The sequence below is a fragment of the Bactrocera latifrons genome, unplaced genomic scaffold, assembly GCF_001853355.1.
Source record: "Bactrocera latifrons isolate USDA-ARS-PBARC rearing strain unplaced genomic scaffold, ASM185335v1 scaffold_101, whole genome shotgun sequence".
Taxonomy (NCBI): Eukaryota; Metazoa; Arthropoda; class Insecta; order Diptera; family Tephritidae; genus Bactrocera; species Bactrocera latifrons.
In genome coordinates this window covers 257122-312206 of record NW_017534420.1, presented here as the reverse complement: position 1 = coordinate 312206, position 55085 = coordinate 257122, and the positions used below count along the sequence as shown (strand labels likewise).

Here is a 55085-nt window from a genome sequence, read left to right as displayed (position 1 = left end):
TATTTCCATGAAAAGGATGATGAAAACAATGAAGAGAGCGATTATGATGAAGACAAAGTATGTGTATCTCAGGCAGAAGATGATACCGAACAAACTTTTGTTAAGATTGACCTGTCTGTTGTTGAAGTAAAGGAGGAGGAGCTGGTAACAAAATTTCTGTCAAAAGATTGTTGTAATAACAAATGTCATACACTGATACTTCGGGAAATGATTGAGAGTATATATATTATATTTTTTCGTATTTTTACTCTTCTTTCTCTACATTTTCAAACAAGTTATGACTTTTTGGATTCTATCACGTGAAAAAGCATCTCATCTTCCATCCGAATCAACTAAAAAGCGAAAATTGATTTTTTGACACCTAAGCCCCCTTTCCGTAGACCAGGTCACATATACAAAATGCAAGAACATGTGGCGTGCTTTAGTAATTGCGTATGTAGCAGTAAAACATTTAATAAGTTACGTATACGCAGTGTATATATATATATGCATATATAATATTCTTTAGTACTCGTACTAAATAAAGTTTAAAGTTTAAATATTAAATATATAATACACACAGCGTTCTTTCTGGTTAAATGAACATACATACCACATATATAAACTTAAACGCACACAGTTCTTCTTTACATAACAAATGCAGACGAGCCTTCTAACATAAAAGTATTGAATATTTTATGATAATCCATTTGCTGCTTCGCTTCTTATCTGAATAGACATATGAAGCCTAACAAAAGTGGATTGTAAAATCATTTTAAGGCTGCGATTTGCTTTAAATATGCAATTATTTAGAGCGGCAATTCATAGAAATTCATGTGAGAGCTTTTAATAAATTGGCATATGTTTGTCTGTGGCATATTCAAAAGCTTTGCGCAGTCATTGTAATCTCACACTGATTATTTATTTTAAAGAATTTAAGAACAAACAAGTAAAAAAAGGGTAAGTTCGGGGCAACCGAACATTTTATACTCTTGTGACTTGCAAGAATCAAAGCCAGGGAAAGACTTGAAGGTGTAAAACCAATCATACTATATATAGCAAAGTTAGCCGGATGTTCGAAAATACTGATATTAATTATATAGGGGATAGGCAAAGTTTTCACTCAAATTTATCTATTTTAAGCACAAATATACGCTGTTATGTGTAAGGCACGCTCTCTTATTTTCATTGAAATAACCCACATTTTGGAAGATATATGCGGTACAAAGTCACCTTGAATTTCGAAAATTCGACATACAGACTTACCATTGTAAGGGAGGATTATTTCTTAATTTCAGTTATATACTATATCACACTTTGACCAACATTTTCGATCAAAAGTCAACTATTGGTACCAGGGTCTAAGTATTCGGTATCTAAGGCCTTAAACAATTTTTAATCATAAGCAGGCACACACTAAAGACATTATTCGTGCAAAGTTTTATTTCGTTACATTAACTGATTCTTGGTATGTATACTGGAAATTAAAAGAATGTAGTGGAATTCAAGATTGTGCTATATGGGATGTAATCGTGGTGACAAAGAAATAAAAAAAATACCATATGCCAAATTTTGTCAAAATCAGTCAGTCGGGTCTCGAGTTATGGGACTTCACCAAAAAGTGGAGTGTGCCACTCACATCCTCCGGTTCTCATAAAGCTCTCTCATACCGTCTCGATGATCAAAATAAATGTCTCTGGCGCATTTAGTTATTGATTTTTCGCGCTTTTAGTAGGCATGAACAGTACCGTTATATGGGGAGTGGTATAAGTTCTTATAGTATTTGTGCTGGGAGAATTTGGTTATTGTAACTGAAGTGGTTTATGAGATATAAATGTACAATGGCAGTGGTCCGTTTACGCCCATGTACGAACTTCAACTTTTTTTTGTGCTAAGAAACATGCATACCAAGTTTCATCAAGATATCTAAGTTTTTACTCAAGTTACAGCTTGCACGGATGGACGGATCACCGGACGGTCAACCGGATTACAACTTTTCTATTCACCCTGATCATTTATATATATATAACCCTATATCTATCTCGATTAGTTTTAGGTGATACGAACAACCAATAATACAACAAAACTATAATACTCTGTAGCAACTGGTTGCAACAGTATAAAAATTCATATTTTTTCAAAGTTGTTAGCTGCCAACTCCAACTGAAATTATATTTTAGAAAGTTGTCTAGACAACCTGCGAATCTATATCATTTTCACATTTGCTTTAATTAACTTTACTTCTTTCATTCTTCTGCAATTTGCTGCATCTTAGATTTCATTGCGACTGCGACTGCGAATACGTCTGCGTCTGCGACTGGAGCTGCCAACAAGAATTGACAAGAGAGAAATGACGTAAGACAATAATTAAGCATTTGCTAGAGAAAAATTGTGAGGCATTCAGTCATATTTGCAATTGTTTGCATTACTCTGTAAATAAACCATATGAACACTTGGCACATTTAAGACTAGTAAGCACATTTGTGGGCGAAGTTTTGGGCAGGAACGTTAGTTGGAAGATGAATATGTCAATCAAGCAAATACTGACAGTATCGACAAGGGCATTGATCTTGCATGCGGGTAGCACAATGACAATTTAGAGCGGCATTTCAAGGAAAATTTCTTATATGCACTTATTTATAGTATTAAACATATAGTACATATATGAACAATGTCTGCTGAAACTGTACGTGTAGTCGCAACTTATACCTGGATATCAATCAGTATTAATCAACTACGGATAAAACTTGAGGAAGGTAGCCGATTATTAATAGAATAGCCGATTTATTTTCCACGAAGCAGTAAGACTGTTCAATAATAAAACTTAGGCGACTAGTTCCAGGATGTATAAAAACAGACTCATCATTAATGCCGTTTTGAGTACAAAAGGACACTATTAGTCTCTTCACAGTGCCTCTTCGACTAAAAATATGTGAGTTATCTTAATAAAAGTAGTATTGTTTTTCTATTAACGATGGATCTAATTGAAAGGGATGAAATCGGCTAAAAAATTGCCCTACATCTCTTATACCTAACAAACCTTATCTTGGCAAGTTGCCAATGTGAAATGTTTGGTTATAACCGAACTTAGCCCTTCCTTACTTGTTTTAGTCATCTTTTATTTTTCGAAAATATTTTCAGGAGAAAGGTTGCCAGCTGCTAAGATATAATGATTTAATTTAATTCAAATTAAATATACATATAGTATATATATGTATGACATTCAAATTGACAAGGTTAAAAAATTATCATAATTTAAAATATGTTTAAAAAATACTTCCACCTGTTTAGAAATATAATTTTAATCTAATCGTTAAGATTAACGTAAGATTGCAATGAAAACATCAAACCAAGGAGATTAAAAAAAGTCTCTTTTTCTTTATTAACCTTACCTTACCTTTTCACAATTTGGCGTCATCTGAAGATTTCGAGTGTAGCCAGGTTCTTCTCCACCTGGTCCATCCAACGAAGTGGAGGTCTCTCTCTTTGTCCACTTTCCCCGGGGGGTACTGCGTCGAATACTTTCAGAGCTGGAGTGTTCTCATCCATTCGGACAACGTGACTTAACCAGCGTAGCGGCGGTCTCTCAATTCGCTGAACTACATATGGCAATTCGTCGAATGCCATATTCACCGTTGCCAATGCGCAAAAGACCATTCATCTTCCGCAAAACCTTTCTTCGGAAGACTCGTTATGTCGATTCATAAGATGTTGTCATCATCCATGCCTCTGCACTATACAGCACGATGGGGATTATGAGTGACTGGTAGAATTTCGTGTTTGCAGAAGTCGCATGATAGGGAATCGCCTTGTCTGAAACCCCGTTTGGTATGGAACGGCTCGGAGAGGTCTTTCCCGATCCTGATGAATTTTTTTCTATTACTCAACGTGTGTTTACATAGCCGTACTAGTTTTACGGGGATACCAGATTCAGATATCGCGACATAAAGGCAGCTCCTGTTTGTGCTGTCAAAAACAACAATCGACAAAGGAGTGGTGTGTGTCGATCCTCTTTTCACGGGTTTTTGCCAAGATTTATTCCATGGTGAATATCTGCTTAGCCCACGGAAATGCTCCTTATTAGTTCTTCGCTGCGGTATTTGAATAGATCAGCCGGCAATCCTTCGCCCTCGCAGCTTTGTTATTCTTCAGAAGGATGATTGCTATTCGATCTGATTCATGGTCGGTCAATGAAATGGCTGCTCCATAGTCATCGATTGGGAAATCAGGGAAAAGATTGCTGTAGAAATATTAAAACAAATGCAACTCATAGGAACAAAACTAAATTCATTTTTTCGATTTTAACTTTTGAAATTTTTATATAAAAATTATTTGCCAAAATTAAATGTCAAAACTGGTCAATAAATTCAAGGCCGCCAGCGTATAAGCATTACCATTAAGCCAAGAATCAAATCCCTAAGTTATGAGTATTAATCTAACATGATAGTTTTATCATTCATTTGTTCTTTTTTTAAAGGTTGTCATGTTCAAAATCTAAAAATATCTAATGATGTTATCGAAAATATCTATGTGCAAATTTTCGTAGCTTTGAGAGGGTTTTGAAGGGTAGAATATTGGTATTATTTGCAACGATTACCGAAAATATTCAAAATTTGTTCCTACTGAAAGTATAATAATTGAACAGCAGCTTATTTCACTTAATTTAAAATGACCCAATTCTTACTTTAATGAGATATTACCTAATTAGATTAACTAACTTAACTCTACTTATAAAATATGAAATTCTGCCAATTAACAAAACTCATTTCAGAATTTGAACAATTTTATTTTGAATTAATTTCTACCCTTCTCCGCATTGAATTCATATTTATTCATTATTTAGTTATAATTTAGTTTTACGTACTTCCTGAACTCCATCATCCCGCAAATTAATATATTTCATAGAAATTCCGCAAAAAACATTTGCCTCACAACTCTAGTTGGATTAATAAAATTTCCGGTTACACACCCACTGTGGAGAACAATGTTGTCGTTAGCCCATTAGCAGTGCGAACACCAATTAAATTAGCAGAAGCAAGTAACAGCAAAAACAATCAACACCTCTTCGTTAAGCTGCGCTTTCCGCATTCTAAAAATCGATGAATCATAGCCTTGTAATTGAAAAACCAAATCGATTCAAACTAAAATATCCAGCGGGTATGATGAGAAGCAGCAAATAAATGTATAATTGTAGAATCGGTTGGCAACAACAAATGTGCTAAGTGTGACAAGGGGAACACAACATGTATAGTAATGTAATATTGGTATGTCTGCATGAAATTATGTATATCGAAGCAAAGTTGAAATGGACAATTATGCAAATTACACCGACTATTGAAAGCACCGAGTGTTTGAAATACATCAAACTGTTTGGCCACTGAGGTCGGGGCACTGGTGAGTAATTGCATCAGCTTAAGCCGCGTCCACTGCGCACATATTACCAGAGATTTCCATTTCGCAAATATATATCCGTTTGCAAACACACATACGGCCACCCAAACATACACAAGTAGCCGTGCAATGTAAACGCATAAGAACTTACCCCTCGCCTCGCTCGCAACAAGTTGTGGCTTCCCGCTGTCTGTTGCAATTTTCCACATGTTAAAGTTCACCGTGGCAGATACCTGCGGCAGTCAGTAACACATTTATAACACTAATAACATTAATCACACCATTTTGTAAAGAGTTTATCTTTTATCAGCTGTCAGTGGAAGAACAGTAAGCTGCCAATTGCCAGTGGCCAACTTTCCGCTGGCAACAATTCCATCTTCACTTCCAGACACCGGTTAAGTAGCAGCCAGTGTGCGGAATATTTTACTTTCACCTTCTTTCGTTACATATATTTATAATTGCAGACGCATATTTGCTTTTATACATATATGGATTAGGGTGTTTTTTAAATATGAAAAATTTCAATGACACAAGAAAATTAACTTACCCACTAAAAACCAAACTCAGCTGTAGTACCAAATTTGGTCATTGCACTACATTTAAAAACCAAATTTAATTGTTTTTAAAGATTGTTCTAAAAATTAGTGTTTTAATTAAAAATATAGAAGCTATAAAATAATAGTATATGCTATTATGCAAAACATAGTATATATCTCCTTTTGACCATTTTTCGATATTCAGATGCTTTGGACATATATTTTTTAAGTATTAGATCATCTCTTTAAATAAAAACTCTTTGATTTAAATGGCTCAATTCAGACCAAGTGATTATATGACTAAAATTCATGTTTTCCAATATTCATATACTACACTATGACAATATATATAAATAAAACAAGTATGGAAGGTCGAGTGGAGCCAAAGATTTTATACACAGATGAGAGCCGATTAAATACCTTCAGGTGCTGGCAATTTAATAAAATACAGCGAAAGGGTTCAACTTCATTGTTCGACGAAGTGAGGAATGAGTTACAAATTTGATACCATATTAACTTATTTTGATGGTCACAGGCTCACTTTATTTTTTACTTCCTTTCGCCGAAAATTATACTGAAATCATACTCAAATAAGATAGTATATGTGATATGAACTCAACCGAAGAGGCTAACTTTAGTATATGGAAAACGGCTACCACATGATCGCAATATATTATATTAGAGATGTGAGGTTTAGAACAAAACCAATTAATTTCAGTTGAGGACCAAACCATTAACATAACATTATAACTAGTTTTCAAGCAATTATATAAATATATACATATACATACATAGAGTAAAGTCAATGGAACTTCCAAATGCTGAATGTCAGTAATATGGGTGCTATATCAAGTTTTCGCTCAATTTTATCCATTTTAGGCACAAAGATATATTCTTATGAGTAAAAGACGCTCACTCATTTTTAGTGAGACAACATGTTGGACGGTATATGCCGTACAAAGACACCTGGAAGTTAGAAAATCTTTACATTAGGTGTATGGGGGCTAAGGGAAATATTGATCCGACTCTTCTAAAGATATTTTATCCGAATTTCAATAACATTTCCTAAATACTAACCGATATTCACAGAAAAAGTAGAGGCATGAGCACTGGAATCCACATATATGGCGTCTGAGTTCTTCAGAAGTTATAGTAGAAGTTAAATTGGGGTAGTCTGATTGGTTCCTGATTTGTATACCGAAAAGTGAAAAACTGAGATGGAATTTTAAATTGTGTGATATAGGAAATAAGCGTACTTTTTTATCTGATTTCGTATATTTTCACACTGTAATGTAGAAACGTTAGGATAATATTATACAACGAATGCGGTTGTAACCGGTAGATCCCGAGAAATGGAATATCACTTCACCTGTGATGTATTTAGTTATTGATTTTCGATCCTTTTTTCTGTGATCCCCTTTACCAAATTACAGTTTTTTATCTTAATTTAATGCATACGTATAGCATTTTATTGGTTTTCGAATGAAGGCATTGTGTGGTAGTCCGATTACATCTACGAACACGTCGCGTTGTTTTTACCAAGGAACACGTGTTCCAAGTTCAGAGTTTCAATGCGATATCTTAATGTTCCGAGTCTATAATACCCATCAAAAATGAAATAGATTCCTTAAAAGAACCTGATTTTAATCGATCAATTTTATGGCAGCAAATTGAAATTTCAGATCGATATCTTAAAAACTGGGGGACTATTTCGTGTATGTACAGACGGACAGGCTTGGTAGAGATGAAATAAAACGTGCTACTAAGGCAAATATGCCCTGTTTTGACTTACGTTTTGATTATTTAAGGAGACTAATAGTAAGTTTTTACAAAATCTAACATATTTATTATATCGAAAACTAAATATAAACATGGATGTACCAGAGGTTAATAATTTTTTTGGTATATATTCCAGGTTCGATTGAAGTGATGCAACTCATCTGCAAGTAGTCTTCCCAATTATCTCCTTCTCCACACTCTTGTAAACAGATAAGACTCTGCCATGAATTTAGCAGAGTTCCCAATGCTACAGAATCAGTGGATTATTAACCGAGGGATGTAACTTTCTTGGCATAACATTTATTATAGTAAGGCTAGAAAATAGTGAAGTCTTTCATAAATAGATAACAAATAATATTTTTCTGGTCAACCGCTTTACTTGTTTGAAATTGCGAAAACAAGTCCTCAGCGCTTAAATTTTATTTAAGCACATATTTGTCTGATGCAAAACTTTTAAAGTCTTGCTGCTCAGAAGGTGAAGATTTTTGAAGAATAAGGAGTACCCTTATGTACACACGTGCTCTTACACATTTTCCGCCTTCTGCCACTCGTGCAATCTTGGGTATTGCAAACAATTTTAATTGACTTTTCCATTTACTATTTAAATATTTAATGTAGGAAGACGTTCCATATTGTTTTTGTTTTCCGCTGATATTTTCAATTCTGCGGAAATAGAAGTTGTAATGAACTTGTATAAGTTTGACTTGAAACTTGAAAATGCATGTTTGCATGTACAGGTAAGCATAGGTAGGTAGGTAAGCATAGGTTGTAGCTGCGGTAATTGAAATTGCTTACGTGCACTATTATTATCACTGTCATTCCCGGAAAACAAATACAAGAAGAAAGTAAAATTTTTATTCAATAACCGATGGAAGGATTCTAAAATAAAAACGCGAAGCTTAATTACACTATTTCCGTTTCTAAGCAATGTTTTTTGTTTCCGAAATTCCAAATTCAGTGTTCTAATCAAACAACTTTATGAATAAAATAAATTTAAAATCTTTTAAAGAACGTTGTTTCGCATTTTAGGTAACTACATACATATGTATAACTATCTGCGGACAAAATTTAGTTAGTGCTTTGGAAAATATAATCTTTTTTATTCTAACTGTAAGATACTGATAAGAGTTTTTCGTTAATATTCAGAAAAAATGTGGTTTAAATATTCCTAAATTTTAGCATTAAGTCCCAAGTATTGTAGTTAGAAGAAAGTGTTTTCCTCATATTATGACCGACGCTCTACAGATGACAAAATAAAGCAGTACAAGACCACTCTCAGCATTTGATTCACAAATCCATTTAATAAAGAATCTTGATAAGCGGCACATAATTCTTCATGTACTTTGGTATTCTCATTTAGGTTTTCAGTCTAAAATATTGTACCCATTATTAAACTTGGCTGCAAAATATATGCTCTTCGTGGTGACAACTAAAGGTATAGACTGAAAATTCCTCATATGCTATACTTTGGGGTAAGCCAGATGTTATAATGTGTAGAAAATAAAAGTTCATTATTAGATGGATGGTGGTTAATCGGTAAAACGTGATTTTTGATCAAATAATCGGTCATAAGCGTCCTTCCAGTGTCAGTCAATTTGTGCGAAACAAACCGGGCACACACTTTCGGTAAGCCCAAATGTTTGGTCAAAATGCGATAAATCAGTATTTTGGAGATATTTCAATTCCATTTCTATGAACTTCAATGATGATTTCGATTGATTTTTGATGAATTCACGCACAGTTTCGATTGAATTATCGGTGATCAGGGATTTTTATTGCCGCACATGTTGATCGTCAGTTATGCCCTCACGACCACTTTGAAAACGTTGAAACCACTCGTGCACTCTGCTACGGGATAAGCAATCACCGCCATGTTGGCTCTTTGTTCGAAGCTCATTTTCGCACAGATAACACAACATACTGACACTTAAAACGCAATAACTTCACTTCTAATCAATGAAATGTCATAAAACTCTCACTGGACAATCGATAAAGATAGCAGATTATAACGCATCAGTCGACATATAGATGGCGCCACCAGGGACGCTAGATTCAAAAAGTCCTGTTTATTTTGGAACGCACCTTGTAAAAACATAACGGGCTTTTCAATAGGGACACTACAAAAGTCGAGCAATAAGGACCATATTTTTTCCCGCTTTTCTGACATTTTTCTTCAGTTCAGATTGTAATTTCACCATGTAAGATCATAAGATCCAACAACAATTTGAAATGACTGATATCATCTACTGAAATTCGGAGTCAGTGGCCTCAACTTGAAGAGCGCTGTGTTCAATTTATGGTGGTCATAATCGTCCTGTCAGATCAACAATTGAGCGTATACTGGAAAAATTAGAATCTACAGAATCTTACTGTGAATGGAATCGCTACCGCTCAATGATAACCGAATATTTTTTGCCCGAATTGTATTATGTGGACGTGGACGTGACCGTCGAAAACTGGGTTCAGTGGCTGGACTTCTGCAAGCATGTCCGTGGCTATGTAAAAGATATTGAGTTCCATAAATAATGGCATTGAATGTACTTTCAAATGCGTAAAGAATTTTATTCATATCCCAAACCGTTTTTGTTTTATTTAAAACTTTTGTAGCGCTCTTATTGAATAACCCGTTATAATGAATGCATTTTTTTTACTGTTTACTTATAAAGGCACATAAGGAGGGGCCAGTTCAAACCCGAATATAAAATACTCGCCCAAACTAAGCCAGCTTAACCTTAAGTATGGTCATGTTTGTGAAATGATATATATCTCTAATTAATATTAAGAAATAAATAAGTTTAAATTATTTACTAATTAGTAAATTAATTAATTATAGAACAACGGTGATTTAATACATCTTATTTCTCATAATACAATTTTAAGGAGATTTGAGTCTATAACAAAATGTATTGAATGTGTCATTGGTATTTCAAAAGACAGGGGAGGACAGCAAAATAACCAAGAAACCTTTAAGAACAATTGTTTTGCTTTTTTTGGCAAAACTAAAGTGCTGTTCAATCACTATGTACCGATAACGTTAGTTCTTAAAAGGCTTTGTTGCAATAGTTTTTTTGAACGCAATGAAAAGAGCACTCAATTCCAATGTTAAAGTCAATGTCATTCTTGATAGAACAACAAAGGCAACAAACAAGGCGCATATGCCCAATAAACCATCAATAACGTTAGAAAAAGTGCTTACAATTTTCCTTCCACATAACTAGAACAGGGTCAACGCAATCCAACAATAACTTTTATTATGCTACTCACACCCAGAAATACATAATCGTATGCAGGTATTTCGCATCTTCCAGTCTGCGTCTAACCAGTAGTTGGTCACATAGTAGAAACATTGAATTCGCTTAAATGCCTACAAATCGTCCGTTTAAATGTTAAACGGCAACATGACTTATTGCCAAACAATAAGCAGTCTGCAAATAATAACGGCAGACTGCAACAATTTATGAATGAAATTCTAATTGGAGGCGCAACGCATGCGCCGCCGACGAAGCGAAACGACAGCTACAGTACAGCATCTCGGCGAAGAATGTTCGCACTTAACATCGCATCTGTGCTGAAGCTGGACGCATATAAAGCAGAGATCTGAAGCGGCGAACTTCAGTTGCGGCGGAGAACTCGACCAGTATGGTACACTGGAAGAAAACCGAACTGAAACGGTGGTGTTATTAATAGCAATAATAAATAATAAGTGTATAAAATATTAAAGCTAAAAAAGCAGGTATATTATATGAAAAATGAAAAAAAAAATTACAAAAATAAATGTATTTTAAATTGTTTCATCGGGAAGTGAAATAAAAAAATTATGTTCGTTTAATGTGTGCATAATAACGGTTTATTTGGGTTGTAACTAATTTTTTCCCGACAGTCAAATATTGTCAATCTCGAAATACGCCACAAAGTACCAATTAAATGCATTTATGTCTATGTGTGTGAGTGTTAGTGTATGTTTATTGTTATTGTTTGTGCCATAAATTTCACTTGAATATGGAGATACATTAAAACGGCGTCTTCATTAGAATCAGTGTCAACAACGATGAATCTACAACGATAATAAAAGCAGAAACGCTTGAACGGCATCCATACAACAACATAAAGGCAACAACATCCTTCAGGTGCAACGGAAACATTAAGCCAAACGTAGGTCATTTGGTGATAGTTAAAATTTTACTCCAGGTGCATATATTAAATATTTGTATACATACATATATTGTGTTGTATACATATGTAACATGTCTGAAGAAACTTTGTCTGTGGAAAATCATAGTTTTGATATATGTTTTCGTATTATAAATTATTAACCAGAGTTAGTGCTGTCAAATTGTACAACAATAAACCGACGCGTTTATAATTCTTCCTTAGTTACACTTGTGTTAAAGCGACAAATCTAGATTGGTGCGACATGGCGTATGAGTAACTCAATAAAATATGCACAAGCCAATCAACTCATGCAAAAGAATGCAAAGCTGTTGTTGTCCCTTGTTGAATGTGTCGTTTAAAAGACTCTTTAAATTCAATAAAAAATAATTTAAAATGCTAGAAAAAATGCCGAAGATTTTAAAATATTGATTTACTGCGTTCACGTGATTGCGAATTTATGTTTACTTACAAATCAATTATAAGTGGTATTTACCTTCAAAGAAAAACATTTTCTATATAATTTTGTTAAAGAATTACTATTTACCAATAACTGTGATATACATATATACACTTATCATAAACCATGGAAGTATTGTTGTTACATCTTGAACTTCATAAATTTGGTATTTTTTGCAAATTCTATTTAAATATTTAATGTAAATAGAATATAAAACGATTTACAAAATTAATTAATATATTTAGTTTGTATGACCTAAAGTCATAGTTTCATATTTTCGCATTCTAATACAAAGTGTAAACATCAACGGAAGTAATACTGATTTTTTAATAGCAACCTTGTAGTTGTTGTATCATATCTACACATTTATAACGGCATTAGTTTCCGTGCGAAAACTTAGTTCAATTATGAGCAGGAAAATGAGCCAAATCGCGATGCTAAGCAAAATTTTGAAATATAGTATATATTTTTCCAGTACTTATCTTCAATAGATGAAAATACGATCAGTTGAAACAAGTTACCAAAACTTTTGGGTTTTATTTAATATTGAGCAGCTGAAAAGTTTTACATACAAATCCATTTTTGTACATTGTAAAACTTATACATGTCATTAACTCACGGTGACGAATAAACTTAAGTACATACATTGCAACAGATTTATGCAACGCAATATAAACTGACGGAAAAATTGTTCACAAAACTACACAACTGGATCTTTTGAATTTTATTTGTTCAAAGGAATTGATAAATATCGTTCTTAATTTATTTACGGCAATTTGAAAAATTCTAAAACATCTTATATCAGTTTATGTAAATTAAACTTATCAAAACCAATTTCCGGTCCACAATTTAACAAAAAAGACTTACAACCTTGGCAATGTTATCAATTGAAAATGAAGTGGCATAAGCTCTTGACAATAAAAAAATTGTGCCTGATTTTTTTCAATTTAAGGGAACGCAAATATTTAAACAACATTTTATACTCTTGCAACTAGTTGCTACAGAGGATTATAGTTTTGTTCACCTAATGGTTGGACGTATCATCAGAAACTGATGGAGATAGATATAGGTTTATATATATATAAATGATCAGGATGACGAAAAAAGATAAAATGCGGTTGACTGTCTGTCTGTCCGTTCATCCCTGCAAGCTGAAACTTGAGTAAAAAATGAGATATCTCGATGAAACTTGGTATGTATATTCCTTAACACACTACTACTTCCCATATAGCACAAATTAAATTGCATTTGATTCGTTCAGTTTCCAGTTCAAGAAGCAATTAATACAACGGGATAAAACTCTGCACGAATAATTTCTTCACTGTGTGCCACCTTATCACCAAAAATTGTTTAAATTCCACAAAAACTATTACTTTACACATCGGTACCTATAGTTGACGTTTGATCGAAAATGATTTCTTACTTATCTTCTAATTAACTTTGTTGTGAAAATATACGATATAAAACCAAGCAGAGGATAATAATTATTTAAAATTGGAATGGATATAAAAAGTAAGGTATTTTATGTGTTTATGGTATTATTCTGCGAAAAATAAACAAAAATTGTAAAAATCATCTTTTTCGATTTATGATTATATTCTGACCTCGATTTACTTTAACTTTCAATTTTAAGAATTAAAAAACAATTCCGGAGTTACTTATTTTTTATTTCTACAACCTATTAATATTAACATTAAGAGCTTAAATTTTATCTGATTTTATCTGATGTTTTTTTTTTTTTTTTTTGTACTTTCGGAAGATATTTCGAAGGTAAAAAAGGAAAAATATCTAACTTTTTTAGTCCATCCTATACATTTATATTAGGCGAAATCTCAAGTCTTTCCTTCTAGAGCAATTAATGCGTTATAACATACTAGTTGAAACTACTACGAAACGAACTAAATACCTGAACATTCAAATCATTTGAACTGAACAAAAAATTATTGTGTCAGCAGCTGAAGGCCAGCAAAGATGTACAATTTTGATGACTGACGAATAATAATATACAAAGCGTAACTGCGTAACTACCATTGCTCATGTGTCGATCACATCAACACCTTACGAGTGATTGCCGATTTGGACTATGCGGATGATATCTGTCTATTGTCATAAATATTCGCACATCTCCCAGAAACTTGAAGCTGTTAGTGATATCGTCGCACAAACTGGAATTAAAATTAATATAACGAAGGCAATATTCATGCGCGTCAACACAACCGAAACGCCAAACCTACAGATCGCTGAAACATGTCTCGAAGAAGTCGACGACTTTTGCTATTTAGGTAGAATCATATCTAAAAACGGTGGATCAACAGCCGATATACGAAACCGCATATCCCAAGGTCGCGCTGTCTTCGGAATGTTGCTGCAATCCTTTCTTAATTGAAGTTTTCGAAAAATTCTGCGGATATTCTGCCCTAACGTTATTAGCAATGCTAATCTCCGGACCGAAAGTCTCACGACGACATTAGCAGAACAGAGCTGGATTGGAATCCGCAAGGAAGCCGAAAACGCGGGAGACCAGCCAACACCTGGAGACGGGCAGTCGAACCAGAAGCACAGAGAAGTGGTTATTCTTGGAGAGAAATTAAATGTATGGCTATAAATAAAATTAATTATAATTTGTTTATTGAGACCCGATGTTCCACCGAGGAAGTACGGCAAAAAAAAATATATATATATATAAATATTAGGTCTACAACGTTTCCAATAGATGTCTCTAGGGTCAAACACAGGTCGATTAAATCGTTTTATATCGATCTTGGACATTTTGTGTCAATATTTACCCAACAAAATATTTGTAGAGATCTGTTTGCATCCCAAACTTATTCTCAACTGAAAATCTCACTTTTTGAGCCGAATTCTGACACATACATAGATAATACTATTATTCTACTACTACCATCTATATGATTTCTATTGGGTATTAAAGAAATATAGAATTTTTGTAAAGCAACTTGTGTTAGTTTGCAAAAAAATGGATCATAAAATATTTCGTGTGTTAATTAAGCATTGCTTTTTGAGGGAATAAGGGAAAACACTTTTGGACCATCTTTATCCCAGACCTGTGTAATACTGAGTAGTAATGGTACTAGTACGTACTTAAATACTTTAGTTTCTATCTTGAAGTACTTAGTATGTATTTAGCAAAACTTTCGCTAAATCCCCGCTTAGTATGTACTAAGTACTTTCAGAATTTTCAAGTACAAGTATAAGTACAAGTACAAGTAATTGAAAAATACTTGAATCAGCACCTGTTGAACGTCTTTTTTCATTTGCGGGGATAATAAATAGCCCAAGGAGAGGTTCATTGACAGACTTTTCTTTTGAAAAGTTTGTTCTAATGAAAGCAAATTCCAAGTGGTTATGAGTGTTTTTTGCTGAATTATTGTTAATTTATGACTTTGTTTTTTGGTGAATACTGTTACTTTATATATTTTTTTATGATGAATTATTGTTTATTTTTGTTGTAAATGAAATTAAATTATTCATTTGTGTTTAATTTGCATACTAAAAATAATGAGCAGTATATAAGAAATATAAAAATGTCATTAATTTCTTTTATTTCTTTTAGATATTGGTTTCACAATTGTAAGTAAACAGTATAGAACTATAGACACCACTCGTATTTTTAGCCTCCTCTAAATCTGACAAATATCCATCTTTAACGAGTGGTGAAACAATACTGCAATCACAAAACTACTTAAGACTAGGTTTCATAAGAGCCGGCATCAAATTTGGACGAGCCGACACCGCCCACACTGAAGTGAAAATCCATACTTCGAAACCTACTCGACCCATATCAACCAAATTTTGTATATATTAGCAAGTGTATCGGGCTAAAACTCTGCATAAATAATGCTTTTGAAGTGTGCCATCTTATGTCCGAAAAATTTTCAAATCGAACCGAAACTATTCAAGCATCTAAGTACCGAATGTGCGTACCTCAGTGCGTATCGTTGACTTTTTACGGAAAATATCGTTAAACGTGATAGATATATAATTGGAATTCAAATAAAAGAGACATTATTCCATCAGTGTAAAACTTTTCTGGGTTGTCGGCCAAAATTACGACAAGTAATTTTTACAGTCTTCTCTCGATCAACAAATGGTAGTCCGATGGAGCAAGGTCAGGACTATATGGGAATGCATCAAAAATTCCCAGCCAAGCCCCCCCAATTTATCGAGTCATGAAAGATATGTGTGGTCTAGCGTTTCTCTGATGGAAGACGAAGCCCTTTCTGTTGATCAGTGTGGGCGTTTTTTTTTTCGATTGCTTGGTCCAATCAAGAAATGCAAGAATCAATCTTCGACCAGGCTGTAGCAGCTCATAATGGATGATTCCATTCCAATTCCATCAAACACTCAGCATAACCTTTCGAGGCGCCAATCCTAGCTTTGTGTCTATTTTTTGAGCTTCACAACGCTTGAACCATGATCTTTTTCGTACATTATTGTCGTATTTGATCCACTTTTCATCTCCTGTTACCGTTCGCTTCAGAAATGGTTCCATTTCATTTCCTTTCAGCAAAGAATCGCAAATGTTAATTCAGTCTAATAACTACATTGACATAATACAGAATAGGCTTTTTTGACTACCCAATATAAATATTTTCGAACTTCCAGGTAACTTTATACCGTGTATATCGTTCAATATTGTCGTATTTTGCTAACAACAGTGCATCTTTGTACAAATAAATAAATATAACTAACATCAGGATTTTCGAACATCCTGCTGATTTTACTCCGTAAAGATTGGCGATGGTATGTGAGGTTCCTTAATGAAACTCAGAGATATTTTTGTAGGTTGTCCTTGTTTTAGTACGAAATCTTATCTTTCTAACGCCATATGGCTTAACCTGGTCGGACATATACTACTCGTGCTACAGATTACTAGGGGTCTAGTAACCAACCCGTAACGTGAGCAAAAGTTTCCAAAGAATTTTATTATTTACAGTTATCGAATAAATAATATAGATTGATTCATGGTGGCAAATAAAAAAATATTGACAAGTAGTCAAATTCGTTTTCGTGGTTTTATTTTCTTTCAATTTTTGCTTTCATGGCAATTGAGAAATAATTTATTCAGTGTAACTGCTGGGATGTGATAAATCTGGTGAAATTCAAATAAAAATTTGAAGGTCACTAGCTGGTTTGTATTTATACCAAGGGCTTCATTGGTGTGAAAAGAATTTTGACTCAAACGATTTTCTTAATTAAACCAGAGATGTGATCTCGGTCCTCGTTATCAAGTAAAATTATACACATATACTTGTATGTAGTAAAGCACTGAGCAACGTATTTTGTTTTGAAATAGTTTAACTGATTGGATAGTTAAAAACTTGCTTATTTCATAACTGATGTCGCTTCTTTGTTCTAATATCATCACTTTTATTGGGACTCATATTTGAACGCTAAAAAACAAAAGTTTGTTTAAAGCAGCACCGTTATAATGAGAAATCTTCAATAGAAATATTGTACAATTAAATTAATTGCAGCCAGCAAATTCAAAATGCCACACTACATTCGTATTTTTGCTGCTGCATACATTTGGAAATACATTCCAATTTTAACTTTCTAACTTCGTTAATTGGAAATTCTTCATTTGGCTGCTTCCACAGGGAATAGTTTTCTGAATGAATCGATAAAAGTCACCAAAGTATCTTACAACAATTAATGCCACATGAGCAAAATCGAGTTTGATAAACTTTTTTACAGAAACTCTAACCACATAACTTTTAATTGTACAATATAATATATACGCGTATAAGTGAACACTAAAAAAAAAATATATATATCCTCTAAAATTAATGTTTCCGAACTTTTAGTAGTTCCTTGAAACAAATTAAATTTAAATATAAATGCTTTAATGATGATTTCCAAAAATATACCATGACATTCAAGTAATTTCCAAATTCCTACTTATATTACGGTTTTGTCGGCATATAAATGGTCCAAGGTTCCTCAAGATAACTTAATTTTTAATCAATTTGTCGTCTACACGAGCGAACGGATGGACAGACAGCCACCTCTTGTTGTCACTATGATAATTTATATGTATATATACATATATCCATATATGCCTCTACCAGTCTTAGGTGGTAGAACAACCGTTAGGTGAACAAAACTATTATACTCTTAGCAATATGTTCAGAGAGTACAAAACTAACTGAGATATCTTAATATAGCTAATAGTAATGTTTTTTGTAGCGGTAGAAAACAATCTCCATGTCTGGAAATTTGAAAGTCCGTGTTTAGATAAAATTCTGGGTCAGTTCTCGTTATGTAAGCCTAACTGCCGTTACAACCAACGCTTTATATAGATAAGTTCATATACTCGTATTTACCTAGTCGCTACATGGTATCTACTTACTTGTCCTTCATTTAACATTTGTGTATGGCTTCATTCATCCAGTCGGCATAATTTGAAGCACCGTGTATTTATTTTTCCTACTTAAATATTTAATGCCATTGCAAAGTGTGCAAACAGAGGTGATATTTACTTGCTTAAATATTTATTTTAAATAAGCACGGCAATAATGACTGCACTTTATGGCGGCGGGGAGCAAAATACGAGTGTAGTGTTGCCATGTTAAATGAGGCGTCACAAATTTATTTACATTCGATTTATATGGGAAATGGGTGCCCGTCAAGTAAACATCATGTCAAGACAGAAAGGGAACTTATTTTGAAAGAGTCACGTCTGCGGTTTATTCACCTTATGATTTAGTTTTACTTTTGTGTACATACAGATATATATGTATTTTAGCGTTGAGTTTTGCTTCAATTTAAAGTTTTCATTAAATGTTAAAACTTTGTTCCGTGGGTCTAACTCTATATGCAAAGAGACATGGTGTTGTTGTAATTCAGCATAGCATACCCTTATACTAAGCAAAAGGCAATCCAACATATGGGAGCTGGTTTACCCTATTAGTCATATATAAAATTCAAATTCGAAAGGTTCCTTACAAAAATTTGATTCCGATCGTTCATTGTTAGTGCATTATTGGCTTAGACAAGAACACATGCCAAATTTTATGAAAAGACTTCGTTGTATAAAAAGAAATTAACTCAAATCGTTCAGTTTGTATGGCAGCTATATTCTATAGTAGTTCGATATTGGCGGATATCCGATTGAGCAGCTTCTTGGGGAGAAAAGGACGTGCGTATAATTTCAGATCGATATCTCAAAAACTGAGGAACTAGTTCGCGTATATACAGATAAACGGTAATGGTTAAATTAACTCTGATCATTATGCTAACCATTTATATATGTACATACATAACATATACATATATATTGGATATCGTCTTATACGCTCCTTCTGGGTGTTGCAAACTGCATGGCAAACTTGTTATATACTGTTATCGTTACAAATATCTAACTGGTCTCGCCTCTGCCATATATTTGACAGAATTCGACATTAATTTGTGTAGTATTCAAGCCACACCAAGACCCGATCAACAAACTAATTGATTTTGTGAAAAAAATTTCTAAAAGATATACTTATGTTTTCCACTACCTATTACGGATCGACCAGTATTACATAAATTATGGTTTGGGGTGTTGAAACAAGTCTAATCAAAGACTTGCACTAATTAAACATATATTTTGATATTTCTGCGTGAAGAGCTATCCAATAAATTGATTTTAAATTTCCATAGATTATAGCTTTATATCATATATTTAATGAGTTTCAGCAATCTAAAGTGTAACCGCTCAGTTCAATTAGCTCTATCAGTTCATCGTTAAACGCGTTTTCTCGTACCTAGCAGTATGTTAATCGGTTTGTGACTGACAGGCAAAAAATGCCAAAATTAAGGTAAAATTCCACCTTAAAAAAGTGAGAAAGAGCTTACTTTCGGATGTAACCAAAACATTTCATACTCTTGCAACTTGCAATTATCAAATCCGACGAAATAATGCAGTTACCTTCAAGTGTTGGCATAAATGTGCAGCGAAGGGTCTCAACTTCATTGCTCGACGAAATTTATTTTCATATTAATTTATTTTAAAGGTCATAGACTCCAAAATGTATATCAGTTATATGTAGGCTAAGGTAAGGATATTCGAAAATCCTTATATTAGGTAAGTATATGAGGTCATTCTATTCACCTTATTTTCGGCACAAAGGTATATTATTTTCGAAGGAAAAATTTACCGATATTTTCGGCAAAAAGTCAGCCAGACGTACTGAGGCAACTTATTTCGAGTGTGGGTTATTGAAAAGTTATGGTTCGACTATGACAATTCTTGACCCTAAGATGAAATTACTTGGCGCCTGAGGAATAAGTGTAGCGCAAGGGCAAAATCGTCCCATTGACACGCCCCAAAATGCAGATTTGAATTTTTTTTCACTATCACTGTCAAGTATTACAAAACAGTTCTGCAAAGTTACGACTTCTTAGATTTTTAGTTAAAGGCAGGTAACGGAAAATAAAACACCTGAATAATTGTATGTACTGTGATCAAATTGAAAGGTGAAATTTTAATTATTTATGAATTTTAATTATATGACGATTTAAAACGGTAGCACATGTCATTATCAAAGATGAATGGATGGAAGTATTTCCGAATGGAGCTCACCTAAAAAAGGGCACCATTACACCCAAATCAATTGGTTTATATACATACATATATCTATAGCGATGACTTTATAGAGGGTGACCCAACATTAACGCAAGATTTAAATTTGCAGCCATTTCAATGTATCTCTTCATATTTGACGGAGTTAAAATACTATTTTTAAAACTGCGGCCGCAACGATTTCATTATTTTTGGAATATTATTCAATAATAAAGACACGTTCTTCTATCCTGTAACACTCCATTTTTACTAAGCCTAAACTGTCCGCTGTTGATTTTTTTATGCCTAAACTGTCCGCTGTTAAATCTTGGGTTAGTTTTGGTACACCCTTAATATTATGCATATTTTTCTGGTGTATTTGAAATGAAATGTCAGCATTCATACATATATAACTGGACATGCATAAGTCAAAGGGGAAGTGTATGAGTATTTTCCAGCTTTTTGAGCTGCTTTTATTATATCAAATTCCATGTCGAGCTGTCACATCAACCAAATTCATATCTACATTCACTAAACTCAAATAATCGTGCCTGCTGGAAAATTATTGAAAATTAATATTATTATGCACATAAGAAGCAGTTACCAAAACATTAAAAAAAACCTACATACGAGTACATAATCATAATTAGGCTACCAGCGCAAAAGTGGTGATCCAGAATTTGCTTGATTTTTTTTTTTTTCATTTCATTTCTTTTGTAAACATTGATTAAATTATTTTGTTTTTGATTTAGTAAAAGAAAGGACGGGTAAGCTCGTGTGCAACCGAAGAAATTATAATCTTGCACCTTGCAAGAAACAATGACAGGGAAATACTTTAACTTTAACCAGAGCATCGAAAACCCTGCGATTATATATGTATATTAGGATGTCCCTTCATATTTCCTATTTCTTTTTAAGCTACCCAGGCTTACTTAAATACAAAATTTAATTTTCTACGTCAACGCTAATCCGTGTCGACAGAACTCTGAAGATCTCGAAAATTGGTCTTTTGACCCTTTAATTTAGTTTAATATTAATATTAGCTTTCTTATGAAATATTTATTTTATCATACAATCTAGATTATTTCTATGCTCCTGAACGCAGTGTAGCAAAAATTGTTTTTGTCCTTCTTTTGCAGTGATCTCTTTCAGCTGTGAGCTCTTTCAGCTGTGTTATTGACTGCCGTTAAAGAAAGCCTTTTCGCCTCTAAATAGGCAACATCTTCATTCCGTATAGAAACGGTGCTCTGGAGGAAAATTTTATAAATTTTAATCGAGAAAATAAATTTGTGCTCTTGGAAGACACAAAACCACGTAATGATTTTCCGACAACAATAAAGGAGGCAGTATTATTAACAATTTATTGAAAAATGTATAAAAAATAGTACTATTTAATAAACATACAATAAATTCACAATATACAATATTATTACTATACTTGTAGTACTATTTCTTGTATGCCTACTTACTATACAAATTATCAGACATATTCTCTTTTTAGATGGAATACATTACTTCCGATAATCACACAAACTTTCTGTTTGGAAACTCACTACTAAATTCGTTTTGGTTTATTCATTAACTTCATCATCAAAGAGTGACAAACTGACAACTTATTCTGCCAAGTACCAAAGATATAAACTAAACTTGCTCAGGGCAACTATAGATCAATTTGTCAACAGCTCTATATTCCTTAAGCCTCTTTAAAAAGCACACATGTTAATCGCTTATCCTTGGCACTAATTTCAACTGAGATTGAAACAAATATATCTTTAAAGAGTAAAACGCTCTAACGATCCACCTTGCATGATGCATCGCTCTAGAGGTCTAATTTTAATTTTTTTTTCACTGTCTCCTCCTAAGAAAATAATAGACAGTTCAATCAGTTCCCGATAATCGTCACGTTTAATTTAAATATAATAAATATTCTATTGTTTTATTACAAAAACTTCGTGTGAGGATATCGGTATTTGTTTCAATGGCAGCAGGATTAATAGTTTTCCAGTTAGAATTGGTAGGAGTTCTTCTTTAGAACTTCTCACGTCAAGTTCAGCTAATAATTTCCCAACCCAATTTCCCAGCGGTCACTATTTCAGGTATATTATTCTGCATATCTGAATTTATAGATTCCGTTGGATATACAATTTGTTTATCTGAAAATTATCAGACCTAAGATCTAGTTCTTCTTCTACAGCCTGACTCCCTTATGCTTAATTGAAACAGATGCAACTAACTTGGGCGTGCTAAAGTTTTTCCTTCCTCGTTTTGTACTTACCATTTGAGAGGTTGATGCCAAGTCTTCGTCAACGCTTTCATCAGAGCTGGTAAGTTGATCTTGATGCCTTGCATTTGAATAGAATCTTGCACAGTAACAGATGACGATAAACCTTCGAAACACATTTGCTCGCATCTTTTTTTCTTTTAATTTAATTTCCATTATCATGCGCTCTCTTCTTTTTTCGGCTATCTTTAAATTTGAGCGAAAACTTGACCTAGCCCCTTATAACCATTACCATAATTTTCTAACATCCGGCTGACTTTGCTTCATATGATTGGTGATTGTATTAGAGGTACTTTCGCGTTTCTAATAAATCTTATGCCGAGAATGTCGGCCAGTGTAGCCATAGAGTATATATGTATATATATAAAATTTCTAGATTCCAATCATGTGGTTAACGTTTTACATCTTAAGTTATTTCCCTCGCTTTAATTCTTGCAAGTTGCAAGAGTATAAAATGTTCGGTTGTACCCGAACTTAGCCCTTTCTTAGTCGTTGTAAATATTTTTAAAGCTTAACCTGCAATAATATTACGCCCTTTAGAAGGTTTCAATAATTTCCGTAAATACTATATATCTGCCTAAATGATTCGACATCTGAACCGCTTGGGCCGGTTAGCACTGGACGTTATTCCAGCCGAAACATTCCGATACTAATATGGGAAGTACTATACTTCATACAAAAAGCTTTTCATCGTTTTCACGCCCCACTTAACCAATTTGCTCAACATGTGAGGCTTCTCTTATGTCACTATTGTACTAACTATGATTTTTAAGAACAATGGCTTTATTTTTTCAAACGAATGACTCTATTTGAATCGTATTAATTTTTCAACTAACTCTCATTACCTTGAACAATCGAACTAACGTATAATATTCAACTCGGTTTATATACAAAGACTAAAATATGTGTATGTCTCCTATTTGAAAAAGTGAACTCATCAATTAATTCTCAGTAAATTTCTCTAAAGGCAGCTTTGATATCATAAAAAAATAAGTGAGTATGATAACTTTAGCAAAAACCTTAGAACCGTCAAAACTGTATACTTAATTGAATGGTGTTTTCCTAGTAGCTTCGATTGGACAAATTGTTTGCGATTTTTACATTGAAGTCGATTGGGTGAGAATTTTGTTACAATTTCGACACTTTTGTAGTGTTCACAGCATGATATATAGCAGAGTTACGCCGTTAACACACACATACATCCAGTTTCATAAAAGTGAAGAGGCTTCACAATTGTGGTCGCTTTTGTACGGGCGTTCTATAGCTCCTGGCGCAATTTTGTTCATTCGAGTTGTCCAACAATGCACACAGCTGAGTCCACATGCATACGTCGATATGTTGTGGCAAGTTCTGCAAATATGTACACTAACGATTATAAAAGTGTTTTCTCCATAATAGCGTATGCTTGACTGCTTCAGTTCCACACGGCTTCGGGTTTTTGGGTACGAGTACACTAGTTTGTACGAGTATATGTTGCCTTGTTTTCGAGTCGGTATACACTATCAAGCAGTTATAGAGGGTGCCTCTTTAGTGACATGGAATATCTTAGTCAAAATAAAGAAAAGTGTTTTACACTTATCAAACAAAGACTTACACCGGAAAAACCAGTTGAAATAGTGGGAATATATTTCCAATATTTACGTTGTGAATAGGTAGACGTAAATATCTGTTAGTACACTTTTAATTAATTTTAGTAAGAAATTAATTTCCGTAAATACCGCGAAGACCAAAATGAAGGCTGCAAAATTTTGTAGTAAAACCAAATTATTAACCGTTCATTACGAAATAAAAGTTTAACACCTCCAAAAACACCCTTTATAAATATAAATGTTTCTGTATTTGTAAATTTTGCTTTAAGTCTGTTGCTATTTCTGCAATAATTGCAGCACTCGGACTCATCTGAAGCACGTTGTTGACACTGTTGTTGTTACTATTTTATTTTTAACGTTTTTATATGAAGGCATGTGCGGTTTTCGGTTATCCATTGTGATTTGTGTTTGCAACATTTCGCGTCTGGTGTTGAACTATTTTAACTCGGCGTTTAAGGGTTGCAGCGTCACAGTAGGGATTTTATGGCCAAAGATCCCATGTCGATTCTATTTTTAGAAATGAACGATAAATTATTCCGCGGAACAGAAATGGAAAATTTGAGTTCTTTTTATGTATATTATTTATATTAAAGTAAATGACGAGAATGGCAGGAATGTCGTATGTATGTATATGTATATATGCTTTGCAATTTTTAATGGGCCGATTTTGTCACTTTTGCGCACACGAACTACTATTATTAGAGCGAGTCGCTCTCTTAATATCTTTAATATATCTCACATATAGGCCAATAAATGCCGTGCAACGGAAACAGTCAGGGGTGTTGTGGAATCCAAGACAGAATTGCTCAGCTGTCAAAATTGCAAACCAATTCTGATTTTAAATGGTGTCACAGAATTTGATTGGATTTTCGTCTTTTCGAACATACGCAAAACCAATATTCGAACCAGCTGTTTACTAATGTGACAAAACTTGTTAATTTTAAGTTTTTTATAAGTTCCGAATGAAGGAAAGATTTTAAATGCGCGATTTCTCGGTTTTTCAGTTTTAGGATTTTTCTTAATTGGCGGGCAGGTTAAAAAAACTAAACGTCGTATGGAATTTGGGCAAAATTTATTTATTTGGCATTAAATTATCTTCTATTTTAACTGAAATATACTAAGAAAATTTAAATTTGAACATATGTTTGCAGCAAAATTTTTCTTAGACAAAGACTACTCTTTTCCAAATTTTAAAATTTTTTAGGATTGTACACTTTTTTTTTTTTTTTTTGATATTTTCACAGTTAAACTTGAACATAAACTATTACAAAATATGAATCTCTTTTTTTTTATTTCCGATATAAGTCGCGACCTGAATTGTTCCCGCCGTCTGGCATATGCACATGCGATAAGCATCTAGCAATTGCTTTTCAAAGACAAATTTAATAGATTTCGTATCAAAAAAATTTGCGGACGATGTTTAAATATATAACTATAAATCCTAGAAACTTCACTTCCATCAATTAATTATTTCCTTTCCAAAAAAATCCTCAAAAAAAAATTTTTTTTAAGCCTCTAAAAAAAGCTCTCGCAAATATCCGCATTTTTTTCCAAAACTCAATAATTAAGACATTTTATGTTTTATACTTATGTTATCTCCTATAGAAATAAAGATAAAACGAAATATCGAAATAACAAAATAACTTTATTTCTTAACTTACATTTTAAATCTGTGAGCGAAGATAGTCGTAGTAGTTTGTTTCTGATAGCAAAACCGATAAAATTGGATTCCGTCACAGCCAAAAACGATACAAATTCTGTTTCGAATATCAAACCAATAATATCTAAATTCATGACACCTACTACTTTTTTTGATCGGTTTCAATTCTGATTCCGACAACTATCAGACTCCACAACACCCCAGAGTAACTTCGATAATTTTGATCGTCATGAAATGTTATTTCATAATTTCCATAAAAAGATGATCTTTGACATTCAGTTAGATACCTGACAGATTGGTCGATTTTTTCGATAAAGAGTTAGCCATAGAGTCGGAATCTGGRGGCTTATAAAGTTAACTTATAAAGTCCAACTTCGCATATTTTCGTAGGAGACATCGCATACAATAATCAGGCTTTGTATGCAAAGTTCTGTATCGACATTGGACCCGATTTATATACTGTAAAGTGAAAGAAAGTGGCGTACGCCGATGACATCAAAATCAAATAAAAGAAACCGCGCAAGACAAAGACAAGACGATGTGTCTCCAGTCATCAGACAAACAGCATTCGCACTCGCGACTTGGCTCCCTCGTCACTGTTGGTAGTCATAACGAAGTCGTAGATAATTTCGTCTATCTTGGAACCAGTATTAACAGCAACAACAAYGTCAGCCTAGGCATTCAAYGCAGAATAACTCCTGCTAACAGGTGCTCCTTCCTCTCTTGACGAACAAACATCCTTCTATATCCTGCAGGGGCATACACGATGACAACATCTGATTAATCGACTTTACGAGTTTTCGAGAGAAACGTTCTGCGGAAGATTTATGGTCCTTTCCACATTAGCAACGGTGATTACAGCAGTCGATGGAGCGATGAGTTTTACGAGATATATGACGATATTGACATAGTTCAGCGAATTAAGAGACAGCGGTGCTAGCGTATAATGTGGCCATACCATACCAATAACCACGTAAGCGGTATCTACGCCAATAAAGAGGAAGAAATAAATGGTGGCTATACAGAGTTCTAAATCGATATAGCTAACTTGTACTAAACATTACTTACCATTTACTTACCCATTACAATTATTCCGGTTTCATTATTTGGCTTTATCCTAGACAGATCCTAAAAAAAAATGCCAAAGCATTATAAACCACATCCACACTTCTTTTGCAAGGCATTCTTACCGAGCTTGTCTGAAATTTCGCCACATTGTATTCCTTTATTGTATTGACTTCTTTGATTTGCTTCCTTTGCTTACTTAGTCGCACTTTCGCCAACAACGCGGCGCTCATCCGTCATAGCGGCGGAAAACGGAAATTAATTTGCTGTGCGATTGGTGCGAAGTCAAAGCTTCGCAAAGCTTCGCAAACCTTTTCAATCTCTTTTCATTGCCATAATGAATGCCTTTTCAGGTGTTGTCGTCAAATGCCAAAAATGTAAATTTAATGGAAACAGAGAACGAAGGAGGAGAGTAGCAGTACAACTTATGGATTTTAAATATTTTCAAAATATTGTATTCAGACTAATAAATACTTGCATGCATTAAAATTATTATGTTTTTCCCTCACTGCAGATACCACCAATGTTATTGTAAGCTGCTTGTTGCGCCAATTGTCCTTCAGTGTCGCAATTGCTTGTCAAGAGTACACTCAGTATATGACACCCTGAGCACACAATAGTAAAATTTTAAATGACAAGTATTTGCAAGAAAATCCTACCGCTCACATCACCATCATATCGCCCGAGTAATGCCAAAGCCACGACAAAAACGTCACTGGCATTGGCTGAAAACGGGCCAATTATACCGTCTCACACTTATTGTGACATCAATATGTATACCACTTTGCAGCAGTGCTTCCGGCACGACGAGCTACTTGACCACTGAGATATATAGCACCCCTAAGAGCAACAACAACAGCACCAGAAGCCAACTGCATACACCGAGGAAGCCAAAAAGCCTTACAAAGTCACAGGAGCTGGAACAACAGAACTTACAGGCAACCCAAATCAAACTAACCAACACACACCAAAGCAAACATAAACTTACTCTCCAACCAACACACAGTCATGAAAGTGCGCCAACTGAACGTGCAGTCTTGGCACAGACAAGAAACCGTCCCAACGTCGAGCTTAATTTGCCTACGCCTCCGCTTGAAACAAGTAGTGGTGATGATGTGACATACGGTACAAAAACAAAGGTGGAAAAGCATACGCATGTAGTATATGGTCTACAACAAACGCCGACCCACCTCACGACACTCGTAAAAGTACAAAACGTTAGCGGCGGTATTCAGCCCGACACGCAGACTGTGGAGAAAATAAACTTTAGCCGCAGCTCGATGAGAATTTCAGCCAATTGGCCTCAAAACAATTTGAAGGTTAATCAAGTGTTTGAAAGTCAACGTCGCATGACGACGGCAGAAATTAGGCGCAATAGCCGGCGAATTGTTTTGCTTGGTCTGTTCGAGCTCTCCAACCGACAGGGACAACGATTAGATGGCTGGAGTGAATTGAGCGCGGCACAAATGGCCGTAGAACATATCAATAGCAAGAAAATTTTACCCGACTACACTCTGGAGCTCTTGACTAACGACACACAGGTGAGTAAATCAAAAGAATAATGACTAAATTTGAGTTTAAGAGTTCGCTTATACTATGCAATGGAGTAGAACTACAATAGTGAAATATCATGAATGCAAATTTAGTAGTAGGAACTAACAAATTAGACAAAGCTTTTCAACACTGTCATTGTCTTCAAACTAATTTGCTTGATTTTCAAATGGCTATTTATACCTAGAGGAGGATGGCGTCATGTGTAGAAGTTTACACTCAAGTAGATCGCGACTTCCGGTCTTTGACCAAGTATCTTCTGGGTAGCCTAAGAGCAACCGTTTGAAGACAAGCTAAAGTGAGAAGGCGAAACATCCCCCACGTAGGGTTGTGTGYCAGGTTTAGGACCTGCCACGAAAACAAAACACCCCCAATGAAAAGGAACATCCAGCCTCGGATGASAGACCCAAGCTCTCCACYTTATTAAGATACCATAAAATATAACTAACTTTGGTGTCTTTTGTCAATTGCTTATCTTTATTRGTACAAAACCATCGATTCAATTCTTGTTCTCTCTTCGATATAAGGCTTTCATTATRCGTAAACTGGCCCAAAAATGCCATTTGCACTCGAATCAGTCCGAGTTGTTGCGAACGGCACCGAATCAACTATCCTCGGTCCTCGTGTACACTCCCAGCTATGACTGCTATATTTTATTCACTGTGTTCTASACGTGGTCTTTTCGGTCGAATATTATCCAATAATGAGTGCTGGGTCTCAAGATGGGCAATGTTGTTGCGAATAGTACGCTCAKTAGGTCGATTATGTTGACCATAAGTTGAGCGAAGCGCGCAATACACATCCTTTACRTGAAGTTTCATAATAAAGTTAAACGATTTGTAACCATTGTTCAGTCATAAGTCTTCTTCTTTTTAATTGGCGTAGTCACCGCTTACGCGATTATAGCCGAGTTAACAATCGCGCGCCAGTCGTTTCTTCTTTGCGCTACGTGGCGCCAATTGGATATTCCAAGTGAAGCCAGGTCCTTCTCTACTTGGTCCTTCCGGAGTGGAGCTCTTCCTCTTCCTCCGCTTCCCCCGGCGGGTACTGCGTCGAATACTTTCAGAACTGGAGTGTTTTCATCCATCCGGACAACATGACCTAGCCAGCGTAGCCGCTGTCTTTTAATTCGCTGAACTATGTCAATATCGTCGTATATCTCGTACAGCTCGTCGTTCCATCGAATGCAATATTCGCCGTGGCCAAGTTTATATATTTATAGAGTTTGGTTTTTGTTTGTCGAGTGAGGGCTTTGCTTCTCAATTGCCTACTCAGTCCAAGGTAGCACCTGTTCRCAAGWGTTTTCCTGCGTTGGATTTCTAGGCTGACATTGTTGGTGATGTTTACGCTGGTTCCAAGTTAGACGAAATTATCTACAACTTCAAAGCTATGACTGTCGACGACTGTTTGTCTGATGACAGGAGATATTTCACTGCCAGACCCATTTGTGTTGCTTCCTTGTCCAGTCTGGAGAAAGCAGAACTAATGGCGCGGGTGTGAGGCCGATGGTATCAATACCATCAGCATACGCCAGCAGCTGTACACTCTTATAGAAGATGGTACCTTCTCTATTAAGTTCTGCAGCTCGCACTATTTTCTCCAGAAGCAGGTTGAAAAAKTCGCACGATAAGGAATCGCCTTGTCGGAAACCTCGTTTGATATCGAACGGCTCGGAGAAGTCCTTCACGATCCTGACGGAGCTTTTGGGGGGATACCAAATTCAGACATCGGGGCATAGCGGCAGGTCATTTTAGTGTCGAACACAGCTTTGAAATCGACGAAGAAGTGGTGTGTGTCGATTCTCCTTTCACGGGTCTTTTCCAAAATTGTGCATATGGTGAATATCTGGTCCAATCAGTTTGTTGACGGTGAGCTTTAATATTTCACAAAAACGCTCGATAGCACCTTATACGGGCTTATCTCAAGGTAGTTGGCGCAAGTTGTGGGGTCTCCCTTTTTTTGGATTGGGCAGAGCAGACCTAATTCCAATCGTTGGGCATGCTTTCGTCCGACCATATTTTGCAAAGAAGCTGATGCGTGCCCCTGGTCAGTTCTTCGCCGCCGTGTTTGAATACTTTTTCATGGTCGGGCAACGGAACGTCTGCTCCATCGTCATCGACTGAGGAATCGGGTTCCCATTCTCCTGGCGTTGTACGTTCACTGCTATTCAGCAGGYTGGAGAAGTGTMCCCTTCATAATTGAAGTATGTTCTGGGCATCGGTGACTAGATCATCATTGGAGGTTCTACAAGAGTATGTAGATTCTGTAAATCGCCGCATTTTCGTAGATTTTTCGAGCATTACCCCTGTCGGCCAGCTTATCAAGCTCTTCRTACTCACGCATTTCGTCCTCTTTATTTTTCTGTCTGTAAATGCGTCTCATCCGAGGCTTGTTAGCAGGTCCCAAACCCAGAGCACAATGTAGGGGATGTTTCGCCTTCTCACTTTAGCTCGCCTTCAAACGGCTGTTTTTAGGCTACCCAGATAATACTTGGTCAAAGYCGTGCCCAAAAAATAAGGTGGCATTTGAACTTAAACTGCGTGCGTCGAAGAATTTAGAGAATTTTTTTTTACGTTGGTAGTACTGTCAGTCACATTTATGTCAAATTTCATGTCAAAATATTCATTAGTGTTTGAGATACGTGTCATTTTGTAAGATGCTAAAAGTGAGTTTTTCGTTTTTTGCGATGTCGAAATTTGTTGAGCAACGAATTTACATTAAAATTGGTTTACGGAATCATACGCTGAGGATGGTGCAGAAAGCCTGTGTCAAAAAAAAATGTTTACAAGTGGTATACTGAGTTCCAAGCCGGCCGTGAACGTGTCGAAGACGAAGAGCGTCCAGGGCGACCATCAACCTCAACCGACGAAGCTCACGTTCAACAAAACAAAGATTTKGTGTTGCAAAATCGTCGATTAGCAAGACCTTGCTGATGAAGTTGGCATGTCGAAAGGCTCAGCCAATACCATTTTGAAGGATGTTTTGGGCCTCAAGCGCGTGAAGTCTCGGTACCGAAAGCATTGAACTTTTTGGAAAAAAGGCGTAGCGTTGAAGTGTGTGAAACGATGCTTTCCGGTTGTCATGAAACGCRTTATAACTGGCGATGAGACTTGGATCTATGCTTACGACCCCGAAACAACCGATCAATCGAGCGAATATCATGCCAAAAGASAGCTGAGACCAAAAAAATYGCGCCAAAGTCGCTCAAAAATCAAGGTCATGTTGACTGTTTTCTTCGCTTTTCGTTGTGTTGTGAATTATGTATTCCTTCCAACCGGTCAAACAGTCAACAAGAAATATTATTTGAATGTTATGCGTCGTTTGCGTAACGCTATCCGCCTAAATAGACCGGATTTGTGGAAAGACAATTCTTGGTTTTTACACCACGAATTCATGATCATTTCGCCAAAAACTCAACCCATATCGTTCCGCAACCACCGTATTCACCCGATCTGGCGCCGTGCGACTTCTGGCTGTTCACCAAGCTCAAAAGACCGCTCAGGGGACATCGTTTTTATACGATCAATCCGCAGCGAAGACGGAACTGACCACAACCCGTGTTTCGAAGATTCGAAAATCCGTTGGCTTAAGTGCATTGCATCGGGAGGGGATTACTTTGAAGGGGATGAAATTGATTTGGAAGAATAAATAAAGAATTTTCAAAATAAATACAATGTCACCTTATTTTTGGGCACCGAACTAGACCAAAAAATTTCGTTTTAAACTGAAAAAAATTTTCTTGGCAGAAAATGTAAAAGCACTACCAGGATTAGAGTTTTGGAAAGAGTAAATTGTTTCAACTAATTAAAATTATATTCCTAAAAAGTGCTCTTAAGAAAATTTTATTTTATTAAGGGGAGAAAATTTTTTGTGATTTTCGTTTACGGTTCTAATGAAAGTCTGTCGAATGTAATATCGTAGAATAATCATTTAAAAGACAATGTTTTCTTTGTGGAAGAGGTTTACTATATTGGCTAACCAGTTGCGCTTGAAGATTGTACTAGTTATAAGACTGTTCACTTCAGAAACGTGTGCATGTATTACATATTTGTACGGGTAAGCTTAGCGATGGTTAGTTCATTCACATAAAATTTTTAATAGGTAAACCAAATTAGGTGCTTAATCATGAAATCGCTTAAATGAGCGTACTAGAAAATTTGGAAAGAGCGATGACAAATGAAGAAACTTTAGCACAAGCAGATATGTCTGATACATTGCTGAGGAAATATATGCGCTTTTTAGATATTAAGAATAATGTAATCATAATAGAAAAAAGAGTGTAAACACTACAATTTTTGTAAAGCGTCTTATAGTTACTGTTGTTAACTTTTTTGTGAAAGTTTTTTTCTTATGTTTTAAGAATTAATGTACTCGATTAATAGATTTGCTGATTGTGCTTAAGAAAACCAAATTGTAGACTTATATTTATATCTTTAATTAATTGTTGAGATATTAACCTGCATTGTTTACAATTTTTTATAAAATGCCTTCCATCTCTTATAATTTCACTGAAGTTCGAGGAATAAAACAATGTTAATCACAAGAAAAAACGTTAACTTCGGTTGCACCGAAGCTAAATATCCTTCACAGGTGCATTTCTGTTAGTCACTATGTGTTCAGTTTGTATGGACGCTGTATGCTATAGTAATCCGATCTGAACAATTTTTTTCGGATATCTCAGTAATCCATGCCAAATTTCGTGAAGATACCACGTCAAATGCGAAAGTTTTCCATACTAACCCTTGATTTCGATCGTTCGGTTTGTATGGCAGCTATATTCTACAGTAATCCGATCTGAACAATTTCTTCTGATATTACATTATTTCTATAAACAATAACTCATACCAAATTTTGTGAAGATATATCGTCAAATGAGCAAGTTTCCCAATATACGTAATATAATATTTCGGTAACCAAGATGGTTTAGATCGTAATGAAGCCGTACGAAAATATTCTTCTTTGAGTACTCTAMAAACAATTGATTCTATCTGATAAAAAAGCAACAGACTTTTCAAGGTTGCATATATTTTAAACAGGACTGTGCACATTTAAGGGGAGGAAAATCACAGTCAAGCGACATAAACACAATTTGTGCGTGCACAATTTTGCATTAATACTAGAATTTGTTGAGAGGACAGGAAATACTATTTCTACGTCAAACAACCTGTACATATACATATATAAACATATATATAGTATATGTTTCTGTAATTTCATTATTCAGAGATTCTAGCGAATAGCGTGTGCTCTAAGGAACTATAAATACACTCACACGCAACAGCATCTCAACATAAGTCTATACCCACATATGTAGGCACACGTATGTACATATAAGGATGTAAGGATATCCATATCTAATGAAAGGAAAGCTCATTTCGAGTTTTAGTGCACAAAACTGTATAAAATATTCATTGGGACACAATGTAATCTCCTGTTTAATAGCCTGAGCAAAATTTCTTTAACGAACTTTTAGTCGCTTTAAACCTGGCATGCTAAAACCATCTTCAGTTAAATATACAAATAATTACATATATGTACAATAAGTACGATTTATGAAATAAACAATTTCTACGATATATAGTATACATACAATATGGTATATTTTATTAATTATACAACTTACAACTCACACTTCTCATAATTCTCTTTCCTTAAGTATCATAAGTACATGTACATATATGGATGTGTGTAAATAATATATTGTATTTACTTTGGAATTCTCTGTCCGAATGCCTACCCGTCTGGCTTAGTGTGATCCCGGTGTTGGAGTTGATCGATTTTTTCATGCCATTTACACGCAACCTGACACACGTATGATTATGCTGCTGGGCTCCGCCTGTTCGGAGGTGACTGAAAGCTTAGCCAAAGTGGTGCCGCACTGGAGTATTGTGCAGGTAAGTAATCTTGCAGGCATTATACTTATGTACTTATAGTAGTAGTATATATAAGTAGTAGTGGCATCACTGAATTAACTGCTACTTAAGTAACAGCGCACTTGAGGTTCAATTAATTTGAAAACTTATATAAAAATGAAGTGCGTACAAAAAGTTAAATTTTAAGCACAATAATAGCTTCAAAATAAAAGTATGTACAAGTATAAATGGAGTGAATTTAGTGAGAAATCATTAATTAAAGAATAACTTTTACAATGTCTGAAAAGTTTAAAATAGTCCGAACATTTTATGCAATTCCTAAAAATATTTTTCTTAAATATTCGAAGCAACTGGTTTATGATTTAAGAAGATTCTAATATAATATAATAAAGGAGCAGCTTCAAATACTCGAGTTCTCTTTTAGGAAATTCTGAAGAAATTTATTTTTTAGTTAATATAGTTAGCTGAATAGTTAGGAAGTAATATTGCCAAGTGGCGACTATACAGCGCTGAACGCGGTAACAGTACCGGACCGTTACCCGCTGCYKTTYCTGTAGGATTTTTCTACAATCTYAACARGTAAAATWGTTTTTTTAAGATTGACCTTCAAAAARCCTTTCATCAGGACGCCATTTGGAYTATATGAGTTCATATGATGTTTGGGTTAAGAAACGCCCCTCAAACTTTCCAGCGACTAATAAACGAAGTGTAGAGTTCGTTTTCACGTACCCTGACGACGTTTACACCGCATCAATAATGTTCATTGACGAGCATAAGGCACATCTTTGTTTGACCTTCAGCCCTTGGAGGGACTTCAACTTACGCATCAACAGCTCAAAAACAAAATTTGGATTTCCGGATTTCATGAATTCTTGGGACTGCAAACATCTTAGAAACTTAAGTGTTTTTAAGCCACTCTGAACTTTTATCGTCTATTCTTGCCAAACGCGCTGGAACTTCAAGCACCACTTTTTTCCATGATCCCAGATAACAAAAAATGACAATATAACTCTTCATTTCAAATTGTGCTATGCTAGCTCATCCGCTCCCCAAGGTAGAACTACTACTTTAGATAGACGCGTCGGACTTCGTAGCCCGTTCTTTTCTGAATCAAACCGTTGATGATTCTTGCTTTTCGCTACACAAGGCGACAGRCCGACAAGCCAGGCAGTTCGACTTYATACCCCAGATTAYTACCGAYATATGTTACGTTAAAGGTGAAGAGAATGAGAAGTCGACGATGGAGAATTAAAATCGTCGCCTACACCCATTTGTAACATCAAAGCTTCGCTCACCATTAATACAAGTAACACAAAATGCTGCTGCATTAGGTGCCAAMGGAATAAAATTATACTCGTACTACACAACAAGAGTGTAATACAGCGCCGAGAGCTTCCCAGTCAACGCCTCCAACACTTACTTATCTATATAGTATGCCCGTTTCCGTTGTCGGAAGGCAACAAGTATTGCCTTACGATAATTGATAGATTCACCCGATGGCTAGAGGCTTTACCAATATCAAACATAACGGTACCGGTAGTTGCTAAGGCCTTGCTTAATGGCTGGATCGCGCGTTTTGGTATTAACATCGACATCACGTCTAACCTTGAAAGCGCGTTGTTCCAGCAACTGTTTCAATGTCTCGGTATTTCACATCTACGAACAACACCTTACCACCCATAATGCAATGGCACCGCACATTAAATCATCGATTCTGTGCCACAATATAGACCAGTGGACATGCTATYTACCAATTATTTTATTGAGGTTATGTGCAACCTTTAAGGGGGGGATGAACACCTTCGGAGCTCGTTTACGGCACAACGCTTTGCTCGCCTTCAGATTTTATCATCAAAAGCAACAGCGACCCATCGATATTTCTTGGCATATCCAGACAAAACCATTCATTTAAAGCAAACTACCACATCGCCATTCGAAATGAATCCCGTCGCCCATCATTATCGGCACCCTACCGAGGCCAATTCAAGGTTGYCAGCCGCACTGCTAARTACTTCGTTGGCGAAGTCAACGCCAGCAAGGTCACAGTTTCGATGGATCGCCTAAAGTTCGCTTTCACCGCAACATCTACGGCTCTCCGAGAGGGGGATACTRTGGCGGAKTCACCCGGTGCGCTGTGCAACTCTGACAAAGAGTTTTACGGAGACAGTATATTGAAGCATACACTGCCACAATGTGATTGGCATTTCTAGATATTATATAGTATATCAGTACATACAGATATTTGCGCACGTCAACATTGTCGCCACGCACACATGCAAATTMCAGAGATATACATATATACATACATATGTACGTAATAAAGTATAACAACAGTTCTTTGGTCTTTATTTATGCCCACAGGTTTCGTTTGGTTCCACTTCACCAGCGCTCAGCGACCGCAAGGAATTCCCCAACTTTTACCGTACCGTCGCACCAGACTCATCTCACAATCCCGCGCGTATTGCTTTCATACGCTTCTTCGGTTGGGATACCGTTACCACATTTTCCCAGAACGAAGAAGTCCACTCATTGGCTGTCAATGATTTAGTAACTGAACTGGAGGCAGCAAATATCTCCTGTGCGGCAACCATTACATTTGCGGCGACKGATTTCAAGGAGCAACTATTACTGCTACGAGTAGGTAGATTTATCGACTTATGTTTGCGTGTGTATGTATGTACATAAGCCTCAGAYACAAATTTGTACGTATACATATGTATGGCGTTTTATATATTTATTGTGGTGATAATTCTCATAAGCTCATCAAGTTTGGTTTTGACTTCTGAGCATTTTTTGGGTATATATTTATATGCATGTAGGGTATATATTATATATATAGCATATAATATTTATATTTCAACAGAATGACTGAACGCTTTTTCATATTCACTCGAGGATTAAAAGCAATTTRTAATTAATATAAAGCCTTATACCTTAATTGGGAAATTATAATCTTAGCGTTTGGAAGCCCAATCGGACACATTCTCCTTTACTCTTGTCCATTGCAAKTTCATAAGCTGTTTGTTCAGCGACTTTCTTGACAGCTACCTCGGGCTAATCATTCTGTACGATTTTTACGAGTATCAAACTTTCAGATCTTAGTCAAGAGAAACTAAAATGTGAGGAATCGTATTCATGTATCAAACGCATCTGACGATACAAATTTTTTATATACCTCATCAAACAGTAACTTTTTTGGAAGCCAGGAAGCTTCCCAATTTGTTATTGAAAGACTACCTATTGATTTTGCTGGAATTACTTAGACGTTAGGCATTGCAAAAAAAATTGGAATTCACCTAGGAATATGCTCTGAAGATGGCGAAGAGTTTTAGGGTTCACAAGGTTCTGTATTTTATAGCTTTGACTCCTTCTGATTTCCTTTGCTTTCCAAATTTGAAATTTACTAATGAGGCAGAGACATCACTTCAGACCCCTAGAAAGTGATTTTTTCCAGACAGTTTAAAGAAATTATCCAATTCGCTGGACACAAATTCCTTAATACATAACATCAAAAGATTTTTTACCTCTACTGCCACTATACTTCTTTAACGATGATACACCTAATTGTAGACATGGCCAACCTATAAGCTTCTTCACAGCACTGCGTGAACGAACTCATAATAAATGCATAGACCATATAAATTCGATTAATYTGTCGTAAATTGCATTTCCAACACATCATTGTTCATTCCCCAACTCCCCACACTCATCTACATAGCTGAAATAAAAATATACGACTTTATACGTAATATAATATATACCTTTCATCATTTTGTTATATCTCCATATATTTTCGCAAAACGCTGACCGCGCTGCTGTTATCGACCGAATCGAACATCGACAATTTGCGCCCACCCGCCCGRCAATTGTCAACCGCCTACCAACGCCATCTTCGCCGCGCAAAGGAGACGGATACCCGCATTATTATCGGCAGCTTCTCGCAGGACTTAGCACCACAAGTACTTTGCGAAGCGTTTCGGTTACGCATGTTCGGCGCGGATTACGCCTGGATATTGCACGAGAGCATGGGCGCACCATGGTGGAACGACATATCGGCCACTGGAACCAATTGTACGCCGAAAGAACTGCAGGACGCCGTCGAGAATTTGATTATCATTGCCAGTCACAATAGGATTGTGGGAAATAAGACCAGCTACAGTGGATTGGTAAGTCGATTATAGCAACAAAAACAACGCGAGTAATAACACCACTATTTAAGGATATTTAATATGACGAAATCTGAGAAGAGATTTCTGGTTTTATATCAGCTGTAAAAGCAGCTGTAATGCAAAGTGGGGAGTTGTTTGATGAAATGTCAGATTGCTGACAAAACTGTATGAATTCGCGAACMGTGGAATGTCGAGAAGCATGCTTTTATATGCTTGTAAATTGTATTTGCCTTCGTATTGACAAGTGTGCATGAGTGTGTGCCCACCTATACAGACATATATGTGTGCTTGTCGTAACTTCGTCGATTTATAGGTTTTGTCATGTTGATTTCTCCATTGTTTGTTTGTTGGTATGTTGGATTGTTTACTTTACGACAGATTGGTCAGCGACTTTGTCGGCACGAAAAATTATTCATTTTATTAGACTATTTCGTGGTGGCAATAGATTTGTGCTAAATGAGAATTGGAATTCAAAATRTATGTATTTATTTAGCAATAAGATAAAACTGCTCAATGAATTTGTTTAAGTAGTTGGTGAATTGTGGTAAAAGTTAAAAGTGTATATACTTACTAGTAATGTTTGGCTATATGCAATCAATAATAGATCCGATCCAATCATGGAACAAACGATAATGGAGGACACTCTAAATAAATATCTTAAAATGCTTATAGTATTGGAGGCAATTTTTGCTTTTTAAAAATAAGGCATGACACAAGACAAGACAGGTTTGCTCATACCCGAAAGATGACGAATGAATCTTCACATCATCTAATCAGATAAAAACCAAAAATAATTCCGACGGCTATGACACTCTACGTCTATATTTGAAGGTTAAGTTTGAATAGTTGGGACCGAAAGGGCAAAATTTTGAAGTTTTAGGACAAAGTTTGCACATCTTGACAGGCTTGATATGATATTCAGCTGTATTGAAACTTGATAGAATTAAAGCCGGAGCCTAAAGAAAGCACAAAGCACAAATATGCAAGTTCGAAAGTATTTATATTAGGTATATAGGCTAAAAGAAAAATTGACCCGATTGAATTCGATTCATTTATTTACCGATGTTTTTTGTCAATAGTCAACTATACACAAACAAGTATCTAGCAAAATMGAACAAAACTTAGCAGATATTTCTRTGGATTCTTTGCCAATAATAAAGTATTTATATATTGGAAGAAACATCTTTTTTATATTTCTAAACAGGTATCTAAGATAAATAACATTAAAAAATTWATAAACATTAACCAAACAAAGTAARATGATCAAAATGTAATTTGTGGWTAACTGTCAACACACTCAATGTCAGTATTTTTTTAGTCTTAAAACTTTAAGTCCATTATTGAGAACAAAAAAATTGGTGGCTMTTTAACTACGATTGATAATTTTGTAAAATACTTATTTATGAAATTTTTTTAAACACTTCATAAGTATTTATATTGTCACTTTGACAGACTGTGACTACTTATATGACCAACGCGGAATGTTATGCCTTGAAATGTGATTTCAGTTGTTGTTTTAACGGGTGGTCTCTTAGAGGCATTTTTTTTTTTCAATATCACGTGAGTTGTGTCAAGCTGTCATGTAATTTTTGTCCAGAATTATCTGGCATTTCATTATGGAAAGTCTTACGCTTACGTTTACAATTAGTTCAACTCTATTACGATAATTTACGTTCTATAAAGAACGTGTTTCGCGCGCTGCGCTTAACTTATGGCCAACAACTCGCAGCAACTCGAACTGACACATGGAATGATTTGGYGCATTTTACGTCCAGGTCTAATATTGAAAGCGCACAAAATACACATTTTGCAAGAACTGAAGACGATCGATCTTCTCAAGCGACATCGTTTCGTTTATGGGYTCTTGAAAAGTTCCAAGAAGATGTGACCTTATCAGCCAAATTTTATTCAGCGATGAATCCCATTTTTGGCTAAAGGGGTATGCAAACAACCAAAAATGCTGCATTTGGGACGAAGAGCAACCTGAAGAGATTCAGGAACTGCAATTTCATCAAGAAAAAACAACGGTTTGGTGTGGTTTGTGGRCTGGTGGAAGTATTGCTCCATTGCGAAATTTGGAATCAACAAGACGGCGCCACTTCCCACACATCGTATGAATCAATGGAATTATTGAGAGAATACTTCGGTAAGCAGATAATTTCACACCGTTAGACTTTTTTATCTCATTCGCCACTTAYCAGACGAAATGTTCGAAAATTAGACTCAAAGAATGGATCATCTGAAACGTAGCCACGACCAACATTTGAAAGAGATAATCTTCAAGAACGAAAGCCAAGAGATGTTCTTTCGAATGTTAATAAACATTTCCCACCAAATTTGAATTTTCTGTGATTTTTCTTCTATCCAACTCCTTAAATACCTTTGAAGCGGACATTGACGTATGCGCAGTAAAAGAATAAGGGAGAACCGTCAAACAAATTTCAGCTATTGAATAGTGAGAAACTTTTCATTTAAAAGTTTTGTAAATTGTATAAGCGCGGATTATCGAAAAGTCGAGATGTGGTACTACCGTCTTCCATACACAATAATAATAAAATTTATGAAAAAGAAACATGACAAWTTATGTCAGTTGTCAAAATACTCCCTTGTATCACTAACTCGAAAAGGCGTATCGAAGACAACTTACCACTGTATTATCTGAGGCATCTACTCAATAGTCAACCAGAGAGAATTATACTTGTTACTTTATGGGGATGCAAAATGCACAATCTGCATCTATCTCAGCTAATTTCCTATTTGATATTCAGTCATTCGGGGATTACCTGCTAATACAGAGGCGCCAAGTCCAGGCAATTAAGCTGGGAAAAGTTCCAAAACCCTGAATCACTAAATTAGTTAGCCCGAAACTCTCTCTTAGAACCATAATATCGAGGTTTTATTTACAACACAACAAAATGCAACAAATTAATCAGAGCATTTTTAACCTTATTTCCACTCAGCCTGCATCTCGGAAAAATTGGTAATATTTGATCAAATAAAGGAGCTATTATGGATACARATTCATTTTTAACGAGGGGAATTTATTTCTAATTTTCATGTTTATCTTAAATTCCGTTACGTTAAACAAAAAATYGATTTTGAAATAGAAAGTAGTATTGCTTTCCTTGATAAATACCTGTTTATTAGTGAAGGGAAGAAAACTATTCAACACAACCAAAATGTCGTCTTGCCGGTTTGTCGAATATATCAGGGATGTCCGTTAGTATATAGTGATGGTGCTAAATAATTTTAATTCATTTCTTTAAAGGATTACGTCTAGTTCTCTTTTATTAACGTTTGTTTTCAGTACTCACGCCATATGATTGTGCTTCCATAAGATCGACTATGCCTCATTTCATATATATTTTAGATAATGAAAGAGTTTGTTAATTTTAGTAAAGCTTATTAAAAAAATTGTATGTGTATCCTTTGGAATAAGAATTCATTAATTACAATTTTATTCTTTATGATCAGAGCAATGAAATGTTCTTGTCCGAATTACGTCAAAGGGCTAATGGTTTGCTTGATAACGGCAGTGTTGATAAACAACGAAAATCGAATGCGGCACGAACTCAGAATTCATTAAGAGATAAAGCTTTGAACACTAACGACATACCCACCCTAAACGCTRTAGCCGTATCGACTTATGCACCTCAAACGTATGACGCCGTTTGGGCAATCGCTTTAGCATTACGAGCTGCCGAAGAACGCTGGCAAAAGTTGGGTTTGCAATCAAAACTCAATCAATTCGATTATGTGCGAGCGGATATGGCACGGGAATTCCTTCAACAGATGGCGAAATTGGATTTTCTGGGAGTGTCGGTAAGTGAAGCGTCWGTTTAACATTTTCCTTAAGAAAATTTTACTTTTTATACAATATATAAATGGAAATTTGTAAAAACAAGGCGAAGTTACATTCTTCTATAAATATACAATATTTTACATGAATTTGTGCCGAGGTTTTTTTTTTTTATTTTATCTTGGTTTTTCCCTCGCTTACAACTTGCAGGGTCCAGTTTCCTTTAGTGGCCCGGATCGCATTGGCACAACGGCTTTTTATCAAATACAAAATGGCACACTCGCGCTCGTTGCCCTCTACTATCCAGCAGTCAGTCGTTTGGATTTTCACTGCCCCCATTGCCGTTCGGTGCGCTGGCATAGCGGACAAGTACCCATCGCTCGACGAATTTTCAAAATGCGCGTCGCCACTATTGCGACGAGCGCCTTTTATACGATAGCCACTCTATCGGTTGTCGGCATCATATTAGCCATAGCTTTCCTCGCCTTTACGTTGCACTTTCGAAAAATGAAGTGAGTAGCCAATTGTGGACTTAAACGTTCTGATAGTTTTAAAAAGCGCAAGAGCACTGCGAAATGGCAAATATGWGAGTGCCAGTTAAGTTGTCATCAAAGTGCTTGCCATAAAGGTGAATTTGAACCATTTCGCAGTTTTCTTTTGTATAAAGTACCACCTATTTTAACAACCTCACTAAGTTTCTGTCTTTAATTATTTTTTTTTACAAAAACAATTTTCCTTTGGTGAAGAGCTATTAAGCTTTCTAGCCCCAAACTGAGTAATATTTCTGCAGTTGGCTGCGTTTGTGTGTATGTCGCAGTAATTTTGCTTGGACTGGACTATTCCACGCTACCCACTCCGGAGACTTCATATTCTAATGTTTGCACGGTGAGTATTGTATGAAAAATAGTTTAATTATCTATCATGCAGATATTTTCGAAAATAATGATGCGTTGAAATATACTATTTGGGTTTTAAAAACTTATGTTGGTATACCAATATTGGAAAATTTTCAAAATGTTTAGGTTGTGGAGTGATCTTATTACTTACATTTATCTTAGAACTTATTTCGGACTTATGCTTCAAATGCTTGTACCAGTAACCACATGTCGGACACAAGGTTATCAGAATGCATCCCTTGACTTTTCGTCTCCTTAGAACGATGAATTAAAAAATATTGCTAAGTGAACTCATTATTTGTTCGGCACAGCCGTCTACCAAATGTTATAATCAGGGATTCAAATATTGCAATACAAAAATAAATAAATTATTTTAGTACGCCATCCCATCATCTCGACGAAAATAACTTTCAAATTTCTTATCCTAAATACCTATTCCGTATATCTGTCTGCATTTATAGTATACAAACTAGTCCCTCATTGTTAGAGCTATATAAACCCGTCTATTTCTCGCTAATAAGCTGCTCATTTTCATATTTTAGAACGACCGATATCAATTATTTCATTTGACGAGTTATCTTCAGAAAATTTTGTTTTGGGTTATTGCTTAATGCCAAAACTTTTTGGATCGGATAGTTATAGCACATCGCTGCCATACAAACTGACCGATCAAAGTTCTTAAAGRATCTTCTGTGAAGGTTGTTATAGCTTCGGCGTAATTTTTTTCTTCTTTTTAATTAAATATCAACTTGGATACGCACACTTTGTTTTTTTTTTTACATTTAATTACTTTAATTTGTGGGGTTTCAGTTACAATTACATAAAGTCTGGCTTTTTGCCTCTTTTCATTCCAGTTTAAATTTGAAAATTATTTTTCTATTTTGTTTTTAATCGCCAAACATATTCTACGGAAAAAAACGATTCCAAATCTTGTGTCAGATATATACACCACACGTGTTTACTCACAAAAAAGATTTTAACAAAAAAACTTTTATTATTATTCCACCATAAATGAAGCATTTTATTTAAATTTAAATTTAATTTAAATTTTTTGACCCAATACGGGAGAGTTATTTTCATGTTAATAAATTTTTATGCAAACTGCAACGCCATCGGCCTAATTTCCATAGCTGAATATCTCAATTACAAAAATTGTTTGCCAACACAAACAAACACGCAGTCACGCCGACAAAATTGAAGGTGTCGCAGTCAATGTAAAWTTTTAATTTGCATAATTTGAGGGACGCCGCCAACAAATTTGTGGCAATTCGTTGTTTGTATTGTTTAGTTTTTTCGTTTTTCTTTCGAATTCGCTGTACATAATTCACAAACATTTTACTTAATTTCTCTCTTTGCACGCCCATCTTCGCAGGCACGTGTCTATTTGCTCTGCGCTGGCTTTTCGCTGGCATTCGGTTCGATGTTTGCCAAAACATATCGCGTTCACCGCATTTTCACACGCACCGGCAGTGTATTCAAGGACAAAATGCTACAGGACGCGCAACTTATAATGTTGGTATGTATACTGTTGGTGGTCGACGCTCTCCTCGTCACCCTCTGGGTATTCGTCGATCCGATGGAGAGACATTTGCACAATTTAACGTTGGAAATCAGCAGCATTGACCGAAGCGTCGTCTATCAGCCACAGGTGATTTTTAAAGTTAACACATATGTATGTATGTCAATTATATTGTATGTGTAAATCACATAAATTTACCATATTTTGTGTAAAATTTAAATTTACATTTAACATCAGGTGTCTGGGGGTATAACAATTGTGATAATGTGCCTCAATGCTCTACTCTCTTCTTCTTATTTACATAAATATCTACTAAGCTTTTGCTAATTACTTCCCAATTACCAAGAYAGTTCCAGCCTAAAAATCTTATACCATGTTCCCACCGTCTCTTAATCACAAAGTTTAAGTTTTCTGAGTAGATTATTTCACTAATATACATACTGGATTTTGYTAGATATATGTGAGCTTATTGAAGTATTGMCTCGATKCAAYCAATTTTCGACATACAGACATACCATWATCAGGAAAGGATTATCCCTAAATTTCAATTAACACTTATTTTTCATAAAGTACAGGACTCCTTCATGTGTAGAAGTTTACKCAAGTGAGGAAAGTTCWCTGATCGCCATTCACTTGGRAGTGGTCAGAAAGGATTYTTTTACATGTGACTCAAGCAGCTCACGACTTCCATCCTTTGACCAAGTATCCTCTGGGTAGCCTAAGAATATCCGTTTGAAGGCGAGCTAAAGTGAGAAGACGAAATATCAGCTATATAGGGTTGTGCGAAGGGYTTAGGACCCGCCACGTAAAAAAACACCCCCATAGAAAAGGAAGAACCAGCCTCGGATGAGAGACCCGCCTTTTGATGACGACCATGGCAAACGAAATAAGAACTACGAGTTGATGGCATGTACCTCGAGTGTCCGGTCCCTTAATTAGGAAGGTGCCGCTTCCCAACTGGTTGATGTCCTCGTAAAAATAAAGGCTGACATCACCGCCGTCCAAGAAATGCGATGGACGGGACAAGGACAGAGACAAGTAGAATACCTTGTGGCATTTACTACAGTGGCCATATAAAGGAGCGCAAGTTTGGTATGGGATTCGTGGTGGGAGAGAGACTCCGTCGCCGAGTACTATCATTCACTCCGGTGAAGGTACGCCACAATCCGCATCAAAGCGAGGTTCTTMAACAAGAAGGACAATGTGACCAAAAATGCCTTTTATGAGTGCTTGGAGCGCACTTATGAGAGCTGCCCCCACCACGATGTCAAAATCGTGCTTGACGACTTTAACGCCAGAGTGGGCAAAGATGGTATCTGTGTGTGTATGAAGTCGGTAAATTCAGCCTTCACAACGAAACATCCCCCAATGGGTTCAGGCTGATCGACTTCACAGGGGCCCGAAATATAGTTATCTGTAGTACTAGATTCCAGCATAAGAAGATTCATCAAGTCTCCGGATCGAAAAACCACCAAGCAGATCGATCATGTTGTGATAGACGGAAGATACGTCTCCAGTGTTTTAGATGTGCGTGCACTGCGAGATCCTAACATCGACTCGGACTTAGATCCTAACATCGACTCGGACTATCTTGTTGCAGCCAAGATTCGCACCCGCCTCTGTGCAGCAAAAAACGCAAACCAACAAACACAAGGAAGGTTCGACGTCGAGAAGCTGCAATCACAACAGMCAGCCGAACGATTTTCTACTCGGCTTGCACTCCGCTCTCTGAGGGCACTTGTCAACAACTCGGTGCAAGGGAAATGTGGGACGGCATTTCAAACTCCTTACGTACAGCTGCAACCGAAACCATTTTTTTCGGAAAGTGCAAAAGAACAGCTGGTACGACGAGGGATGCCGTGTCGCAGCAGAGAGAAAACAAGCTGCCTACCTCGCAACGTTACGATCGACTACAACACGTGCGGAATGGGATAGATACCAAGAGTTGAAGAGGGAAGCGAGACGCCTTTACAGACAGAAGAAGAAAGAGGCCGAAATGCGTGAGTATGAAGACCTTGATAAGCTGGCCGACAGGCTGGCGACTTACAGAAGGTTTCAAGACCGGAGCAAACTCTTGTAGAACCCCAAATGGTGATCTAGTCAGCGATGCCCAGAACATACTTAAATTATGAAGGGGACACTTCTCCAGCCTGCTGAATAGCAGTGAACGTACAACGCCAGGAGAAGGCGAACCCGATTCCTCAATCGATGACGATGGAGCAGACGTTCCGTTGCTCGACCAGGAAGAAATTCGAAATAGCAATTACCCGCCTGAAGAACAACAAAGCGGCGGGGGCCGATGGTTTGCCGGCCGAGCTATTCAAACACGGCGGCGTAGAAATGATAGGGAGCATGCTTCAGCTTCTTTGTAAAATATGGTCGGACCAAAGCATGCCCAACGATTGGAATTTAAGTGTGCTATGTCTAATCCACAAAAACTGGTTCSAGCTGCAGAACTAAATGGAGAAGGTACCATCTTCTATTAGAGTGTACATTTGTTGGCGTATGCCGATGATATGGCCTCAACACCCGCGCCGTTAGTTCTGCTTTCTGAAAGTATTCGACGCTGTACCCACCGGGAKAAGCAGAGGAAGAGGAAGACCTCTACTCCGTTGGAAGGACCTGGCTGCTCTTAAAATATTRGAATTGGCGCCAAGAAGAAGAAAAGTACAGAGCTTTAACAATTTTTGTTAGATTTGGAAAATTTATGTAGTCCGATTTCGCCCACTTTTGCACTGCAACATAAAAATATTAGAAAATTGTGTAGTATTTAGTTTGATTAAAATATGCCTCGCGGATCCCGAGATATGTGATTTTACCAAATSGTGGGCTGTTCCATGCCCATTGTSCAATTTTTACACCGACTGCCATAAAGCCCTCTCAYACCATCTCTCGYGTAAAATTTGATRTCTCTCTCGTTCAGTTTGTATTACAGCTATAACTTACAGTGGTCCAATATCGACACTTTCAGCAAGCGAGAAGTTCCTTGGTGAAAAATGACGGGTGCAAAATTTTAGATTACTATTTCAAAAAGGGAGGGACTTGTTCGCATATATACAAAATGGCTAAATCGACACAGCAGGTCACACTGATTATTTATATATATAAATATTATATTTTATAGGATATCTGACGTTTCCTTTTCGGTTTTACGAACATCGGGGCAAACTTGGGGTATGATAGAGCTGGGTGGAACAAATATCTTACTGACAAATAATTTATTAGTATTATTTATTATACAGTTTATTACCAGCCAAAACCCTGATAAAACATATAAAAATAATATCAAACCAGGTCGAAGTTTGTCGCTCGCAACACACTCAAGGTTGGCTCGGCGCTTTATATGCCTACAAAGGCCTGTTGCTTGTGGTTGGCGTGTATATGGCTTGGGAAACACGTCATGTGACCATACCTGCACTCAACGATTCGCAATACATTGGTGTATCTGTGTATCTAGTAGTAATTACAAGCGCTATAGTTGTGGTTTTAGCCAACTTGATTTCTGAACGAGTAACACTAGCGTTCATAACTATAACATCACTGATACTGGCATCAACTACGGCAACATTGTGTTTATCATTTATACCGAAACTTCACGATATTTGGGGACGAAGTAAGTATTAAGTAGTTGAAATAACTGTTTATAGTACGGAAGAACTTAATTTGAATTGATTGTAGGATGTCTAGAATAAATGTTTCGAATTCACTATTRTAATAAAAAAATAAACAGTTTTAGTTTGATCACTTAATATAATTTGAGTATCGAAAATATAGAAGAGACTAGCTCTAAAAATGATTCGATGCAAACTCGCATAATAATTTTTTGTGTTCAGATGTTATTGTCGATCCAGTCATCCACAGCATGGGTTTAAAGATGGAGTGCAACACGCGACGGTTTGTTATAGACGATMGACGAGAGCTACAATACCGCGTAGAAGTACAAAATCGCGTTTATAAGAAAGAAATAGCCGCACTAGACCAAGAGATACGAAAGCTCGAACGTATGCTTGAATTTGGCACTACGTCATCAGCTACATCTTCTTCCTCATTAGTAGGAGGACAACAAAGGGTGAGCATAAGAAATTATYTTATAATTGTAACTTTATACGTCTATAAAAGTACTCAGCYCAAAACTTTAACCAAAATGTYACTTGGGAGATCCTTTCGCCTTTATACATTACTTATTTTTTTCCTTTATATATACTCAATTTTATTCGGACAGCCTGAGTTAACAGTTACCAGTGACACTTCTATATTTATGCATCGGTCGTCACCAACTTTCCCTCCGGTTTTTCCTGCATTGCCACCGAGTAATAATAAATCACGCGCACCAAGCATATCTGGCATCCTGCCCAACCTTTTACTATCTGTTTTACCACCRGTGATACCGCGTGCCAGTTGGCCCTCCGCTGAATACATGCAACTTTCTATGCGTCGTTCTATTGCCTTCGCCTCGCAGCCACAGCTGGAAGAGCGTAAGAGCGCTGCGACCTGTCTGGCCGAACAAGATCTGTACAATCTACGCATTGCCCACCGACAAGCAACGGAAACCAAAACAGGACTAATCAACCGCCTACGTGGGATATTTTCACGTACAACCTCAAGTAACAAAGGTTCCAGTTGTAGCCTTGGTGAGCAAAAGAGTTTGCGTGCCGCATTTAAGTCACATATGGGACTCTTTACGCGTCACGTTCCTACCACGCAAGCAGCCTCTTGTAATGCCATCTACAATCAGACAAACCGTAATGATGAAGGTTCGAATGGGTCTAATGGAGCGCCGCTCAAAGCAACGAAGCGATTGTCATTTGCTAAGAGCGGTACACATTTGGATGTTGCTACGCACGACCCCAATTTTCTGCAAATACCAACAATATCAGCAGAAACACCAGAGGAGCCTACCCACATGGGTTTGATACTGCCACTCGACGAAAGCGAATTGGAACGCATCGGTGTAGCGCGTTATACCAAAGTACACGAGACTAAAGTGAATTTCCAACTGCCTGCTAATCGGCGACCGTCCATTCTAGAACCGCAACCATCTATGCGTGAGCTAGTGCGTTGCTCTCCACGTTTTCCTCATCGCGTAGTGCCCACCAGCAGTCTGGGGGCATTGGAGGAGGCTGATGATCGCAGTAGCCTAGCTTTGCAGGAACGTATACCATTGGGTCGTGCGACTGGTGCCGGAACTTGGAAATCTATGGAAGTCACTACCGAATCAAAGTTATCACTCAGTGTGACACCAAGCGAAAAAAGCAGTACACCGACATCCTGCGAAGTCGAGGATATAATCGAAATTGAAATTACAAAACCCATGAATTAGCATAAATAGCAAATGAAACGCTTAGTTTAATTCTTTTATATTTGATATTATCATATTTTAACCAGGTAACCACCCTACTGGTTAATAACAAAATGATAGAGGTGAGCATTTTWAAGTAATGTACGAAATAAAACTCCGAACAGTCGTCAATTACCCCTTTAGGGTAAAATAATTATTGCAGTTTCAGTTTATAATAAATAATACCCGTTAAGAATTGACGTTATTTCAAATTTACTACCTGATACTTTTACACGGACAATCCTTTAGAATCTACATTTGTAAATAACTAGTAAAGTAATAGGGAAATACCATTTAATGAACTCTAGAAACTATTCTAAGTAGCGACCCTTTAGTGAAAAAAATATTTAAGAAAGTTTAAGAACTCAACAGCGCCAGTTAACTGAAAATTAGGTAGCAAAAAATTACAAGTTGTATATTGAGTATGGAAACTCCAAAACGATGAAATGTATATATATATATATATATTTATAATATATAATATATGTATTTTAGTATATAAAGCAAATCACTGATAAAATTGCTTCTTTAGCAAATTTTTATGAACAACAAGCAATACATTTCAAGCTCACAATCATTTTACAGTTATTTGTTGCTTAATATTTTCCAAGTGTATACATCAAATACACAGATATCGAAACTACCGAGATGCAGTAGAATAGCCCGCTAAGTATGAAAACTTTATATTTACTTCAAGGACAAATAGCCACAATGGAAATTTCACCAGTCATGACATGGTTGGTAAGGGTTTTCACTCGCTATTTATCTGAAAAAACTGTTTATGAAATCTGTACCTTACGCAGCCGAACGTTTTGTAAACGGTGAAACCGAAAAAATTGTACTTATGGAAGATTTAAATTTTTTATTCGTAAATTTAGTGAAAATCCCGAGTTCTAGTATAAATATGTATATATTCGTTTCGTATTATAGGCTTCAATTTKAAGGGCACTATTACCAATATCATTCTGAGCAATCGAATAAATTCATAAATGTGATGTACTCGTATTGTATATCTTTTCGAACCCCTAGGTATAAAAACTTTCCCTCCATATTTACGAATGCTAGTGTAGGCAATATGCTAAACATGAGCATTAGAAGGATGCTAATGGTTTACATAGAATAACCGATTTCTGTAAGAATAGAAGTACCAAAACAATCTTAGCTATATTTGTCAAATTATATATAAATTTCGGTAGTAATACTTAGGAATAAGTAGACCCTTAAATTTGCAATATTTTACACCATTAAGGGCTCTTTATGACCCAACTACGGTATGAGGAAGCAATATTTAATGAAAAGTAAAAATAGGTGATTTAATATTTATAAGAGCACATATAAATTGCTCAATCGGATTCTAATTTATAACAGTTAGTGAAATATTAAATCTTTGATGTAGAAACTGGAACACACAACTAAAAAAATGTAGAGGAAAGCAAAAATGCAAATTTCAAACGAAATATTTTATGGTCTCAATGTACAATATAGGATTACTATATACACCTTTAATGTATACACCATCACCTTTATAAAGCAATAAGTTGAGAAATAAAATAAAGCAAGTCACTCAATGTACAAAGGAAAGAACAAATTGCATTTTTTTTATCGATGCGAATGGCAACTTATATGCCAATCATAGGTGAGTAAAACTTTTATAATTATAACCTAGTTAAAAATCTAAGTTTTGGCTTTAATTTTGAACACATTAGCAAATTTTTAAGTTTCTGGAGTGTTTAGAGGGCTGACGGATAAAATGGCTAGAAAGTAAGCACAAGGCCAATGCTTTGGTATTTAACGGGAMATTTATTTCAAGAACTCTGTGTGAAAAACTGTATTATTAACACTAAACCTACGGACATATTACAAAAATCTTTACCATACCATAAGCAATAGACACAAAATAATTATCATATAGTAATTATTAAAAAAATATTAATTTTTCTGGCTTTATGAGTACATTTTTAGAAAAAAAGCAAGAAATTCAAAATGAATTAAATTTATTCGTTGTCGCACTTCTTACAGATGACGGGTCCCTCCCGTAAACATTTGCCACAAACATATCTTTTATGTGTTGAACAAATTTTTATAGTTTTATTATTTTTCAGAAACTGTTATGGAATCTGTGGAAGTTTTCGCCATACTTTTCCATGTTTCCATGTATGTTTCAAGTTCCTCTGCCAACTGAAATAAAAATTCTTCTCGCGATATCCTTTCTCCAGCTGTTTGCATATATACATAAGTAAAATTCGAGTATTTATAGCAGCTAAATCCAGAATATTGAAATACACCTGGACAGGTTATCTATTAGACTTCGATTTTGTGCTGTACTTTCYAGCCATTTTATCCGTCATGCTCACGCTAAATTCGGTAMATAGCAATAGTTTTAGGTATACATTTACCGGTTTCTTCAATGTTTGCATTCAGGTATTTATGGTTCAAACTTAAAAAGAGACCTTTTTTTTTCGGTTTGCTTTTGTAAATTATTAGAGTACAATTATTTTATTTGTAAAGCTGCGTTGAAAAACGTCATATTTTGTCGTTCTTTCCTTTCCCTCTTACTCGCCCGTGTAATGTAAAAACTTCATATAAAAAAACGCTAAAGAAATGGTCAACAAAATTTCCTAATTTAAAACATTAGGAAACAAAWTTTCTTGTGCTGGTATGCAGCTCTAAAGAATTCTAGTACTAATTTTTAATACTTTTTTTCAATAAAATGCGAATATGGGAAACCTGGTTTTGCGAAGAAACATGAAATAAACAATTGTTTCTTGAAGGAAATTCAAAATAATCATGAAATTCATCCTAATTTAGTTAAAATCATTCTTATGAAGTATATTTTATTTTGAAATGTTGTATAAAACTTACCAATCATCAACAACATTCCTTAAATCGCAAGGAAAATATTTATGTTACTACACACATCTCACACTCTGTGCTCAAAAAATAAGGTGACATTGTATTTATTTTGAAAATTCTTCATTTATTCTTCCAAATCAATTTCATCCGCTTCAAAGTAATCCCCACTAGATGTAGAACATTATGCCAACGAATTTTCCAATCTTCGAAACACTGGTTGTAATCACTATCCGGGATGGCCTTCAGTTCCGTCTTCGCTGCGGCTTGAATATCGTATAAAAACGGTGTCCCCGGAGCGGTCTTTTGGGCTTGGTGAACAGCCAGAAGTCGCACGGCGCCAGAYCAGGTGAGTACGGTGGTTGCGGAACGATATGGGTTGAGTTTTTGGCSAAATGATCATTTAATGCAAATTCTTTGCTCAACAAATTTCGACATCGCAAAACAAGCAAAAAACTCACTTTTAGCAGCTCACAAAACAACACGTATCTCAAACACTAATGAATATTTTGACATGAAATTTGATATAAATGTGACTGACAGTACTACCAACCTAAAAAACGAAAATAATTCTTCGAATCCTTCGCCACGAGCAGTTTAAATTCAAATGTCACCTTATTTTTTGGGCACGACATTCACAATGCRTAACYAGCTATCAAAATTACTTGAAGAAATAATGTATTTTTAACTCTGAACAGGGTACATTAAGTTTGTCACGAAGTTTGTAACACCCAGAAGGAAGGGTCGGAGACYCCTATAAGTATATCTATAAAATGATTGAGCTGAGTCGGTTTAGCCATGTCCATCTCTCTGTCTATCTGTACATCTACGAACTAGTCCCTCAGTTTTTAAGATATCGTATTGAAATTTTGCAAACGTAATTTTCTCTACAAAAAGCTGCTCATTTGTCGGAACTGCCTATTGCGGACCACTATAACATATAGCTGCCATACAAACTGAACGATCGGAATCAAGTTCTTGTATGGGAAACTTTCACATTTGACAAGATATATTCAGGAAATTTGGTACACATTATTTTCAAATKCAACAATGTTATCTCCGTAGAAATTGTTCAGATCGGATTACTAAAGCATATAGCTTCCATACAAACTGAACACAAAGTTACTAACAGAAATGCACCTGTTGCAGCTATTTAGGTTATGTTCGGTGCAACTTGCAGTTTTTTCTTGTTTTTTTCTTAAGCAAGTACTTGATAGCTGGGTACGGACCTTAAGATTTGTTAGAAAAACGAATGTCATTATATGTACGTAGTAAAGGGGAGTTGGAGTAATATCGATCCGATTTTATCAATTTTTGTCAATACTACATACAACGAATATGCCACATACCAATAAATTGTTCCCTGGATTTCATTAAGATATCTCACATAAAATCACCAATCACATTCAGCAAAGTCAGAAGGGTGTTCGAAAATCCGTATATTAGTTATAATATATTATATGAGAGGTAGGTCACGTTTTCGCAGAATTGGGTGCTCTGAGAAGTGTTGATCCAATTCAACCCATTTTTTATACACAGAACTGCTTTGCCAGGAAAGAATTCTCTCTGAATTTCAATTATACATTTCAAACATTGATCGATATTTTCGGTCAAAAGTGAACTTGGGTCCTTTTA

At 35.8% G+C, this 55085-nt stretch overlaps 1 protein-coding gene across 1 annotated transcript; it reads left to right on the top strand.

Moving 5' to 3' along the window:
- The first annotated feature begins 28131 nt into the window (after positions 1 to 28131).
- Positions 28132 to 50719, top strand: LOC108967767. Its single transcript, XM_018931391.1, has 11 exons — positions 28132 to 28996; positions 34757 to 34900; positions 37241 to 37516; positions 38785 to 39045; positions 42523 to 42870; positions 43058 to 43359; positions 43594 to 43732; positions 45116 to 45391; positions 48557 to 48875; positions 49096 to 49331; positions 49485 to 50719. Exons 1-11 carry the CDS (start codon positions 28145 to 28147, stop codon positions 50580 to 50582), a joined length of 4251 nt encoding a protein of 1416 aa, XP_018786936.1. The 5' UTR covers positions 28132 to 28144; the 3' UTR covers positions 50583 to 50719.
- Positions 50720 to 55085: the final 4366 nt, after the last annotated feature.